This window comes from Coenobita brevimanus, chromosome 39 (assembly GCF_032717465.1).
Source record: "Coenobita brevimanus isolate Jiangsu-jjx chromosome 39, ASM3271746v2, whole genome shotgun sequence".
In the NCBI taxonomy this organism is placed as follows: domain Eukaryota; kingdom Metazoa; phylum Arthropoda; class Malacostraca; order Decapoda; family Coenobitidae; genus Coenobita; species Coenobita brevimanus.
This window is the reverse complement of record NC_136992.1, coordinates 131,253-203,341: the sequence shown is the minus strand read 5'-3', so window position 1 is coordinate 203,341 and position 72,089 is coordinate 131,253. Positions and strand designations below refer to the sequence as shown.

At 42.0% G+C, this 72,089-nt stretch overlaps 3 protein-coding genes across 8 annotated transcripts; 1 reads left to right on the top strand and 2 right to left on the bottom strand.

The window, feature by feature from the left end:
• Positions 1 to 22,909: 22,909 nt before the first annotated feature.
• Positions 22,910 to 37,926, bottom strand: LOC145396702 (uncharacterized). The gene is made up of 11 exons (XM_080269989.1): positions 37,854 to 37,926; positions 34,086 to 34,291; positions 33,540 to 33,638; positions 32,933 to 33,040; positions 31,438 to 31,596; positions 30,023 to 30,183; positions 28,224 to 28,330; positions 26,063 to 26,174; positions 25,464 to 25,588; positions 23,905 to 23,995; positions 22,910 to 23,069 (listed from the first exon to the last, which is right to left on the bottom strand). Exons 1-11 carry the CDS (start codon positions 37,924 to 37,926, stop codon positions 22,910 to 22,912), a joined length of 1,401 nt encoding a protein of 466 aa, XP_080126115.1.
• A 235-nt stretch (positions 37,927 to 38,161) lies between these two features.
• Scgalpha (sarcoglycan alpha) lies at positions 38,162 to 62,568 on the bottom strand. 6 transcript variants are annotated; one of them, XM_080270128.1, is made up of 13 exons: positions 62,514 to 62,568; positions 61,798 to 62,044; positions 58,557 to 58,684; positions 57,135 to 57,262; positions 55,860 to 55,938; positions 54,503 to 54,698; positions 50,227 to 50,401; positions 49,872 to 49,997; positions 48,095 to 48,210; positions 46,424 to 46,474; positions 42,124 to 42,318; positions 41,753 to 41,812; positions 38,162 to 40,677 (listed from the first exon to the last, which is right to left on the bottom strand). In XM_080270128.1, the coding sequence occupies exons 2-13, from the start codon at positions 61,902 to 61,904 to the stop codon at positions 40,656 to 40,658; spliced, it is 1,383 nt and encodes a 460-aa protein (XP_080126254.1). In that variant the 5' UTR covers positions 61,905 to 62,044; positions 62,514 to 62,568; the 3' UTR covers positions 38,162 to 40,655. The 6 variants fall into 6 exon arrangements, with proteins under 6 accessions (XP_080126254.1, XP_080126256.1, XP_080126255.1 ...); XM_080270130.1 differs by having other exon boundaries at positions 38,162 to 40,674; XM_080270129.1 differs by lacking the exon at positions 62,514 to 62,568 and adding an exon at positions 62,339 to 62,357.
• Positions 62,569 to 62,913: 345 nt separating this feature from the next.
• On the top strand, positions 62,914 to 67,210 carry EMC7 (ER membrane protein complex subunit 7). The gene is made up of 3 exons (XM_080270013.1): positions 62,914 to 63,120; positions 64,377 to 64,539; positions 66,802 to 67,210. Exons 1-3 carry the CDS (start codon positions 62,993 to 62,995, stop codon positions 67,123 to 67,125), a joined length of 615 nt encoding a protein of 204 aa, XP_080126139.1. The 5' UTR covers positions 62,914 to 62,992; the 3' UTR covers positions 67,126 to 67,210.
• The last annotated feature ends 4,879 nt before the right edge of the window (positions 67,211 to 72,089 follow it).

Genomic DNA, 72,089 nt, shown 5'->3' with positions numbered 1-72,089 from the left:
CCACTTCAATTTCGCGTATAAAGAATGAGTTACACAAGCCTAATCTAACCCAACCTAACTCAAGCTAACCTATTCTATCTTTGCCTAAACTAAGCTTAAGTAATTAAACTTTGCCTAACTCAAGCTAATCTGATCAAACCATATCAAAGCTAACTTACTCTAGACTAAATAACAAGCAGCTTTAGCTTACCAAAACTAACCATATCACACCCAACCTAACCAACATTAACTAAATTAACCCATCCCAACCCAATCTAACCCACCCACCGCGGACCAATCATTCCAAAAGTAACCTATCCTAACTTAAACTACCTGTATAGAAAGCATACCAAACCAAATCTCTCCTAATTTAGCTAAACCCACCTAAAATCTAACCCAACCAAGTCGTGAAAGCCATATACTTCGCTACCTCAAGCCTAACACAACAATGTCACTGGAACATTTTGTAGCTATTGGGAAAACAAGCATTGGATTACCAGGGAATAATTTTTATTAATTTTTGTGCTTGGAGATGAATATCTGAGTCTTCAGCGTGTGTGTGTGTGTGTGTGTGTGTGTGTGTGTGTGTGTGTGTGTGTGTGTGTGTGTGTGTGTAAACGTCCTGAAGAAGTGAAACCAATTGGAGTCAGGTAACAGTCTAACAAAGTTCCTACAATACTGCAGTTATTGTCAATGAATTACTATCATTACCATACATTGTTACTGTACTGTTATTGTATCCACGAGAATTTCGAAAAAAAAAAAAAGCATTGTTCAGTGTTTTCTGTCGTGTGATGCAATGTGCTGCTGCGTTAAGATTTCCCCCCACCCCTCAACCCCCACTTCTCTCTCTCTCTCTCTCTCTCTCTCTCTCTCTCTCTCTCTCTCTCCGACCCATTCAGCTTGCTACAAAATCTCTCAATTAGCACACACATACTTACACATAAAGTACATACATACATACACACATGTACTGTACTGTACACACATAGATACTCTTTCAGTACACACTCACGTATACATTCACAATACGTACACACACACAGACGCACGCACTTCATACAGTACAGGCAAACAATCATTACACTCATAGTACATTAAAAACAAGATTAATCAGTACACACACACACACACACACACACACACACACACACACACACACACGCACACACACACTTAATCAGTCTTCGCTTCTCTCGAATGGTTCATAAAAATGTCATCAACCATTTAGTAAGCCTTGGATTTATCCACTTATCTTTTTTTAATTGCTAAACGCTCACGTGAGAATGTAAGACGCTGACTTTCTATCTGATCTCTCTCTCTCTCTCTCTCTCTCTCTCTCTCGTCTACCTGTTTATCTACCTCTCAAGTCGACCTAAATGCGTATTCATGAGGTGGTTGTGTGAGGTAGAGGGTGCCACAGCTCGGCTCCCTCGTTACAGACTTTCCCCTCCCCGTCGCGGTCACCCCAACACAGCCGCAAGGTCATTACCGCTGCCGCTAATGTATGTGCTTCTCCTTCCTTCCTTCCTTCATTCATTCATTCATTCATCCATTTCCCTAAAGTATGTGACTCTCCCTCCCTCCCTCCTTCATTCATTCATTCATTCATTTACTTATTCACTCATTTCCCTCTTGTCTCCTTCAACCTTTCTTCACTACTTAATGTCTGCATCATTCCGTCCCTTCCTCCTTCACTCCTCCTCCAGCTGTCTCCATATCCTTGTAACTCCTTCCTGTCTTTCCTTCTTTCCTGCCTAAACCCTTCCTTGAAACTCCTACTTTCCCTTACTACAGTATTTTAGACTTTCGTTGCTGCTATTCCCTTCCTCCCTTTCTTCCTTCCCCTCCTCATTTTTCTTCCCCAGACGTCTCCACCCTTCCTAGCAACACTTCCTTCTCCTTCTTTCCGTCTTTCCTGCCTTCATACCTTCCTTCCTTCCTTCTTCCTTTTTTTTTTATTTACTTACTTTCCTTTTTCTTCCTTTTCCATCCCTACATGCCTCAGTTTTCCTTCCTTACTTTCTTCTCTACCTGCCGGAAATTTCCTTTCTTTCCTACTTGCCTAAACCCTCCCTCCTTCCTCCTCCTTTCTTCCTTCCTTCCCTCCCAAGCAGTCTCATCCTTTTCTAGCAGCTCGTCCCTCCATTTCATCCGTACCTACTTTTTTTATCTTTTCGTCCTTTCTAACTTTCCTCAGTTCTTACAAGTTGCTCCCTCCTTCTTTCCTTCCCTCTTTCCTTCCTTCTTTCTTTCATTCATTTATTCGTTATTTTATGTTTTCCTTCCTTCCATCCTTCCAAGCATTTCTTCCCTTCCTTTTTCTTTCTTCTCTCCCCCTGCCACAACTCTTTTCAACTCCCCCAGTTACTTCAAGCCCTCCCTGCATCTCCTGAACTACCTTCCTTCCTGACTTCCTTAAGCCTTTCTTCCCTTACCTTTCTCAACCCTTCCCCGTAGCAACCCCTTCCTTCCTTCCCTTCCTTCTTTCCTTATCTTCTTTTCCTCTTTATTCACCTCCATTTTTCCTGCATTTTTTTTTCTCCCTCAATCCTTCCACTCTCTTCTGTTTTTCCTGTACTTCCTTCTTTGCCAATCATTTCCTCTTACTTTTTGCTTCTTCTCCTCTCTTCCTTCCATCTTCATTCCTTCATTTCATTTCCCTTGGCCTTGCTCCCTCTCTCACTCAGATACCTTCTTTCCACTTATGTCTTCTTTCCTTGTACTCCATCATATGCAATGCAGTACTTTCCATATTCATTATTTCATTTCCCCATTCTCATTTCATTCTTCCCTTCACTTTTCATTCTTATTTGTTGTTGTTGTTGTTGTTTTGTTGCTGCTGTTGTTGTTGTTGCCCCAGGATCAGCTGAAGGCGAACCCAGTGGACTGCAGGCTAAAGTTTCCCTTCTACAATGCACCATCTTGCCTTTGGGGAGGCAGAGAGGGCGTTGAGGGACGTTATCACCTTATTATCCCAGCCATCATCGTAATCACCTTCATCAAGGCCATCGTCATCAGCAACAACCAATTCTAGACTCATCAACAAACTTACCTTCCCGGAACGTAAAATAAAAATAAGATAAAGTAACAAACAAAACAAAACACATTCATTATTCAAGCCGAGTCAGACTTAAGAAATCTAACTTTACCTAACCTAACCTTACTCATCTGTTCTCACCATATCTAACCCAGCAAACCTAACCTACTCTAACCTAATGCACCTTATCTAGCTGACCTAGACCAGCCCAGCCCCAACCCCATCTCTTCCACAACCTAATCCAACCCAACATAACCTAATCTAACCGCAAACAACTTATCTGCCTGACCTAACGTAACTTGATCATACCCAACCCTACACAACCAACTCATCCAAACACAAACCAACCCAATCCATCCCACTCCAGCCAAACCCCGCTTAACTCTAGACACAACAGCTGTCTCCACTAACACTAATTCTGTTCAATCCAGACTGTGCCACAACACTTACCACATCCTCTAACCTCACTAGCAGGAAGTTCCCTTACCTCTCCTCCCCTCCCTTACCCCAAGGCAGAGGCGTAGGGGGAAGGTAGTGGAGGGACTGCAGGAATGGGAGGGAGGAGGAGGAGGCAGAGAGAGGAATGAAAGGGGAATATGAGGATCAGAGGGAAGATGTGGGGGAGTGAGAGAGATGTGGAATCCTTAGAGATATTAGGTAAATGTGTGTAGAGGACAGTCTGTTAATTATGGGGAGAAGGCGGTGTCGGGGGGTGGGGATGGGAGCTAAGGAGATGAAAGAAGATGTGAAGGGGTGAAGGGAGGAGAGAACAGAAGAGACGGGAGGGAATGGGAGGGTGACGTGATGAAAAGAGGCGAAAAAAAGAAAAGAGAGGTGAGGGTAAACTGGACTGAGGGTAGAGAGGATGAGTAGAGAGGATAGGAAGGAGAGGCGCTGTGTAAAGAAGTACGAAGGAGTACAGAGGAAAGCAAATAGCAAGAGGCATAGTGGTCCTACCGTGGTTGTTTGTTATAGAAAAGTTTATAACTAACGAAAGTATCCTGTGAGTTAAAGACAAGAAAAAAAAGTAGGTAAGACTGTTGGTAGGGTGGAAGAGGAGTTGTGGAATGGGAGACTTGTGGGAAGGGATAGTTGTGAAGTGGGAGGTGAAAGAGTAGTCAGGGTAGTCAAGGAGGGAGAGGAGATGGAGGGATTTAGGAGGTGGAGAATGAGGCGGACAGATAGCTGTGAAAGCGGCTGGAGATATAGGGAGGGGGGAAATCTAGAAGCTGAGATGTGATGGGGGAGATGTAATGAGGAAGATGTGGAGGGGATGATATGGAAGGAAAGATGAGAAGGGGCGCGTGGAAAGTGAGATATGGTTGGTGAGATGTGAAACGGGAGATGGAGAGAGGAAGATGTGGAAGGTGAGATGTGTAGGAGACATTGAGGGGAATAGGTGGAAAGGTATATGTAATATGGAAAATGTAGAGAGGAAGATATGGTAAAATGGGAAATGTAGAGAGGAATATCATGGAATGGGAGATTTGGAATGAAAGATGTGGAGGGGAGAGGTGCCTGTGGGGTGTAAGGCTGATTTGGAAGCTGAGGGGGTGGATGGATTGTTAGTTATAGAGGAGAGAGTAGGGATGGGGGACTCAGGGGGGAGGGGAGCGTATATCCCCCTGAGGGCGCCCTATATTAAGGTGGTGGACCAGGGGAGACACGGGAAAGACTGGGGGCTTCCGGTACGTACGTACATACACACACACACACACACACACACACACACACACACACACACACACACACACACACACACACACACACACACAAATAAACATGATGAAGTGCAGTAGTCAGGTTAACCAGGTGCTCCAGTGCAAAGAAGTTAATCATTTATTTTTTACGTTACAATATGAGTAGGTATAAAACAATATAATCTACTGCTGGACTATCATACTTTCACCCGACAGTTTTATTTAGTCGAAAACAATCTAGTGTGTGTGTGTGTGTGTGTGTGTGTGTGTGTGTGTGTGTGTGTGTGTGTGTGTCAAAAGCGTTTTGATGCTATGGATGCAACTGGGGGATTGAGTCTGACTGAACACCGGACGATTTTATTTAGATGAGGGAAATCCAATCAAAATATAAAACTTCTACTAAAAAATAAATCTACTGGCATCAACACCGGACTGAGTTGGGGTTAATAAAGTAATTTAAGATATTTGCCGTCGTAAGATTCTCTGTTTTGCAGCAAGATCAAGAGACGCGACAAAATTCTACGCTATACTCCTTGGCCATAATGGAAAAGCAACTCTCTCCCACTTTTCTCTGCCACATCGAACATCTTTATCCCATAACCAGTATTTCTATCCTACAACCAACATCTCTATCTTAAGACCACCATCATTGCTCCACAGCCAACATTTCTATTCCACAATCAACATTTCTATTGCGCAATCAACATTTCTGTCACAAAAGTAACACTGATTAACTAACATCTCCGTCCCACCATCGGTATTCCAGTCCCACAACCAACATGTTCTATCCCACGACCCTGTGCCCTCTTTCCTTTTCAGTGAGCATGTCCCTCTGCTCACTAACCAATTATTATTCCTGCCGTCTCTGCCCCTTCGTCTCTTCTTCTCTTCCTCCCCCCTCTCCCCTCAATTGTCCTTCCCCTACCCTCTCCCTTCCCCAACATTTCCAGTGATTCTTCCTCTCCCATTCTCCTGTCTCTTCCCTGTCTCATTTTCCCTCTACCTCCTTTGTCTCTTGTACCCTTCCCTCTCCTTCCACCGCCTTCCCTCTCCCCCTTCAAACATCCATCCCCTTCTCTCCTCCCTCTCTCCTTCCCCTCCCCTTCCCGTTCCCCTCCCCTTCCCGTTCCCCTTTCTTCTCCTTTTCCCTCTCCTTCTCTCCTCTCTTTCACTTCCCCAACGCTTCCATTAGGCGTTCCTTTTCCTGTCCCTTCCCCATCCCTTTCTCCCTTTCCCCTGGCACAGTCCCTCCCTGCGTTCTTTTTCTCAATTTTCCATCCCCTTCCCCCGTAAAACCTTCCCCCTTTTTCATATCCCCACTCCCTCATCCCACCACTCAACTGCCACTTCCCACCCACCCCCTCTTTTTCCGTCCCCTCACACTCCTCTTGGCCTTAATTTTCTTCACTATCTCTCTCCCTTCTCCATTACCTCTCCTTTCCTCCCTCTTCTTCCCTTCATTGTCCCTCCCACTCCCTTTTTCCATAATTTCCCCCATTCATGTCCTCTTCCCCTGTCCTCTCTCTCATCTTCCTTTCTCTCTTCTCCTTCCCTCCCATACCCCTTATTCTTCTCAACCTCGTCATTCCCTCACTTTTATTTTCTTTCTTTCACTCCTATTCCATACCTCTCTCTCTCATCTCTCTCCCCTTTCATATTTAGTCGTAAACCCTCCTCTCCTCACATTCTCCTTTCCCTTTTCCTCTTCCTTCCCCTCTTCTCTCTCCATCTTCCTTCCCTTCCACCTTCCTCCTCCTTATTTTCCCTCTCTCTTCCTTTCCCGCTCCCTCTTCCTCTTCCTTCCCCTCTTTTCTCTCCATAATCCTTCCCCTCTTCCCTCTTCTTAGTTCCTTATTTCCTCCTGTCCCTTTGAAGTTCTACAGTACATGAACTTTACCCATCACTTTCTGTGTCTTTCCTCCTTCGCATATTTCCCTCTTCTCTCCCTCCTTTTCTGGAGAGAGAGAGAGAGAGAGAGAGAGCGGGGGGGGGGGGGCTCAGGATGTTGATAACCGCACCCGTAAAGAAGCTGTAAGTGTATTCCGGTTGGCATCTATTCTTGGCCGACAAAAACAGCGATCAACACACACGTCTGGCTATCTTCCTGTTACTGAGCCCTTGATGGTGGTAATGGAGATCCCCCCCTTCTCTCTCTCTCTCTCTCTCTCTCTCTGAACATTAAATGGCATGATCGAAATTAAACTGCTATAAAAACGTTAAACCTATAAGATTAAAAGAGAAATGAAATTTTCTTCTGTGTCATGGAACTGATGTCAAATGGAAAAAAACTAAAGGAATGCAATGATCTATTGATCTCAATCTCACGAGAGAGAGAGAGAGAGAGAGAGAGAGAGAGAGAGAGAGAGAGAGAGAGAGATTGTCTTCGCAAAGTGTCTTGTTCTCAGTAAACATTCCATCTGGGTTTGTTTACACTCGAGATCTGTGTTTGTGGACAGAAAGAAAGGCTGGGGTGCCGAGGGGGTACGTGGGGGGCAGGGGGTGCTTTAAAATGAGGGTAGAAGAACAGGAGTAATAGTCACAGATGATCTTAGCTCTCTCTCTCTCTCTCTGACAGTTTAAGAGAGACTATTAAACTAGAGGAGTTACATAAGCCTGTACTGACCTTTTCAACACGAGCAATCTTTTCTCAATTGATCAACATAGTCAGGAGGCAGGTACAATGAAATTCCGAAAAGCGCCATCTTCTTAACAATATTAAAAACTTGGTACCAGAAATCGTCTTATTTGCTCGTATTTTCAGTTTTCACCCCTTCAATCCAATGAGACTTTTATTCTAGTTAGAGCACCATAGGAATTAATGGGGTTAACGGAGCCTAAATCTAATCCCTTAAGCATGTAGAAGCCGTCCAAAGCTGATTCAAATGGTCTCATGGAAGCAAGAATATAGACAATTTGACATCATCGTATTAAAAGGGTCAGTATTCATTCTAGTTTTCGTCGTGAAGTGCTTGCGTGCTATATGAGCGAAGCTAAAAATGTAACCAAGTAATCTTATACACGAGCAAAGCGAAAGAAAATTGATAAATGTGGTCCCTGGAGGGGAAGGGGTCGGGTGGGGGAGGCAGCCATATTTGTGACGTCATCAATGTAAACAAATCTTCAACTATACCCGTGGGAGAGAGAGAGAGAGAGAGAGAGAGAGAGAGAGAGAGAGAGAAACATACTATCTACTTCTCTACGATTTCCACACAACATCTTTAATCCATTGGTGCCTAGGATCCTTTACAATAAACGGAATTAGGCATTTCCAAATATCAGTAGAGGAAACCTTAAAGTACGGATAAGTTAACTTTACGACTATGAGCCGAGAGGCGGAGGGCGGTACGCTAAGTACTTTTCCAGCAAAATCTAGTGTTTTAGCTGGAATAAAACACTAGAGCTGTCCGATCATGAGAGGGATAATGATGGTGGAATGGACACTCTTAGCTGGATAAATTCGTTTGGCAGTAGGTAGAACGAAATAGTATGAGTTGTCCTCACCACCCTCTACCCATTCACAACACACTCATCCCGCTCACTACACCTCCACACACTCATATTACTCACTACGCACCCCCCCACACACACCCTACTCGCTACACGCACACACACACACACACACACACACACACACACACACACACACACACACACACACACACACACACACACACACAGAACTCACTATAACCACACACACCAAACCTCCACACTCTCACCTCACCCAATCTCCTGACCCCCACACCCTACGCCTCACTCGACACTCTCACCCGACCTACACTATTCCCACGCACTCACTCCACTCACCCCACCCACCCCACCCGGAACCACCCAGCCACACCCACTCCTTATACAAGTCAATGCAGTAGTATGCTTGGGTGGTGACCTTGAACTATCACGGTGATGTCACATACCGTACCACACTCTTACGCACATACATGCAGTCATAAGCACGCACACACACACACACACACACACACACACACACACACACACACACACACACACACACACACACACACACACACACACACACACTGCATCACAAAGACAAACAATACACACCACAACACCACATGAACATCACCACTCCATAATATCAATTCACCCATACACCAGCACATTAATACAACAGCATCACACCACCACCACATAATTTGACTTCTGCACTGTCGCAGCATCACACCAACTCACAATCACAGCATCACATCATCTCATCGTCACAGCATCACATCATCTCATCGTCACAACATCACATCATCTCACCGTCCCAGCATCACATCATCTCGCCATCAAAGCATCACATCATCTCGCCGTCAAAGCATCACATCATCTCACCGTCACAGCATCACATCATCTCACCGTCACAGCATCACATCATCTCGCCGTCAAAGCATCACATCATCTCACTATCAAAGCATCACATCATCTCACTATTACAACATCACATTATCTCACCGTCCCAGCATCACATCATTAACTATGTGATTTTTTTCTATGTTTATTCACGGTAAATTTAGGATGGATTATTTTTTTCACAATCCTCCCACCTTTCCACCGCCTAACCCTCCTCCTGCCCCCCCCCCTCTCTACTTACGGGAGAGAGAGAGAGAGAGAGAGAGAGAGAGAGAGAGGGGGGGGGGGAAGAAAATACAGATCGTGAGATAACACAAGGGTCATACAGGGGGGCAACCTCATGCTTGTGCAGTTCCTACTTAAGGTTCAATTTCCCTCTTAATATGGCCGATCCTTACGTTCCCGAGGCAACGGGAGAGAACCAAGAAAGAGGTAAGTCAAGGCTAGGAAGAACAAGGAATGAGAGGGGCAGGATGAACAAGGAAAGAACAGAGGAAAGTCAAGGGACAAGAAAGATAGGATGAACAAGGAAAGAACAGAAATGACAGGAACAGATGAACAAGGAGAACGACAGGGGATGAACAAAAAAGGCAGGGACAGGATGAACAAGGAAAGAACAGAGAAACGACAGGAGAAATTTGGGAAGAACAGAAAAACGACAATAACATGAACACAGAAAGAAAAAATTATTAAAGCAAAACAATGAAACGACAAAGATGGCAAAGATAACAACAGGAAACAGGAAGGATAGGAACCAAGAAAATGAATGAGAGAGAGAGAGAGAGAGAGAGAGAGAGAGAGTGAAGAAGATAGGAAGGAAAAAAAAGTAGAGATGGAAAGGAGACGGGATGAAAGAAGGTATGGAGGAAGAATGCAAAGAAAAATTAGAAAGGAGAGGAGAAGAGGGGAATGGAGAAAAAAAGACGGATGCTGAGAGATGAAAAAGAGAAGAAGGGAACGAAAGAGGGAAGCTGATGGATGCAATGAAGGAAGGATGGATAGGAAGGAAGGAAATAATGAAAAGGAAAGGAAGAGGAATGGAGAAAGAAGGAAAGATAGAAATAGGAAGGAAGGAGAGATAAAGGGAAAAGATAAAAGAAGAAGTATGAAAATGGAAGGGAGATAAGGAGGGAGCGAGAATGGAGAGAGGGAAAAAGGAAGGAAGAATGAGAAGTGACTGAGACAGAGGGAAAGAAAGAAGGGAAGGAAGAGGGAAGCAAAGAAAGGAAGAGAAAGGTGGAAGCAGAAAAGAAACAAAGGTAGAGCAAAATGCAGATAGAAAAAGCCAATATGAAAATAACAAAAATGAAAGTATTAGGGACCCATCTCCAGAGTATACTGTAACTGCAGCAAATAAACACGTATGTAGACTCAGCAACTGTAAAAACAAAAGCACTCTTACTCTCGCTGACCTTTTACTTTCTGGAACAAGAAGAAGGGTCTTGGAATAATGTGCTATGCCCTGTTTCAAATAACTTTACGCCGTCTACTGTTGAAAATAATAATTAAAAAAAGAAAGGCATCATCGTCCTATAGGCCTACTATTTTTTGTGTGGTGTAGGGACCCTCGGTAATGCTGCGGTATCATTTTTTTTTTTTAATAAAATGAAAATAAGACTGAGAACCTTCAAAATTTATGTGATGCAAAGTGTCATTACCCCTAGTTAAAGCACCACAGCATCATTTTAAATTATTAATTACACAAACTTATATGAGGAAACAATGATTTTTTTTCTTTTCTTGCATTTTTTACCATACAAATCTCTAATTCAGTCACGGCTTTTATCAGACAGAAAAGAACATAAAAGGTGAAGAACATAGGCAGAGAAAATATTAGACACTAAGCACAAAAACAGATTTCATATTTGCACGCCTTCATGAGCACATATATTGGTATTAAAGCACAGTTTACAGTGACCGATGTGGAGAGGTCAGTGGTGTGGCGGTGTTGGTGTGGTGGGCATAACGGTGGTAGGTCGTGTCCAGTTCTTACCCGAACCCACCACCACCCAGCCACCACCCCCAACCTATACACTCAGTGCTCACATAATCTCAACATGTTACCTTGCTATCCACCCTAGTGCATTAATTGTGCCGTAGCCATATCTTCACACACAAACACACACTCTCGCCCCTCATCTCATCCTAACTTCACTCTACTGACACCTCTTACCCTCCGTCTCACCACTCCCGTACCATCTTCAGTACATCCCTTAGCTATCTACCTTAGTAAATTTCGTCCACCCCACCCTGATCTTCTTATATCTTACCTATACCAAACCGTCATCTCCATCCTACATCAATATTCTTGGCTAACCACTCCAATCTACTAACCTCATCCTCATTCCACATCCTACTCTCACCACGCACCTCACCGGCTCACCCACATCATTCATCCCATCATCTCACCATATCAACACCATCATTCAACATTCTCACTCACCCAACTCCATTCTACTCATACCACTCAAATCTATTCCACACCCTGCTCACACACCCCACCCCTTTGTCTCCACATTCTCATATTCTTCTCTTAAGACACCCCACTCAACCTGCACTTCCTACATCACCCCACACTAACCCCACCCGTTCCACATCTACACCCAACCCTACACACTCATCCTTCCCTTAACGTACCCCACTCATTTCCATATCACCCACCTCGCACTATCACCCATCTCTTCCCACTTAATTCTTTTAACACACCCCACCACATTTCCCTTCCCATAACACCCATCTCAACCTCACCCACTCCCCAGTACCCTACCCACACCTCGCCACACTTTGGTCTCGGCCCCACACCAACTCCACCCATCTAAATTCACACCCCACCACCTTACCACCCTTCTTCACACCCTACCACCCCACCCACATAAAACCACACCTTACTACCCCACCCACCTTAGTCCACACCCTTCTACCTGACTCACCTTTCACGCCCCACCACCTCACCCACCTTTCTCCACATCCCACCACCCCACCCACCTTACTCCCCACCCAACCACTCCACCCATCCTTCAACAACAAATCCACCCCGTATTCTGACTGGTCTGGGACTTGCCGTTTGAGGACGACCAGTTTTATTAGCCAACCTTTGAACAGGAATCACGAGACGTCACGATATGAGAGAGAGAGAGAGAGAGAGAGAGAGAGAGAGAGAGAGAGAGAGAGAGAGAGTCTTTCTAACTGTCTATCTGTCTGTGTATGTATGTATGTATCTATCTATCTATCTATTTGGAACAGGTCTTCAGCACAAGCATTATGTTACACTGAGATGCATGTGATACCGCATTTGCCATGAATATGAAATCCTTATTGTAGTAAATGATAGACTGTGTGTGTGTGTGTGTGTGTGTGTGTGTGTGTGTGTGTGTGTGTGTGTGTGTGTGTGTGTGTGCCAGTAATGTGTGCTACTGTCTAGTGACACACTTAGTACTGCTCGCATGGCCCCAGGCTCCCCCCTCCCCTCTCTCTCTCTCTCTCTCTCTCCGTCAACCTTTTAATCTTTATCTTTTCACCTCCTATAATAGCTACCACTTCACCTACCTCAGTCGTTACATCTAGCTTTTCTTCTACCTGTTAATGTATCTACCTCTGTTTCTAGTTACGTCTACCTCTGTTTCTACCTGTTATTACGTCTACCTCTGTTTCTACCTGTTATTTCGTCTACCTCTGTTTCTACCTGTTATTACGTCTACCTCTATTTCTACCTCTGCTACTATATCTACCTCTACTTATACCAGTCCCTCTACCTTTCTACCATGATCGTCAAGTCAGCCTCTACCTCCGTCTCTACCTGTATCTCTTCCAGCAATAGCACTACCAGCAAACTTATACTACTACTACTACTAAACTACCATTAATACCATTACTAAATTTACCTCTACTTCTACCACAACCACAACTACCATTGTTTTTACCTTTACAGCTACCACTATACTGTACAACAACCACTATTTCTACTTCCGCCACCACCACCACCACCACCACCATCATTACTACCACCACAACCACTACCACTATTACCACTACTACCACTTCCACTACCACCGCCACCACCACCACCACAACTAACAGCATTAAATCAAATACAAAGCTTTATTTCTCGAGTTCAGGATATGACAATCAGAATCACACACACACACACACACACACACACACACACACACACACACACACACACACACACACACACACACACACTCATACACCTGAAAAATTCTCTCTCTCTCTCTCTCTCTCTCTCTCTCGAACCATGTACTTTTAGTCTGTTTTGCCTGTGTTCTTGCTTAACAGATGAGGCATTTTCCATTATTTTTACTTGAGAGAGAGAGAGAGAGAGAGAGAGAGAGAGAGAGAGAGAGAGAGACCCTGTCAGCATGATTAATCTGAAAGATGACGGATGATAACTGGCTGAGAAAGTTCTGCTGAGGCTTCATTAATAGGCCTACCCCCCCCTCTCTCTCTCTCTCTCTCCCCGCCCTCCACCTCCTTTCACCAACAGCCTCTTTTTAAATCATTTGACAGGACGTGATGGGAGAGAGCGTAAGGAGGTTGGTTGAATTATAATTTTTCTACAGTGTGTGTGTGTGTTTGTGTGTGTGTGTGTGTGTGTGTGTGTGTGTGTGTGTGTGTGTGTGTGTGGAATATAATACTGATCACGAGTGAAGTCATACAAGCACACATACAATATATATATATATATATATATATATATATATATATATATATATATATATATATATATATATATATATATATATATATATATATATCCTGGACAGGATACTCGGTTTGACTACATGCATATAACAAAATCAATACTTCCGAATAATTCACAACGCACAGTACTAAAGGAAGTTCTTGTAAACTGATTAGTACGAAGGTTATTCACATGCAAAGTAAGTTATTAGTGCTGGTTGAATGGGAAGCGTGGTAACTGTGGTATGTAAATCATGTGAGAGAGAGAGAGAGAGAGAGAGAGAGAGAGAGAGAGAGAGAGAGAGAGAGAGAGAGAGAGAGAGAGAGAGAGAGAGAGAGAGAGAGAGAGAGAGAGAATGGCACAGAGATGAGCAAGGTCTATGAATTCAAACAGGTCAAGGAATTTGCATACAAATAATAGTTATACATTTTTTAATACCGTTTATAATGGCGGTTAACCTATGAGATTACAATAACAAATACACTTTGAACCCATTCTTGCATGGTCAAAGTTGGGCCGAAATTGGCTTACTTTTACTACAGATAATTACAGTACATGGAAGAAGCCTTGGACTAATTCCTATCTATGGTTCACACATTCAACTGGAAGGAAATTTTAATCTTTTTGCAGCCTATTTCCCTTAGCTCATAGGCAGACTGACAATACTACGGTTTAACATTCTCTCCACCCACTTCATCGTAACTAACGCCATATTCCAGCGTTAATCTTTCGTTGCAAGTCAGCATACAAGATTGGGAGCTGGAAATTTTATGTCCAGTTGATGTGAGCAGAGTATAAGCAAGAATCATTTAGGCATAAAATAATTTTCTGCTTTCTCACTCATTCCCTGGAATACGATACATGATCGTCGAATATACAATCTACGTCCCTGTTTCAAAGTACGAACATGATGTAGGTAATGAAGGTCTTGTTGGTCTGGCAACTGAACCCAGCACCTCTCCATGGCGGATCGAGAATGCTCCATATTACACCACGGCCACCCTCAAAATTCAGTGTTTCATGAGATTTTTGAGAAACTTCTTAAGGATTATCATGGGCTAATTCAAAGCAAAGTGCCCTGTATCAATATGAGTCCTGAGTTCGTACTTATCCAATAACTCAACCACTCTCAGGCTAAGAAAAATGTCCTTACTAGCAACCTATGGTAGTCACTGAAGTTTGTCTTGTTTTTCTGTATTTTTCACATTGATATTCTCCCTTTTGGATTAGTAGCTGTATGAATGAAGGTTGAATGCTCAAGCAATATTTACACAGCTTAACACATTTCGTAAATATGGTCTCAGTTCTCCACCGTTACTGAGTTGGAATTACAAATAGCAGACGAAAATGGTCTCCCTCATAACTAACCTATATGATTTTCGATAATTATAGTTCCGTAACGACTGACAATTGGACGCATGTTGATATAGTATTTTTAAATAAATATTAGCACAAGACGAACATCGCCAACTTAAACTCTCGGTGGTCATCATGACTGTAGATATAATTCTCCCATTTTTTTTTTCTCTGTGTCCGACTCTGGGCACAGGCTTCACAGCCTGTTCCCAAGGTCCAGTAGTCCTCCTACATACCATACACCACTACATGTCACCACTTTGGCGCTAACACCCACCGTCCATATTGAATACATGCTAGGGCAGTCTCATACAGGACTGGTGTGTTGGTATTAGCGGGGGTATTTTTACGACATGTCGGCGGGTCTCCTGGTAGATCAGGAAAATATGATTTTTATGAAATGCTGATCCTTAAACTGTTCCCTGCCCCAGCCGGGATTTGAACCTCGGTCCGGTAGGGCTGCAGGCCACCTCTCTACCGATTGAGTGGTGAGGTGAGGTGAGATAGTGGTCAAGGGAAGGGAAGTGAACCGGCAATGACCCCTAGGGAGTAATTGGGGACAGGAACACCTCGGCTCTCTCTCTCTCTCTCTCTCTCTCTCTCTCTTTCTCTTTCTTTCTCTCTCTCTCTCTCTCTCTCTCTCTCTCTCTCTCTCTCTCTCTCTCTCTCTCTCTCTCAAGTCCTTTATCTCAAGCCTTTTCCTCCCTCACCTCTCCGCATTTTCATTCAATCTCTCGGCTCCTTTCTCCCTATGTACTTTCTCTTTCCTCATTTTACTTTCTTTCTCTCCACCTCCTCCCCTCTCTGTGACCTCCCTCCGTACCACACTCACACACTCACATTCCACACGCCCCTCCTCACCTATCTACAATACTCGAGTCTCTCTCTCTCTCTCTCTCTCTCTCTCTCTCCATACTCTATTTAATAATCTTTGTAATTATGTATACTCTCATACCATGTAAATTCTGGCCCACAGTTATTCTTACAAATAGCTGGGAGGAATCTCAGCGAAATAACTCCTCCCTTATTGGCCACCCCTGTAGTCATCATTTACTGACGCTACCCCCTCACAGACTGAAGAGGAGTCCTGGAGTCCAATTAACTACACACACACACACACACACACACACACACACACACACACACACACACAGAACAATGTTTTTACTCGTCAATACAGTGTCAATCCTCAAGTGTAATTGCCACCTCCAAATGATGTCGTTCAGATTAGATGATACGTAATTAACTCCTTCAAGTCAATGACGCATTTTCCCACGCCACGGAGTAGGCAAAACATGGTATTCACAATGGAGGAGGAGGAGGAGGAGGAGGAGGAGGAATACGAGGAAGTGTTTCTACGAGAACGTGTTTTCTGGCAACGATCAGAAGCTTCATGCAAACCCTAAGAAAGAGAAATGTTGCATAGTGGCAAACCTCCATTAGGACCTGGTTTTAGGAAGGGTGAAACCCACGAAAGGCGTCTCCCACGGGAGGGAAACCACCCTTAGGGATCCCAGGTAATACCGGTATGCTCCGCCACAGATTTTTATTGTTGATTTTCTAACATAGGAAAACGAAATTTTGCAATAGTGTAGCTCAATCCAGACCAGGTTTTAGGCGAGGTGTGACCCCCGAGGACATTCCCCCAAGGAGGATTCCCCGGGGTCTCTTGCCGTAGAGTAAGGTTGGGCAGTTTTGCTTTACCTGCTTTTAATATTGCTTTTTTTATGCGAGTTTATTCAACTTAGGAATGAATGTCCGAACTGGAGGGGTTACATACGGCCGTCAATAACCCCTACGCTGGTAGAGGCCCTCCCAACGTTTTATAAAATAGTTAGGTGGCAACACAAACAAGCGCGCATGCATGCATTCATGGAAGCATACATTTATACAGACACCCAAAGTGCAATATGCCCAAGAGCCGTGTTCTTAAATGATGTAAATCAACTCCTACAATAAACAAGTCTCCGTAACACTGATTTGTTGTTGGAAATAATTTTGTCATGCCGAATTTTCCAACGTGAAAAGTTCGGTCGCTGTACAGGTAAGGATAAATGCATAAATATAGAATCTTGTACAAAATCAAAGGACTTCCATGAGTATAGACCCAACCATCACGAAGATATTGAGTAATTCTCTCACTCTTAAAATTTCTCAAAGCTGACAAAATTTTCAAAGCTCCTAGCCTTTGGTGCAGTCCTCTTACATAGGAAAAAATAAAGTACTATGAGCCGAAGACGATGGGATAGTACTTTCATAATCCCGCGCGACCGTGTGGCCTCCAAGAAAGGCTATAAAAAGGTAAACAATGCCCTCCCGTCACGCTCTAGGACTTTTACCCAAGCGAGTTTCATCCTTTTGGCGGGAAAGTGTTTGTTGTGGTGGCGGTGAAGTCTTGGTGGCAATTTCCTTTCCTTTTTCTCATTATTTTCATTACTACATCCCTTTCACCCTTCCCCCCAGATGAAAAAATATATTAAAAACTGGAGTGCATGCTTTAGGTATATAACTGTATGCTTTTTCTTTTTCCTTTTGATAGCTTAATAAAAAGAATCAGATTGCTTGCTTTCAACTTAGAGAGAGAGAGAGAGAGAGAGAGAGAGGGAGAGGGAGAGGGAGAGAGAGAGAGAGAGAGAGAGAGAGAGAGAGAGAGAGAGAGAGAGAGAGAGAGAGGAGGGGTGGGGAACCCCGCTTCTGGGGGAAACTTGGACACTTCTACACCTGTTAGCCTTTGTGTCCACCTCTCTCTCTCTCTCTCTCTCTCTCTCTCGCTCTGTGTGTGTGTGTGTGTGTGTGTGTGTGTGTGTGTGTGTGTGTGTGTGTGTGTTCTCAGCATTTTACAAACAATACAAAGATGCCGTCAGAATGCTGGAATTCATCAACTGTTCATTGATACAGGCCAGAGTATAGTAATATAATTCAAACGCTTCATGTTATGTATCTGTAATACTGTATATACACTGCAAAGGTAATACATTATCTGTTAACCATGGTATAAATTCTTACGCCACAAAGTCAAGGATGTCACAGAATACCTACATTTATCAACTAGTGTATTCATGAATATTTACTCACATTGATTTTTTTTTTAAGTGTGCAGGGTCTTTCCATACCTCTTGTTCTTCCTTTGAAAGCAGATTTTAAGTTACAGGAGAAATTATTGTACGCTGTATCGGTTTTATGCAGAAAGAAAAGGCAGCAAGTGCAGACCGTGAATCGATCGTAAATTTGTTCAAGAATCTCGCCCTGTAGTAACATCCCCGTGAGGCGCACTGAAACCACAAAATCATCTCTAAACTTCAGGTTATAGCCTACAGTTATTCTGCTTTCTCGCCGCAAGCATGCATTATTTATATAAAATTAAAGAATATTTTTAGTGTAAGTTAGGGAAAAGGCTGCCTTTTGGCGGAGGGCAGGGGGACACGGAGGTGATTCCTACGTTCTCCCCCCCCCCCTTAAGAAATTAACACCTTCATTAAGGTGAGTTTTTTTTCATTTTATTCAGGCAACCACTGGATGGCTTTATGAAACTCATTACAGATCTCTTGTTGAGGAGGGGCTTTATTAAGGCTACGTCCAAGCCGCTCCAGTAAGCAAAATCTCAAACAAAAACTTTCGTAGGTAGCTAGAATGCAATGGAAAAACACGTTATCAGATCAATGGGGTTAAGGTGTCTGACAATAGATAGATACAGAGCTAATAAAGCCTACAATCTGTGCAGAAAAAGAAAATACAGCAAGTACAAAAACTCATGACAACACGTGTAGCTGTTAATGCTGAGAATGTCCTTGAAATAGAGGGACAAGTGAACGGCTTAACAAACAATATACCGTAATGCAATATACCTACATACCTACAGCAGATGCAAAAAGACAAAACAGAAATACATAAACTACAATAATTACAACTACAACATATGAAGCACAAAATAGCCCCTCCTTCCACCGACGAAAAAGATCTTGAGCAATAGCCATTTATAAAGTAAGGGATTCTATACACAAATAATCAAGGAAATCTATTAGTGTGACTGGCATAGATAAAGTAGTGTGATCAATATGAGAGTGAGCTCTAAAACAACATACTGGCATCTTCCGCTGTTCATACCTGGGAAGATTTTCAATGATGAGTTAAATCCATGGCGCAACCCACAGAAAATTATGCAAGACGTGAAAAGACAAATATATCAGAGAGAGAGAGAGAGAGAGAGAGAGAGAGAGAGAGAGAGAGAGAGAGAGAGAGAGAGAGAATTAACCTAGCAACACGACGGCCATCAACACACACACACACACACACACATACCATACAGTCCTAAGATGTGGGATAACGCAGTACACCAACCCCACCCAGACACAGGAATACCAGGCCTGAGATAGAGATCGGGATGGAAGGAAGGAAAAGGGGGAGGGATGGAGGGAGACCGAGAGGGAGAATGAGTGGAAAGGAGGAAGTGTGTACGGTACAGAAGTGGGGATGCTGGTTGGACGGATGGATGGATGGAATGATGGAAAGAACGGGAAAAAAACAGAGATCGGAAGGGGAAAATGAGAGGGAAAGGGAATTGGGAAGAGGGAAAGAACAGGAGAGGTAGAAGAAAGGAGATAAGTGAGAGAGGTGATGAATTACTGGAAGAATGACAGGAGAAGGGAGAGGGAAAGAGTGAAGCGGGTGAGAAAAGAGGGAATGGGAGGGGGTGAATGAAGGACGGGAAGATAAAGGGAGAGAATGGATGATCGAGAAAGGAGGGAAACGGAAGGAAGGAAAAAAGAGGGAGAAAAAAGGAAGAGGTAAACACGTATTCCTCCGATGGTCCTCAGTTATTGTGCCGAAGACGGTGCAATGTCGTCGAACAATTAGTATCTTGCTATCACACACACACACACACACACACACACACACACACACACACACACACAAAGGGCCAAACACATAAACCCTTCCCGCTTTCGCACGCGGATGTAATAATATTATCGGGATGTAGTAGGATTAAAGATAAGGTCATATTATTAAAGGAATTGATCTAATATCCTATAACTCCTCATCCCACTTCTCTCCAATCTTAAAAGTTCGCAATAAAGTGGAATAAAGGGTACACTTGGGTCAATTTCCTTACCTTATGCGAGCTACAGTGGTGACGGTCACACCCCGATCATGTCACCAGTCCAACAAGAAAGTTTTATCACTAGTCTGTCACTATGGCGTAAAACCAAGAGCGCACACACCCTGCTCCTCCGCTCACCAACGCAAGACTGGCGCCGCGCACGTGTGTTCTGGGCAGGGTTGTCAAAGACGTATTCCAGTTGCCATGGAAAGCCTCCCAAGATACAGGTCGTTACCAATTTCCTTATCTGGTACACTAATATATCTGTAATCTATATTGACGTTAAGAAAATATAAATAACACAGGGTAGAATAAGCTTTGGTATGAGAAATAAAACGCTCAAGAATTGCTAGAAAGCCTCCGAGGCCAGACTCGCTCTCTCTCTCTCTCTCTCTCTCTCTCTCTCCAGTGTAATTAGTAATGCAGCATGTATGGCTGAAACAGGTGTGTAAGGGAGAGTGTGGGTCTGTGGGAGTTGATGAGGAAGGGGTGGATGGGTGGATGGATGGGTAAGAAGAGTGGTTAAAGGAAGTGGGTGGAAGCATTGAAGTATGGAAGTAAGTTACTGTATGTTAAAGGATGAGTAAATGAGTGAAAGAAGGGGTAAGAGGATGGAAGAATAGCTTTGAGGGTTGGATGAGATAGTTGGAAAGTAGCTGGAGGCAGGGATGGGGGAATGAATGGACTGATGACGGCACTGAATAGATGAGACAGGCGTACAAAAACTATTAGATAAAATGAGGTGTATAAAAAAGAATAAAAGAGCACAATATATTAATCCATTATCTCTCCTGTCACATACATTTACGAGTTGAAAAACTTTGTGTTCGCTCTCTCTCACTCCAACAGGGTTTGGTGGATTGGCTGTGTTGGGGTGTTTATCGCCGTGAAAACCTGCGCCCTCCCTACCCTCACCCCACTCCCTTACACCATCTCTGCAGCCTCTACCTTCCTGTCACCCCATCCATACCTCATTTCTCTCACCCCAGTCCCATCCCCACCCCACTCCATCCTCGCCTCTCATTGCATCCCCGCCCTTACTTGTTACCCCATCCTCACTCTGTTAAATCATCATTTCCCCCTACTCTATTCTCATCCGCACCTGCCCTTAATCCCCATCCCTTCGCCATGACCCCATCCCCTCCCCTACCTTACTCTCAGCCCCACTCATTCTGTCCTTACCCCTGCTCCCATATCGTCATCCCACCTCCAACTCCTCTCTCTTTCCTCCCCTCATCTTACCCCAACCCCACTTCACTCTGTCGGATGGTGTTCATATTAAAGAAGCCATTGTACTGATCAACAATGGCATCTCTAACAAGGACATAATCGCAAACAAGGAAAATAATCGATAACTAGTACAAGAATAACGACAGACACCATAAGAAGGAGGATGACATCAGCCCTTACTACAGAGCCACCTTTTCAGCAACCTACAAGGCAGAAGAAAGAATTGTAAAACAAATAGTAAAGCGAAATGTGAAGTGATTAAACCCCGAAAAGAGACTTAACCTGGTAATATACTACAAGAGTAAAAAGACCAGTCACCTGCTACTAAGAAACAGATCAAGCAAGGAAAGAGACATACTTTAGAGGTAGCATGTTATATACAGGTTTACTTGTCAATGAGCGAACTGCGAAGCCTTCCCCTCTACCCATGTGGGTATGACGACAATGAAATTGTCTCGACGCCTGAGTTACCACTTTACAGCTGGAGCACCTAAAAACCTTAAACAGGAACAAGGAATTGCCCTTACAAGAAAAATATTGGAAGAAAACAAAATTTTAGTTACATGCCAAGATGTACGACGCCTCCCCTTACTAGAAACACTGTATATCGAAGAACTAAATCCCAAAATCAGTATACAAGCGGAAGATCTCCAAGCCCTCCCAAGCTTACGGCGGGCCACACCCCATTACAACAACCAATCAGGATCCAGTACACGTAGGTGTCCGATCCAGGACACGATAAAATAGCGCCCACCTCACCTACTCAGCGCATTCAATTTCTCACTTCAGTCACGGAGGAAGAAACATCTGTCTATCAAGACCACTGAAGATGGGTTCAGGGACTTGAAACTGTTATCTAGCAAGAAATGAAATGGACGAAACAAACTACGGCGAATCCAATACAGTACCATTATCCCGGGAATCGAACCTGGGACTCTCAGGTGAGAGCCAGGCAGCAATCCGCTGCGCCACGGCCAGGTAAAAGTTATTTCACATCGTCACAGTCTTGTAACCACACAACCTACCAGGAGAGACCAAGGCACTCCTGAGGTGTAAAGAATATATACACTGCAGGACTTGCAATCACTTTCCTCATCATCATCAACATCATCATCATCCGGACCTCCTTTCCCACCCTAGGGCAGGGAGGGTGAGGCCCTAGAGCAATGATATATATATATATATATATATATATATATATATATATATATATATATATATATATATATATATATATATATATATATATATATATATATTTATCTACTACAGTATATATATTATGGGAAAAGTTAAACGTATAGGTAGTGGACTCAAAACGGACACATTTCAGTTCTAGATTTATTTTAACTTTCTCTGACAGGGATAACTTTTGCTGCCTTGTTTCCATCTTCCAGCATGAAAATATAAAGGCATGTAGTTCTCTGGGCTTCTCACGTTCAGTAGCACTAAATACCCCCGAACCCAGCAGCCAGATACTGAGATCGGTAATCCTTCATTGAAATGGGGTCCCGATCATTTAGCTTGCTCGGTCGACCCGTCCTGTTGCGGTAGTGCCACTCACAGATGCCAGAACCGGGCACTCCATCAACACGGTACCGTACAAATCTGGGGATGGTGCCACAAGAACACTATTATAAAAGCGAGCACACCGACAAAAAAAAAAACATTAAAACAAGCATGGGAATCAAAACACAAAATGCCAAAACAATTAAACAGATGCCAGAACCTATCACACTATCAATACGGTACCTTACAAACCTATAGATGGCGCCACATGAATGTACGTTTAAAAAAAAAAATGAATTAAAGCAAAACATGCATCAAAACAGATAGCCCCCCCTCCCGAAAAAAAATAAATAAATAAAGTATCAAAACAAGAGTCTCTCCAAAGTGTAAAAGGATCGTCTGGAAGTCTATCTATCTATCTATCTATTGCCAGACGCCTCAATCCCGTTTGGGGTGGCCACAAACAAATTGCCTCCAAGTCGCCCTGTCCCCCGCCATTTCACTGCCCTGCTCCCAACTCACACACCCCCTCTCTCATATACCTCTCCACCCCATCCCTCCATCTCATCCTCGGCCTCCCCCTCCCTCTTCCCCCCTCCACCTCACTCACATACACTCTCTTCGTCAGTCTTTCACCCTCCATCCTCTCCACATGGCCAAACCACCTCAGTGTGTTCCTCATAACGCTTCCTATCACATCCACATCCACACCACAACGCTCCTTTATATCCTCATTCGTCAGCCTGTCTCTCCATGTGACTCCACAGGCTCCTCTTAAATAACTCATTTCCACTGCTCTCACTCTTGACTTGTGTCCTTCCAACAACGTCCAAGCTTCACTTCCATACGTTAGAGTTGGTATCACAATACTGTCATGTAACAAGAATAATTCAGCCATACACGTCACTGAACTGAAGTTGGTTATTATACTTACGTTTCCACCATGCGTGCCTCCCAGTCCCATCCCAAATAGTGCTGTGGGGCCTCATCCACTTCCACCTCCACCAGCCGCTCCACACCACCTGTAGTTCATCATCATCATCACCCAACAATGCATCACGCGTTTGGACCTAAGATTAATTTGGTCATCACAGGCACATTACTTGCCTTGCACTACATTTGTAAGTATCCCTAAAGTATCTTAGCCAGTATACAATCTTGATTGTAAGATCGTCTACTATTGCACCTCTTTTACTTTTCACAACCCTCTGGTGGCTAATATGTATAACCTGAGATTATTATTATTATTATTATTATTTTCTTTTTTAATCCATGCGACATTTTGACACGATGCTTCTCGGAGAAAAGCTACCGACATACAGTAGGTGTGAACTAGACGTGTTGGATTATTAAACTGACTTATGACTCGGCTCTTCATGAAGAAGGTAAGAACTGCAGAGAATAGAGAATGAGAGTCTGTGTTCTCATGGGGATAGGACTCTTTCTGCCACCAGTTTCATAGTGTTTTATCAAGCATACTGCACCTGAATACTCTCTTGCTTGTTATTCATATTATTATAACAGTCAGCAAAGTAGTGGTAGAAGTAATGGTGGCAGTAGTAGTAGTAGTAGTAGTAGTAGTAGTGGCAGTAGTAGTAGCAGTAGTTGCTGTTGTTGTAACCCTAGGCTCATCTGTAACGAGAACCCAGTGGACTGGAAACTGAAGTCGCCTTTCTCTGGCAGTCCGGCATCCTCCTACTGGGAGATAAAAGGGCGGGGGGAAGAAGAAAGGACATCTGTATAACGGAGCAGCGAATCCTCCCTGTTTACACTGGTGCCACCACAGGAAGGCATCAGCACCCTCATATCGAAATATGTATAAATAACGTACAGCAACCATTTGCAAAAATATGCAGGTAAGGAATTGGTGATACACTGCATTCCGGGCCAGCCAACTTGTCTATAGAGCTACACCCTCTCAGCCACCATCCAAAGTTCATGGAAGATCCGTGTGAAATTTACGAATACATATGAATATGCTATATGACACAAATCACCATTACATCAAGAGGAAAACTGCTTTAAACAATTAGGGGCTAGTGCTAGGTGTGAATCTACGAAGTTGCTGGCGTTGATTATACTGACCGTTTGTCCGAGTTTGGGACCACAAGGAAGTTGAAAGTATTGGCAAAGATCATTTTCATTGTATCTGCACAAATCGCGTTTAAAGCAGAAAAACGTCGCATGGAAATAGTTTTGACATAATATCAAGCACTTACTGGACGATATCATACTTCAATAGAGCCGTAAATAAATAAAATAATGAGCAATTTATCAAATGATGTGAAACGATGGACTGTCTTCGATATTGTAATTTTCTTATTTTCGCCGAAGTCAAAACATGACTCTGTTCAGCAAGGACGGTATATTATGTTAAAACTATGTTTACACGATATTTGCCCTTTTTAAGTGGAAATCATCACTGCCGATATTTTCAACCTCCTTATAGCCCATAATTCGCAAGTAGTCAAATTGCCTCCGTTCACTTTCCTGCTGTAAATGTAAATGCGTAGTCAGTGGGTGGGGTGCCGTTCTCGCCGTGCTGATGTAGCTGCAGACCCACGTCCGATACACTACACCCATCTCCATACCCACTCCACCAGTGACCCACCTCCAGTCTGTTAAATATACCAGGAATCAGTTTAGTGCTCGCTCTCTTTCATTCTGCTAGAAGAGTAGAAGAGTGGTTAAGAGTGAAAGAAACCAAAAAATGGCGGGAAAAGTTACACAATACAGTACTTCACTTGACCAGATGGAAGAAATAGGAGAGAAAAATGGATGAGTTAGTACGAGAATGATTTAAAATGAAAGGGAAAGAATAGGGAGTAAAAACTGAAAAAGGAGAGAAAATTACAAATAAGAGGACCAAAAGTAATAAGTGAAATAGAAGAGTTTGAATTAGCACAAATATTGAAAGTGTGAGAGTAAAATGAATGAATAAGAGAGTGAAGGCAGAGTATAATGAATACGTGAAAAGTGAATAAAAAAGAACAAATAAAACTGGAAAGGGAATAAAATATGGAGAGAGAGAGAGAGAGAGAGAGAGAGAGAGAGAGAGAGAGAGAGAGAGAATGAATAAAATAATTACCCACCTGGAGCATGTCGAAGGCTGGCACACAACCCCCACCACCCCGCGTGACCCGTCCTCCAAAAAAATGTGATGGAAGACATACCGGTGCATCAGACGCCACTCTCGCTCACGACCTGCCGGATTCACAAACATATTCACGATCAACACTGTCTCGTAGGTACTTGCGGGGAACCAACACGTGGTGGCACCAAGCACCCTGAGTGGAGCAGCTGCGGCGTCCACCTCCTAGCCAAATCTTCCCATATTTCCTTGCAACTCGCTGTGGGAAGGATCCTGCACCAACCCTGGCGAGGCACTGGCTACCACAAGGTGATGCCGGATCCCTACATGGTGTATTTATTTTTCTGTACCTGTAGGTCGACCTCACAGAAGTAGTTGCCTACCTGTGGCTGACGCGCGTGCATGGCTAGACAGACTAAGGTTAAGCAACAACAGCATCCACCCAGTCTCGTAGCTTATAGTCTGAATTACAGGAACAGCAAGAGAATTGGGAAGTTCCTACATTCTCCTCTCCTTGTCCTTTATGTGAAGGTCAAAATTTCATGGACTGGAAAAGTGACCAAGGCAGCTATGCAGGGCTATACTGTATGTGTAGATCAGAATTCTATCATGTGGCAGAGTGACCAAGAAACTATGCTAGGCTATATGTGTAAGATAGAATTATGTCATATGGAAAAGCGACCTAGACAACTATACGAGATTATAGGAATAGGTTAGAATTCGATGTACCCTGCGTAAGGCTATGCATCTGTGTAGGCTAGAACTGTATAGTATGGAAAAGTGCCCCAGACAACCATATAAGGTTTTATGTATCTATAGATCAAAATTCTTTAGTGTGGAAAAGTGACTTAGACAAGTATCAATCTATCTATTGCCAGGTGCCAGGGTCCCGAAAGCGTGTTTTTTTTTTTTTTCCTGGCACACTTAGTCATGCAACATTTTGGCAACGTCGGAGCAAGTTCAGCAAGAAATGATTCCACAACGTCTCGCCTTTGCTCAGGGATAGGTGAAACAATACAGCTAGTCAAACCAAAAGATGATCAGAAAAGCCGTGGTCTGGCATTAAACCAACCGATACGTAACCAGCTTTGGCCTAACCTAAAGTTAACCTACAGTAATGTCTTACTTTGTTTGAAGGTATGATGAAGGTGCTACGGTGCCGAGTCTTTCGTTGAGGCACTCGATCCATCCACGCCAATATGACTGGATGACCAACGACATTAGGAAAAATAAAAATGCTTCCCGGAAAAGCTGGCTGAAGACACATTATTTTCATGTCATCCTGTCTTTCACCATTAGGCTGCCCCACCTCCAACTCATACTACTCTCATTCATATACCTCTCTCTCCAATCCCTTCATCCCATCCTCGGTTTTCCCCACCCCCTCTCCCCTTACACCTCACTCATGTCCACTCTTCTGGTTAACCACCCATTCTCTCTCAAAATCACACACACACACACACACACACACACACACACACACACACACACACACACACACACACACACACACACACACACACACACACACACAGTTACTGTCAAAACACCAACCACGCTACCCAACACCACCATAACAACCACCACGATAAACCGCGACTACAGTGTTACCACTACTATAATCGCAACATATTCATTACTACCACGCTGCACCATCATCACTACTGCATCACCATAACACCACTACCACAAAGAACGTTACACCACTACCACAAACCACACAACTACCGACAATGATATCGTCATCTCCCTCATCTGCTACCACAACATTTCTCCACTAATACACCAAAGCATCACAACATAACACCGCTACGACTAATAACACACCACAACACAAGAAATACCAACACTACCATAATGCCACACCACGTCATCACCACACCACAACAAAGCACCACAATATTGCTTTCTACCACCAATAGCAAGACTGCCACACCACGATCACAATATACCAAGACTACAACACCACACCACAACAAACACAACCGAACACAACACTACCATATCATTACAACACTATATGACTACCAGCAAAAAAACAACAACACTACCACAGCACCACACCACACCAGCACACAACACCACCACAACACCACACCACACCATCACCACACTAGCACAACACCACACCACACCAGCACAACACCAGGACAGTATCGTACCATATGAATGATCCCTGAACGCTGGCAGGTAGATGCTGTGTGTGATGCCATCCAGGGTGATGGTACCAACCAGCTGACCCATTTGTTCATAGTGCGTCTGGTGGTGTCTGAGAGCAAGTGAGTCATCATCATCATCATCATCATCATTATCATCGCCAGTCAACTGTCTTTTATGTGACTTTCTTACCTAATCGTAATAACTCAGTACAAAACTACATGTCATATTATATACTTTCTAATGAATCTATCTACGGTATTTATTTTCCTGCCTACTGATCTATCTATATATTTACCTATTTATATACACATACGTATAACTTTGTCTTTCTCTGTATCTAACTTTAACTTCTCTAATTCGAAAAGTCTCTTCAGAGCTGTATAAAACCATCTGGTTGTTCAGTACAATACATCATCTCAAGTAAAAGGGTTAAAAATCACAATACTGCTAAAATGATTTTTTACTCTGTTATTAAAGGTCATATTATTAAAATTTAGTCGGTAAAGGTATTGGCAAGCCCCCGTTTGCACGGCAGTCAATTCTAATATACCTGTGAGGAGAGAAAATGGTCAGATTGCATTCCGCTCTAAATAACGCAACGAGCAACGAGACTGAAGGGTCAAACTTCCTGTATTTCTGTCATGTTATTTTAGCAGTATTGCGTATCAACGTCATCATCATCATCATCATCATCATCATCAGCAGCAGCAGCAGCATCCTTATTCTCACTTAAAGATGGGGTGCGTAGGATCCAGAATCATGGAAAACGAAGGCACGAAAGTGAGAGAACTGTCAGCAGGATACCAAGTGAAATGTGAAGCACAGACACGCATCGTCTAAGTTTTGAAATCCTGGTCCCACCGCAAAAATGTAACCATCTGGACATTTTTTGTCCCCCTGCCGATATTCAGCTTAAACTTTTGATCAGTTGATGTGATTTTTAAATATATTCTTCCTATCTCCACACGGATTCATTCGACTTACGTCAGACTCTTACAATGAAACAGTAAACTAAGGTTATGTCTACCATCTCCAGTTTGAAAATCATGTGGAAGTAGCAAATATAAAATGAATATACGCCATGCTACTGAAGAAGTTAAAGATGGGGTGGCAAACCATCCCTCGTGTGTTTGTGTTCAGTTCATCCATCCACGTTGATCCATTGTCAGTTCCTTGGATTTAACAACTTTCATTCCTCACTTTCCATCGATCCTCAAGCTCCTTGGTCTACCACTGTCTCCCGCCTTCGTACTCGTTTCACCACCCTATTTACATCCATTCTCTCCGCATGACCATACCATTTAAGCACACGCTCTTGTCCTTCCTTACTTCACATCTTTCATGAGTCACGGTGTTCCAGTAAATGCTGCACTTATTTCATTCAGAGTCACCATTCTCGATACTCAAATTTCTACAATTCACTTTCAGCTGAATAAAATCATATAACATTAGCAGAAATAGAATACTTTACTTTTTGTGACCATGAAAGTGTTAATGGTACCAGTATTAACACGCTCAGGCTGCTATCTCATCCCCATCTACATAAAATCATCCGGTATTCCTCGTTATAAGTCAAGGATGTGTTCCAATCCATTGCAACTTTTTCCAATTATCTGGTGCTGTAAACCGTACTAACTGGCAAATTAGCTGTACATCACACACACACACACACACACACACACACACACACACTCGAGCAGCATATACACCAAGATTTTCCACTCGAGGAGGTGCAGCTACGAGAGAGTAAAAGTCTAAAGCGTAAGTAACAAGCCAACTGTTTGTCTCGTGAAAAACTGACTGTCGGAGGTGCGTGAAGAACTCTCTGTTCCAAGGCTCTCTGGCGAAGGCTTTGGCGGTGGTAAGAGGCGGCAGGTCTGTGTCATAGTCGAAGTGGGGAAGTTGAGTTACCCAACGTAGCTCAAACTCAGCAGCAACTTCTTCTGCCATACTCTCTGCTTCCTGTGCCTCACCCTCTCCCTTACTCTCTGCCTCCGGCTTGTACACTCTGTGAGATAATGGAGTGATAATTAACGGCAGTGAAGAAAACTATTATTGTAGATTCATATTCCTTGCTGCGCTGCGAGACTGTGGGCTAGTGCCACTTTTAGCCAGAAGAATATCAAAATATTAATTATTCTAATATCAGATATACACATCAAAACATAAATGGTGATAATTAGACATTATATGCTCTCAGGCATAAAGCAAATCATAATAATCATTTAAGTCACCGTAAGTATGAAATATCTTCTAGCAATGTAATAATGGTAAGTATAATTTCAGTGAAATAAATAAATACACTGTAGGCATTTGGTCTATGTTTCGTCGCTGCGACCCATCAAAATTCCTCTCGCGATCAATATTTCGGGCGTAACCTTTAGTTCAGATTGCTGTTGTTGAAGGTGAGGAGAGTTGTGGAACATTGTGCTCATGCAGAAATGGAGGAATCGAGTTTTTGAGATGAAAATAACAGAGTTCCCCAATCAAAGACAGTACACAAAGTTTAGAGGTCTGTGTTCTATTTATATAAAATCCCAACTATACTCCATTTCACGGAGTCTGGCACCATCAGTGATATCCTCAACACCTGTAGCATTGATAAAGGTCTTCTGTACTGGATATACCTTTTAGTATTGCCTTTATATTGGTTTTCAAGGTTGCAGAAGATTTACAAACACAACAGACGTTGAGGACATCACTGATGGTGCCAAACTTAGTGAAATGGAGTATAGTTATGATAAAGAAGTCTCCATAACAGTTAACTCTTATCAAAGATGTTTTGTTTTTCATATTCTATCACTTTAATCTTCGCTCTGATATGATTAGGAATTGTCTGGCACCTGTATGAAGATAAGCGTATATACAGTCAGTCCTGAATACAATATTATCTTGGAAGAGTTTATTTATACTGCCCCGGTGAACCTTAGCTGTGTGTGGGGGGGTGGAGTGTGGGCGTGTGTGGGTGTGTGTGTGTAGGTGTGTGGGGGTGAGGGGGTGTGTGGAAATATCAGCATATTAGTAAACAGGACAAGATACAGGATTGTGTTCTAGGTAACAGTGGAGGTTTCGTAGCTCCTCTTCCTCAGTTATTTTGCATATTGCACCTTAACAGTCTACTCTCTAGAATGATGTTTATATCATTGTTTACACAACACACACACACACACACACACACACACACACACACACACACACACACACACACACACTCACTGACTTCAGTTTGCCTTTGTAATGTATGGTCCAGGTAGTCATAGGGTTGGAGGGTGTGATGGTAAGATCCCCGGCACAGAATCGGTCCTCATCCTGGGTTCTCCTGAAGGTGACCGTATCTGGGTGGGTCGGTCTTACAAGCAGCCCTTGCCCGGGAACCTGTGGGATGTCTTCATAATTATAATTCTTTTCACTTTACTTGGCCTAATATACTGCCATCTCTCCATCTCTAAGAATGATGAGTTGTAACAACAGATTAACATTTTACTCTCTTCGCTTTAACTGGGCGTAAAACTGCCATATCTCCATAATGAACGTTAAAGCTGTAGCAAGATTTTAACACAAGAGTATGGTGAAAATGGTGATAGCCACGAAGAGGTGCTATGGAAAGGATATAAAGTAAAGGTATTGTCTTATTCTACCACAGACCAAAGAGGATGTTTCAAGTGGACGAAAATATCCGCCATGTTAAGGGGAATGAATTACAGTATTATGCTAGTAATGAATAAATCCTACGGAACGAATGCAGAGTCACATTTAATTCTGCCAGAGTTCTGTGAAATAGACTCCAAAAGGAAGAAAATCTTGCCTTAGTTAAGGTAAAAGATCTATAACAGCACATGCCCTAGGACTTGTGGAGGTCAACGTTTTATTCTGTTTGGTGCCATAATTGAGAATGAGTTAACTTTTTGTGTCCATGGTCCTGGGAGCAAGACGGCGTTGGCTGCTGGACACTTTCAAATGTTAACTGAGAGAACCCTAATGTTTAACCCACGAGTCTGTCGACTATGAACCAGGAGACAAACAGTGGTACGCATATTTCCTTACAGCAACATCCCACGTCCAGCAGTAATTGAAACATTAAACGAGCAGTGAACACGCGTTTGCTTTTATACAGTAATATATTCTTTTCTCTCTAACCTGGCCTAAAATTAACATGTATTCATCTTCAAATCAGAGCTGTAGCAATACATTAGTGCGACATTATTATGCTAGTTACAAAGAAGTGCCATGAGCTACGCGAAATAAGCTGCAACAAGACGAAAATCTGAGCCAAGTTAATGTGAAAGAAGTAGTTGCAACCAGGTCCACAATTTTCTTTTAATATGTTAATCTGGAATAACCGTACATAAACCAATATTAGGGTTGTGTTGGTGTGATAAAACAGAGTATGTGTGATTGTGGGTGTGGGATGAGTGTGTGTGGGGGCGGGGGGAGGAGTGAGAGTGAGTATAAGAGTAGGTGTGGCTTGTGAGTGTTCGTGTCGGTATGAAAGAAGTGTGTGAGCATTTGTGGGTATTCGTGTGGGTGTGAGGCAATAGTGTACGTTATGATGAGTGTCCGTGTGAGTGTTAGAGGGCAGTGTGAGTAGTAAACATTATCTTGTAGGAGACTAAAGGTAAGACTATGGAAAGTTTGCTCATGAGTGTAACAAGGGAGACAAAAAAACAAACATATATACAGATAGACAGACACACAGATAAACTAACTATACCTTAAGATAGATGAGTGTGGATGTCAGTGTTCTGGGACGTCTCTCCATAGCTACCACCAACCCCCATCCCCTTCCCCCTGCTCCAGAGAAGAACACAGCGTCAATGGCCTGGTGGTGGAGAGAGAACAATATAAGAATCAATATTCATAAACTTTACAACGCATGAATTGGAGATAACATTGATTTTTATATGTATGTTTGCATTCAGTCATATACCAACCAAACACCTCACAAAAAAATCATGTGTCCATGCTAAAGTGACAAAAAAACGAAAACAATGCAATCTGTCTTTAAGTCAACAGAGGACAGTTAAAGTGAACGAACTATGCGTACGAGAGTGTATCATCCTCTCTAAAGTGAGGTTGAAGATGTGAAATACTCCTAAGCCACCGATATTACAGTTAAGGTTGGTAACAATTATATTATGGTTGATTATGTACTTAGACACATACACACCTACCCTCACTAGCTCACTCACACTTCCACACGCACCTGCACTTTACAGCCGCTCTCTCTCTCTCTCTCTCTCTCTCTCTCTCTCTCTCTCTCTCTCTCTCTCTCTCTCACTCTCTCTCTCTCTCTCTCTATCTCTCTCTCTCTCTCTCACCTTAGGCCCCTTACACAGTGGCTGTGATCGCTCCATCTCCTCCACCCTTCTGTAAGACTTAGCTCCGTACCCTGCTCCATCCGCCTCTCCATCACGACTCTGGCACAAATTTGCGAAGTGTTGTTGAACTGGGCTCTTTATCCGTGGGTTAGGTTAGGTTAAATTAGATTAGGTTAGGCTGTTGTACTGGATTGTTAGTTAAGTTAGTCTGTCAGGTTAGGCTCCTGGGTTAAACTGGGTTGGGCTAGCTTAGGTTAGTCTGTCGAGTTAAGTAATGTTCCGTTCAGTTAGATAAGGTTGGTCTGTTATCTTAAGTCCCAGACTCCTTACCCCCCCCCCACACGTCAGAAACAGAAAAAGATAGTAAGAGTTAATGATAATTCTTATGGTATCATTTAGTTTGACTTAGCAGAGCATCTGACAGGAATACTTATGGAAGAGAGAGAGAGAGAGAGAGAGAGAGAGAGAGACAGACAGACAGACAGACAGACAGACAGACAGACAGACAGACAGACAGACAGGCAGACAGACAGTATAAAAACTTACCTTCCTGAATTTCACGAGGCAGTAGAAGACGATGACTTTAAGTGGATAAAGAAAGGTAGGACGGGCGTAGAAGCGTGAGAGGTGGGCGGGGGGCAGGGTGGGACGTAATAATGACCACCAGCCCGCCCACACACACCCACACCCCACCACCACCACCCAAACCACCCACCCATACAGGGAGAGGAGCGCGGCGAGCATGAAGTGGCCTGATGGAAAGTTATTGGATGCTTAGCAATATTCTAGCAATTTTTAGAGCAAGTTGTGTGTGTGTGTGTGTGTGTGTGTGTGTGTGTGTGTGTGTGAGAGAGAGAGAGAGAGAGAGAGAGAGAGAGAGAGAGAGAGAGAGAGAGAGAGAGAGAGGACTGGCAACGCTATCTGAGAAACTAGGAAGTAGAGCTAACAGAATTTAGTTGATCTGGAAAATAATTTGTCGAACATCAAGGTCACAGGGCAAAGTCAAATGCTCAGCACTTAGTTCAGAATTTGTGTGCGCACGTTGCACTGATTTTTTTTTCCCTCGACCCTTTAACAATTTATGAGAGCAAGTTCAGCTTTGTGGCCTTTGTTGTAGCAACAGTACAAATAATTACGAGTATTATATTCGTACCTTGCTTCACCAATGTCCTCTGCGTATCACTCGGCTGCTCCACGTTCCACTCACCTCCTCACACTGAGTCTGGTGAGGCAACCTACTGAACCGCATAGATGAGATCGCATTTGTATATCCTAATTCAAGATAAAGTAGTCTCTCTAACAGTTAATTAGTATCACATGTAGTTTTGTTTTCGTGATCTGTCACTTGAATATTTAACCTAATTTGCACGTGGATTGCTTAGCAGGCTGTATGAGTGAAGAGAAATGTGTTATATATATCACAAGACTCCTATGCATAACAGACTAAAAAAAAAAAAACTTTATAAATTCGGCCCTGAGCCGATAGTACTGTTGCCACACGCCACCTACTGAAAGGGTTAGTGAAAGGCTATAATTGCATTCCTTCAGTTCAAAATGTCTCTCCTAAGCTGAATTAAATCGTCATGAGGTAGCAAGAAGGATTGAATAGATTATTGTTTTATTACTAGGCTATACTCGGTTCACCTTAGCTTGGCCCAGGTTCTCGTTAATTTTCATCTTACATCAGTTGCTCAGTGGCATAAGGCAATACTACGGCTCTGCATCTTTTCCTCAGCACTTCTTCGTGACCAGTAACGTATTCTCATGTTAATCTATTGTTACTGCTCAGCATTCAAAATGAAGATATGGCATTTTTAGGGCAAGTCAGTGTAAAAGGTGTGAAGGCTACCTATGTAGTCTCTCTAAATGACGAGAATACAGTTTCTTATCTGGCCACGAGATCTGTGTGAAGTCTCAAGGTAACACTGATAAAAGTTTGAGAACCACATGTGGTGGTATGCGGTGGGATGTGTGGTGGTATGTGATGGGATGTAATTCACCGGGTCGGTCAGGATCACTTGATGGTCGTGATCGTCAGCATTTTACCCTCACGGTGTGGGATTTGTGGTGGACGTGTGGTGGTGTGTGGTTGGATGTGTAGTGATGTGTATTTGGATGTGCAGTGATGTGTGGTGGAATCTGTGGTGGTATATGGCAAGATGTGTGATGATGTGTGGTGAGGTGTGTGATGGTGTGTGGCGGGGTGTGTGATGGTGTATGGCAGGAGGTGTGGTGGTGTAGTGGTGTGTGGTGGGGAGTGTGGTGGGGTGTGGCGGATATGTGGTGATATGATGGGATGGGTGGTAGGGTGTTTGTCAGTTTGTATGGTGGTATATATGTGGCAGGATGCGTGGTGGGATGTGGAGTGGTGTATGGTGTGATGTCGAGTCGTGTATGGTGGGATGTGGAGTGGTGTGTGGTGGGATGTGTGATTGTTTGTTGTGTGTGGCAGGATGTATGAAGTGTATGGTGGTGTGTGGCAGGGGTGTCGAAACACGGCAGTATGAATGAATTCAGTTGTCACAGGGTATTGCAGATTCCTATGTATACAGTCCCTGACAATGGGTAAAAACTGTAGGTGATTCTTGAATGACAAGAAAATTCTGAGCTGCATTTTAAGAGGCTTTGGTGATTTTAGAACACCTAATTCTTTGTGATTTGTTCTGCACATTGCCCCTCAGTATTCTCTTGAATGTAGTAAAGCAAGCTTTGTTGAAGCAAAAGCTGTATAAATAACATAAGATGTTAAGATGTAAAATTAAACATTGAGGAAGTGGTGTTACAAAGCCTACTATGCCATCTAAATACAGTCTAATATGAGATGTATGCATGAGACATGTAGGGAAGAGTAAAGTTATGGTCTTCGAGAGAAATGAAGTCACTGAATGTACAGTATGGTTGGATGACGAGGAAATGGAAAATGTGAGTGCATTTAAGCACTTGGGTAGGCTAGTGTGGTGAGGAAGGATGGAAGTTTGGAGGATGAAGTGCTTGAAATGGTACAACAGGTAAGAAAGGTTGCTGGTTCTTTGAAGCAGTGATAAGAAATAGGGGAGTGAGCGTGGAGGTAAAAAAGTCGTTGCATGATAATATTGTGATACCAACTCTAATCCATGGATGAGAAGCTTAGACCTTGTTGGAAGGACACAAGTCAAGAGTGAGAACAGTGGAATTGAGTTCATTGTGAGGAACATGTGGAGTTACGTGGAGGAACAGGATGACAAATGAGGAAGTGAAGGAGCATTGTGGTGTGGATGTGACAGAAAGCTTTAGGACAAACACATGGAGGTGGTTTGGCCATGTGGAGAGGATAGAGAGCAAGGGACTAACGAGCATGTGAGTGAGGTGGAGAGTGGGAGAGGAAAGGGGAGGCCGAGGATGAGATGGAGTGGAGAGGTTCATGAGAGAGGGGGTAGTGTGGGCTGGGGGGAGGGCAGTGAAATGGTGGGCTGCAGGGCAACATGGAGGCGATTTGTTGGTGGCCACCCCTTATGGGTTAAAGGCGTCTGGCAATAGACAGATAGATAGTGTAATGCTAGGTGTGTTAGGGTCGGCCTCCCGTCCCTAGAGCACCTAGTAAGTAGCTGGGTTCTCTTTCTAGACCGGAGCTTAGACAAATAAGAGAGAGGCAGGACACAAAAACTCAAGGCAACACCTTACATGTTTATTACTAAATCCTACACAGGAACGAGCAGATGTCACAAATACAAACAAGCTGGACAATTATAATTCTTGGGCTGCAGATATAGAATAACAGTTTCACGCGGGATATAGGACCAGTTTGGTTAGGAGGAACAACACTTGAGCTAGACACTTAGGTGGATGGGGGAGTTTAGATTTCCTAGGCCGGTGGTGGTGGTTGTCTCGATTTCCCAGGGCAGCGTTAGTATTTTACACTGAGCAAGGGCGTGGGAAGTAATTCCATCTTGTGCAGTGTCTGTGATAAGTGGGTGCATAAGAGATGTAGTGGTATTACAGGTAGACTGCGAGCTAATGCTGATTTCATGTGTGTGGTGTGTTGGAAAGTGCAGCTAGAGATTGTCAGGTGTGAAAGGATTGAACTTGTTGGCAAGTCTCTTGGGCGAGTGGAAGAGAGATGTTATGTTACGGAGGTAGCTCTGTGACTAGAGTGAGCAGTGGTTGGAAGTTCAGGGAGCTGGTGCCTCTCCTGACACTGAGAGGGTTCTCTCCCTTCGTGCTATGGGATCATTGTATGCAGCATGTGTAAGGAGTGCAATGCTGTACAGTTGTGAGACTTGGGCAGTAAAGGAAGGTGGGGACAGACACTGTGAGGCACTTAGCCACAGTGCTCACCTCTGTAACTTAAGTCCCTGAGCCTGTAGTGCATTATGTACTCACTATTCTGGGATGGCTTGCACTTCATCATACTAGTTGTCACAGTTACCTTCATTAGGTATTGTTCTATCTACCAACCCACAGAAGGTAGATGAACCTTACTTGAGTGGCACCAGCTGCCAGCAGAAGGATTCACACCCTTGTGCTAATGGACTGGCAGGATCCAAAAGGTTGTACAGTAATAGAATGATTATCATAATATTCAGTAGATTATACAGTAACTATCACACTTATGTCATACAAACCAACAATAACTTTTACCTGCATTTATTAGTTTTTAAGTAAAATACAGTACATGAATTTACAGGTTTTCTATTCCTGTACAAGCAGTGTATACATAAACTAAGTGGGGGGGGGGAGTGAATAAGTGGGTCAGGGATCACTGTACAGGGCAACACATATTACATATGATGGCACTAATATCTCATACAATATCTATCAATTAACTTTTCACTGGACAGTCCATCAGCTAGACCAGAGTCATCTTTGGTGAACTTATATTACAAGAGTGACTATTGTTCCCTGTAAATACAAAACTGCAAAATACAATACAGTACATGTAATAACAGCTAGGATATACCTAACATCCAAGGCCTATTGGATTCTATCAGCTATCAACTGTTCTTTTGAGTATACAGCAAACTTGACATTCTTACACTTTTAATGTACCGTAAATTCTACAGTAAAACTTCTACAAGTACAGAACCTTATTAACATTAAAACAAAGAAACAACTATCTTCCCTGTTCTGTCTGAAAGAAACCTACACATAGTGGAACACAATGAAAATCGTTTTACAACTAATAATTGTTTCAATGGTTTGACTTTTATGTTATAAGAGGTCTGTCCAGAAAGTATCCGACCTAAGACTATAAAAAAATAAATAGCTAACCATTTGAACTAGGACACTAATCCCCCTTAAAGTATGCCCCTTCTGACTTGACACACACAGCCTAGCATTCTTTCCATTGCCTGAAACGTTTTTCCAAGCCAGTTTTTGGTATCTCCTGCAGATGCTTCATTGCTTTCATCATGATCTCTTCTCTTGGATGAATGTTGCTGAAGACATGTTGGAGTGTGCAAATTGCAATCCTGACATTCTGAAGACTGTTATCACTAAAGATGAGACTTGGGTGTACAGGTATGACCCAGAAACCAAAGCACAGTTGTCCCAGTGGAAGCATGCAGGTTTGCCTTGGCCAAAAAAAAATCACAACAGGTCCACAGCAAGGTGACATGCACTCAGAATATTACTATCTTGACGTTTTCCCTTGTCTTCATGATGCAGTTCGGCAGAAAAGACTAGACCTTTGGAAAACGGCAAGTTGGAAGCTGCACCATGACAGTGCACCTGCCCATTCTTCTCAACTAATTAAGGAAATTTTGGCCCAGCACAACATCCCACAGGTCAAGTCAGAAGAGGCCTACTTTTAGGGGGATTTGTGTCCTAGCACAACAGGTTAGCTATTTATTTTTTCAGAGCCTTGGTCAGATACTTTCTGAACTGTCCTCATATATCCATCACCTGGGAAGATACTTATTTCTCTGACTGTACCAAAGAAAAAGCTGATATGCATTCAATAAATGACTAGGCCTCCCACAATGGAAGTATGGTATACAGTCAACGTTCACTGATTTAAGATATAAGATTTTGACAATTCAGATATTTCTGGTTGCCACTTTTCATCCATGACGTAAATTCAAATGAGTGAAAATTCATTCACCAAGAGTATTTGCAGTTCTGTACTAGTGTGTTCATAAATGCTTGGATCAATCAGTAATGAATTACTAGCACTTTTATTTTAAGGTAAATGTATTTAGTACAATATTACCATAAAGCACTACTCATCCTGTACTGTGCAGCCTGTATATACATATTTTTTTCTTATTACTGAACAGTACTCTTCTCTTCTGAATAGTCATTATATTATAAGCAGTAAATTTTATACTCTGTGCCTGGGATGGTTTCTATACAATTTTCAGTAAATCGTGCTGTAAATATTGGTCTCTGAAGATGGAATTTAGGTCCAAAAGAAGAACATATGATTTTCACATTTTTCTTTTTTGGGGGGAACCTAACCCTATGAATCTGATATATAAATGTGACTAATTTCACAGTAGTATGTTTGCACTCTTAAGAGCTGCTATGTTCTACGTCACAGCTAAAGGGGTGCAACAGAAATGGCCAGACTCCTCACTGAATTGGAAGTTGTGTCGGTACAGAAGGAAATTACATATAACTCCTTGGAAGCTGGTGATGCCCTTTAAATTTATGTTCATTCTTGCTGCTACTAGAATGATTATATTCAGCTCAGGAAAAGCTTCGTTTGTTGATGAAGTTTATTAGTGCTACACCTTCGCCAGTATGAGGAGTCTGTCCTAAGCTGAATAAAACTGTCAGGAGAAGGCAAACACCTGAAAAAGATGTCCCTTGGCTCAATGAGATATGCAAAGGAATGAATTGCATATACTGAATGTGCTTTGGTTCTTTTACACTATGGGGAGGTGCTGCAAAGGGATGCCTTTTCAGGGTGGCACTGGTAATAACCTAGAGGTTGCAGTACCCAGTTATATGGTACAAACATTCCTCAACTCCATCCCAATCTCGTAAATGGATACTGGTGGACTGCAAATGACAGGCAACTTCAGTCTTCAGTCCACTGCATTCATGTTCAGATGAGCCTGGGGCCACAAAAGCAACAACACTCTGGGGACAGCATGACCTGCATCAGCTAATGAGATGCAAACAATCTCAGCATCCTCAGCGGGTGGGGGTTGTACTGCTGAAGAGAAAAATCGTACATTAATTCAGGTGGATGCATCATCATCATCATTCAAACCTCCATCTTCCATGAAAGGTTAGGGTGAGGCAGGGTCCAGTAAGCAAGAAAAAATCTAATACGGCAAAGGGAGATCTATCAACTGTATGTCTAGTTAAATAAGCCACAGTCTCATTCATATGCCATTCAAGCCTCCTGAATCGTGACTCCATCTCAGAGCCATAACCATCCAAAAGTCATATACTTTATTGTGCCAATATCTAGTATGTTAGACCCATATACAGTAAGCATTAACAATCACCTTTGTTTGTGCTATTTTTTGCTACGAAGTACAATCTGCGACTGATTTGCTACATTCCCCCAATTTGCAGTATCAGGCAGAGGAGAAGGCCACCTTCTCATGGTGGGGCCAATGCATCTGAATGGAGAACTTGCCCAAACACACAACTCCCCTACCCACCCTCTTCACCTAGCAAAAGGTGGATGGAGAAATGCTGCATTAGTTTCCAACAGTCCACTGGCTTCATGTCCAACATGTACCACTTACAATGACAGAATTAAAGGAAAAGTCATTATAGTTTAGAACACGTCCCTGTCTTACGAAAATAGCATGCTAGTATAAATTTAGGCAGACTGATATAATGATAAGTACAGATCCATATACAGCAGACATATCTCACCGTGGGCCGGGATGTGCACCAAAATATCATGATTTTTTTCCTATGCAGTTCATACACTAAACTGGGCGAAGCTTGTAAATCAGCTTCGTAAGTAGCCATGAAACTTTAATTAGCAATGTTTCTGTAATCTTGAGTGGACCTAAGAGCTAAATACAATTCAAAAAGGAGACATGAAACAAAGGCTTAATATATTATTTAAGGTTATCAGTAACATAACCTAATGAGAGAGAGAGAGAGAAATCTACTTTTCCATCATCCAATCCTCCAGTGACCCAGCAGAAGCACAAGGACCCAGGGTTAAGTTACCCACTCCAGACATTTATGGTGAGTAACCAGCCAACTCTTTATGTAAACCCTTATGGGACACATCCAGTTGAAGTAGTTGGAACTGCACTTACTTGCGCTGGTATGGTGGAGGGTCTGGGCGAGACAGAGTGGCGTAGTCCTCAAAGCGTCGGCTATGGGGAGAGATCAAGACAAATACTATGCATACCAACAAGACCATCATACACAAAACTCAAACATACATCATTACCCATTTCATTTTTAACTGTAATACAGTATACTGTATTTCATTTCTAATTGGTTCCTAAAGCCATACCAACAGCATTGTAGAAAGGGCCACACCCTTTATCAGGTAAATTATTATTCAGTTCATTATTCCTGGTTATTGTAAGATAATTTAACTCAGCTGAGAGAGAATCCTACCCATTAAAGCAATGAAAATATGTATCCATTTAGGAAAAAATAGCAGTGTGATGTTTCCCACCTGACAGATGAGTTCCGTGGAAGGGTTGAGGACGGGCTGGCGGTGCGAGAGCGTGTAAGTGTGTCAACCTGTGTAGTGGTGGTAGTGGTGGAAGGGTGAGGGGAATGTTCACGACCCTTTAATGACCTTAGCACATCTGTAGCTCGCTGCAGACTGGCATACTGAACCATCTGTATGTCCTGACCTGTTGGAATCCTAAAAAATGCAAGTTCACCATTAGCTGAACAGCTTTACATAGAAAACTTTGGACAAGTGAATTGCTTTCATATCTATAATTATGTAACTCTACAGAAGTACAGTCAACTCTCAGTTATCCGTTGTAAATCGGCCAAGCCCTATGCCAAATAACATGAAGCGATGGACATTGCATATCCGGCTCAACATTTGGCTTTGAACAGGATATTGTGATTCTATCTGTCTCGATCCTCTATCCTAGACTTTACCATGAGTAAAAGATGAAGACTAAGCATATTAAAACAATACTGTACTGTAATGATACAGTACAGTAACAGAGTACTGTACATAGTGTACTATTTTATGTACAGTACTTACCAAAAGTTGGCACTGATGGGGAGAAGCAGCACTGGGAGGTTCACACTTGTAAACAGTACAGTATAGTCTGTCCTTGTCTAACACAGTTAATTGCTTCCGCACCCCTACCGTGTCAGAGAAATTTCATATTACAGGGACTCTTGAAATCCCCTATTTCCTTCCACACCCCTTGTGGTGCCAAATTTTTTTATAACCCCGATTTTAACCTTCTACAAAGAATTTATATGGTTCAAAAAATTATAAAAGAGTATTATTACAGTTTAAAGCCACATTAATGGTAGGTGGGGGCACTCACCATCCACTCAGTCGATGTAGTGCTGCTCCTGGGTGTCTGCCCTTTCCTCTCTTCCATCCTTCTTTCCTTCCATACTCTTCTGTCTCATTTCTTCATTCTTTCCTCTTCCTTCTGCCTGTGGGTGCCTTTACACTGAGTGACAAGCCAAATGGTTTCCTGTACACCAGGAAACCATATACTATGCTGGGTGGTAACCATATAAGCCAAATTTTGGCACCTGGTGGTTTAGTGGGTAATTACTGCGCTCCAATCGGATTGAGCCGGTGAAGGTTTATATCCAAGGGGTGGTTGGGGTTATTGCTCATGTAATGCCACTCAAGGATGAGTGAGGCTGGTCACTCTCATCTTAAATGTCAGGACCAAATGCCTAGCCCCGGACTCCTACGCTCCTCATGGGGCAACGTAGGATTGGATGATGGATGGATGGAAAAGCCATATTTTATTTACCTTATGGGAGGATAAGAGGAGACACACTATGCCGGAGAGGAGGTAGAGGGAAATTCAAAAGTGAGAATGCTGAAGCGTGATTGGCAGGGAGGTAGATGACGTCTGCTGGCAAGGCAATGCTCCTATGATTCATCTCATCACCGCCCACCTGGCTCAAATAACTGTGTTAGCTTCATCAATTGCTGTGATAGAAGTGATATTGCTTCTGAAAAATTGTACCGTGTTACACCATTTTCGTGTTAGGGAAAACTGTGTTAGACAAGGATAGACTGTATACAGTACAGCACAGGAGTAGCTTAACAATCACAAGACAGCACTAGGACATAAGCACTGACAGCCAATTAGCTTTGCAATACAATACAATACGGTACAGTAGCTTCAACACAGGATGCCACAGAATTAGTCAAAGCACCATGGTTTTGTGACAACATGGCCAGAAGAGTGGGAGCGCACAGGTAAGTCTTGACTCTACAACATCCACGGCCACGAAAGAGAGCGCGGTGGTATTCTTGGTGCACCAGATAAGCCACGCCCATGATGGATTCTGATTGGCTGGTGTGTAGCAGGCGTTTTCATTGGCTCCTGAGTCATAGGATTTACCCTGGCAGTAATTGGCTACCATTTACAAACATGTTGAGACACCTCAATGATGGATATTGCACTGGACCGCCAGTTATGTCCTGTTTCAGCACCAGATGCTGCATAATTTAGCCAGATATTGTTTCGTCTAAAGAGGGTATTGGCTATCACCAACCCTCTACCGGCACTAATGTCCACTAGAGCACTGCCATTCTCATCCACTTCTGCAGGAATACCCCACTCACCAACTACTCCATCCACCTTCACATTCCCTACTTTTCCACTTATATCTCCAATCAAAAGCACTCTCTCATTCCTTCCAAACTTTTCCATGCATGCTTCCACATTTGTCCACAACTCTTCTTCCAATCTCCTTACATGGTCTTGCGCTGGCGCACAGACACACACAATCGCCCACATTTGTAGTCCAACTTTCAATATTACCCATGCAATCCTAGAGCCTATACTCTCTTATATTCTCCCTCCATCTCTTGAACAAAAATACACCCACCGTCTTTCGCCTTCAGATTCTTACCCACTCCCACACATATACCCCATCCATACTCCCATTCTCTCCCATTCTCACCTCTCCATTTAGTTTCAGTTAATCCACATACCTCCATTTTAGCACCCTCAAGCACCTGGACAATTTCTCTCTTTCACCTCATTATTTTCACCCCTTACATTCCATGTCTCAATCCATACCAGGCTCCTTTCAATACGGTCCCCGTTCCCTCTATACCATGTATATTTTATGTGTATCTTTGCGTTTGAAATAGAAGTTACAAATGCACAACCTCTTTTCCTGACACATATCCTTCAGTCTCTTCCAATTATCGTTTTTTCCTGGTACTCCATTACAACCATAATATCATCCTCAGGGCCAGTGCCTACTCTTCCATTCATATTGCCCATTACAATCACTTTATAGCTCCTGGGCATTTTCCCCCACTGCTTTATCCAGCTCATCCCAAAACCTGTCTTTCTCACTCTTGTCATCGCAGGGTTCATACGCTACAATCACTGACACTTTCACCTTCTCAAACTAGACCTTGACATACATACATCTCGAGCAGACACATTTGTAATCTCTTATTCCACTCTGCCACACTTCATTCATCAACAAGGCAACTCCTTCCTTGCATCTTCCTTGCCCTTTCATGTCCAACCTTACACACTTTACACCCTCCCACTCCTCCACTTCACACCCTTTCATCTTTGTTTCACACAATGCCATCACGGCATATCTCGCACTCTTGAACACATTCACTACTTCCACCCTCTTGCTCTCCTAATTCACACTTCTCACATTTCACATGGCCATGTGAATCTGTGCGTTTGGTTGGGGCCCTGGACAGGTATTGGGCCCTGAGAGGCTCTTTGAAATGACTCCGATGATTTAGTGATTACAGAAAGGGGAATCTGGAGGTCACTTACCCCAGTTACATGGTTACCACCCTGCATAGTAAATGGCTTCCAGGGTACAGGAAACTATTTGGCATGTCACTCAGTGTAGAGACCATAAGGCATCTCTGTATTGAGTGAGTGGATGATAGGCACCCCCACCTACCACAAAATAATAATAATAATACAGTAATAATAATAATAATAATAATAATAATAAATGATACCAATAATCCATTCAGTTAATCATCATCCAATCCTTTATTGAATCTTTTTAAAAGAAGTGTTGGGATCTGGGGTTATACTAATCAGTCCAGACATTTTTATTCTGGTAACTAGTTGATTTCCCCGAGTATCATCATCTAAGCAATGAAACCTGAACACCCCTTGAAATTACAGCTTTTATAAGACTGGGTCAGCAGACTACAGTGCATAATGTCTCTTTCTTATCAGTTAATTCAACATAATTTCATATCAGTATCCCCCTGTTGTCTCTGATGCAAACTATGTAAATATTAAAATGTCATGGACAGCATACAAGATATTCAGGCACAACATGCAAATTAAATTACTTTGGAAGAGGTATTATAAAGCCTCGTATGACACCTATAATAAGAACTTTAGAGCCACAAGGGTCACAGTTGGAGTCTTAAACACCAGACCACCTGGAATCCATCTGTTGATTATCTGGTCACCACTCAGTGTAGAAAATAGCTTCCTGGGTTACAAGAAATCATTTGGCACTGTCATTCAAGGTAGAATCATTTGGGACCACTACCTCCAAATCATCATCATCATCAGTAGCAGCAGCAATATACATTTTCATAAGGCCATCAAATTCATAGTAAACCAAAAGCTGTCACACTTGATGCATTTTTCTGTGTTCCTTTAATCATTGCACGGTATTGCTTGGAATTAGTCATACATCAGGGGTCAACAATTAATGATTAGTGGAATTAGTCATACACCAGCAGTCAATGCCATACAATTAATGGTTAGTTGTCACACTGCATGACACCTTACCGAGGAAAGTCATCAAAGAGTTCATCGAAAAAGTCACTTGACTGCTGGTCCCTGTGTCATAGGGTAGAGGGTCAGTCACAAGGAATGCATTTATTATAGTAAACAGCATTACTAAATAAAAACATAACATTTTTCTTAAATCTTTTCACTAATGGAGGTCCTGATTTAAAATAAATAAATAAATAAAAAAGTACTGATAACAATAACAACAATAGCAACAGTAGTATAATGCTTCAGGATAGTATATATATTATATATATAACAGAAAACACTAGCATTAAGATGAACAGGTTAATGGAGTATTTTTTGTTTTTACCCTACAGTCAGACCTTAATACAAACAGACCCACAAACCTCTGGAACAGTGCCTTGATCAGCTGTTGCTACAGCCTGCTCCCTCCCTGACATAAACCAAGGACTTGCTGGATAGACATTTATTAACATTGAATCCCCTGTGTATTGGCAACATCTTTTTTCAAATATTTTTGCTATGTCCAACTCATCATCATCCAATCCACATGATAAAATTCAAATCAAGAAAAGATCCCTCATACTGTATAAGCTTAAGAAGAATGTAACTAATACTTTTAATATGAAAACTCTCTCTTAAGCTGAATAAAACCTTCTGATACTATAATAGCTACAGAAGATGGCAATGGATTGAAGGTTTTAAGGTCCATTTTAATTAAAACTGAGCACAAACATTTTTAAGGAATTTCTAAAGTATGTAATGATGGCAGAACAGATCTATTCTTTCTATATCATTGCTGACTACATTCTATGATGTGGGATGCAGGCTAATCACATCCAACAATCAGAGGTACTCTAATAATAATAATTTGGAAACAAAAACAAAAAAAAAGGGCTTCATTACATCTTCACTCACTCAGCTTACCCCATTCAATGCCATAATGTATTTTTCATCTTTTTCTTATCTCCATGCAAAAACAATCAGCTATGGCAAAGCTCTGAGCTGTATGAGACAGATATGACTTTCAATAACCCTTTCACTGCAAGATCTCTCTCATTGGATGAATAAAATAATAATAAAAAAAAAATCACCAGATTCAAGAGGCTATTAACCTTTTCACTAGAATGATGCATTTTGTACTGCACTATATTCTTTCTACTTTCTGATTATTTTATTCAGCTTAGGAGAGGCTTTTTTGAGATGAAGGGGTTTGATAACTCCTTCAAAATCCAGTTCCCTCCAAAGCTGAATAAAATTATCTGAAAGTGGCAATATTAGAATGAAATATACATCGGTGGACTGAAGGTGTTAAAACAGTGGTCAGATAAACAGCAGTACAGTATGGTGCTATGGCAGGTCCTCAGTATAAGTCAGGGATGTGTTTTGAAACATCTCAACTATTTTCATAAAACTGATACTGTAAAGTGGCAGAACTGGTATACCAGCTCTACAGGCAGCAATGGAACTTACACTGGTGAGCTGTTCATTGTTTTTTTGTACTTCACTATGGACTAAATTGCAAGAATGTACATGAAAGAAAGGCAATGAATAACAATGACCTTCTGTATCTAAACCTTCAAGATTGAAAAGTCTCTCCTAATCTGAGGGGGAGGAAAAGAATCACAACAGTAGCAACAAGCCACTAAAAATACATCACTGGATTGAGCAGGGATTTGTACAGCAATACTCTGGTAAACTCACATGTTGTCACGATGGCAGCACATGGCCAGGGTGAGAAGGCCCAGGAGTGTCAACATCACCACCAAAGGGATGAGAATTGTGTGCACCACATCAAACGTGTAGGTACGTTTCTCAATCTGATTATACACAGAGTATTCATTATTATACTGTTTTCTCTTCAACCTGACCCAAAATTGCCAACTCTCTATTTTCAAAGCTCAGTTTTAACATCATCATCACAATAATCATCATCATCATCATCATCATCCAGACCTCTTTTCCCACCACAGGGCAGGGTGAGGAGTAGCAATGGCCAGACAGTTTGAGTTTGCCCAGTCCAATAGGCCATGCTTCCATTCACTCATCATTCAAGTCCCCGGAATCCTGGCTCTATCTGATACGCCAAAAACATCCACAACATTCTGTAGCTTCACATAAACGTATCTGACAGAGTCAATCAGGACGTTAAAATAGGGTGCCAAATCCCTGATCATGCACTTCTCACAACATTCATCCAACCAGCTTGACCTCTTGTCAGTTCCCTAGCCTCATCAACTTCCACACCTCTCTTCCTCACACACTCATCCACCATATCTCTCCACCTTCTCCTTGGCCTACTTCGCCTCCTTCCTCCTTCAAATTCGCTCAGATATAACTTTTTCACAAATCTATTGTTATCCATTCACTCCACATAACCATACCATCTAAGTACACTCTCTTTGATTCTGGTTTCCACAGACTTCCTTACTCCTCATCTTTCACGAATCACATTATTTCGTATCCTATCCTCTCTCTGTACTCCACATACATTTCTCAGCAGTCCCATCTCCATTGCTCTTACTCTTGACTTCATTTTCATGCCACATCATAGTCTCACATCCATATGTTAAAGCTGGCACTAACACTCCTTCATGGAAGCCTCGTGCAGCTGCAACACTCAAACCTCTGTTTTTTATCAAGGCCTTCATAGCACCAGCTACTTTCCTTCCTTGTGTCATTCTACTTTCCACTTCTTTTGCACATTTTCCTCTCTTTTCTATCACTGTACCCAGGTATTTGAACTCACTCACCAATTCCAGTCTCTCTCCATTCACTGTACCATCACACTGGGAGTTACCTTCTCTCTCAATAACCATCACTTTACTCTTTTCTTCATTTACTCTCAAGGTATGACACTCACAGACATCAGCAAAACTCTGCACTAGTCTACCAAGTTCTTGTCCGGCATTTGCAAGTAGTACTGTATCACCAGCATACAACAAATTTGAGATATTCCATCCATCACCATTTATTACCAACACCATCCCTTTCTCCATTACATGTGTTTTTTACTTCTCTCATCACCCCATCCATATATATATATACTGAACAACCATGGGGACATCACACAACCTTGTTGCACGCCCACACTGATCGTGAACCATTCACTTAGATGACCATTTACCTTTACACATGCCTCACTACCATCCTCTCTCCATTACTTGTGTTTTTAATTCTCTCATCACCCCATCCATATATATATATATATATATATATATATATAGATAGATATATATATATATATATATATATATATAGATAGATATATATATATATATATACTGTATTTCTCTAAACACTTTTAACCACATCCACATCAATACCACAATGCTCCCTTATTTCCTCAATGATAAGCCCATTTAATATGACAGGCCTTTCATAAGCTGCGGAAAAAAAAAAATCTGGCAGCAACAAGGGCAAAACTAAGATCATCATCATCTACATTCAAAGTACTAAGTGAGTTATATTCACTCCATACCTGATCCTTCCTCTGTAGATAAATACGTCCCTCATTTTCCAGTGCTGATATGACGGGAGATTTGTGTCCAGCACTTGACTCACCACTCTCCCTCCCAGGCCCTCCATCTTGCTTTTTATGGTCATGCTGCAAAAATCATAAAAAACTGCTGAGCAAAAAACAGGAATACATGGCTGAAAATCGTACAAATCTGACCCTACTAATGAGTCAGACACAAAAAATATAAATAAATAAATAAAGTGTATCAGAAACAAAGCCTTCATCTTTCAGTGAACAATGAGAAATAAGGAAGGCAAGACACACTACTAGCAGAGGACTGTTGGCAAACTTTTACTAAAGATTGTATGAAGTTTACCAGTTTGAAGCTGCACCAGTCAATAGCAAAACTCTGCTGCCTGAAGAAGCGTTCATATGAAGTCCTCTTGAAATAAACAGGGCAAGGATGGTGGTCCCACAGTGGCATGGCTTCCTTCTCTAACTCCCTCAAGGACTGAGGGAACTCCACTGAACTACCGTAAGTCACATACACCCTTCAAAACAATATTCAGTATTATCTTTATTACCAGTATTTATCATCCCACTTCACATACACCCTTGCACAGAATAAACCATATCATCATCATCATCATCATCATAACCTGAATAAACTACACAATCTAAAATTACACCACAGGATACTATTGTGTGAAATCCTAAGGTTGTTAATAACAATAGCTAATCACATTTTAGCTGCCCATTTAAGGTGAAGAGGTCCATGGCTAGGCGACATCAGTCCATACTTTAACCCTAAAAGATGGGTGTCCGTATATGAGTAGCGCCGCAGGAGAAGAATCCAAGCGCCACCACCCGCTAAACCCAGATTTCCCGCTCAAACGGCAGCCAGATGCATCCTTTACTATGTGGTGGGAGATGGATGCTTCTCTCTCTGTGCTGATAAGGTCGAAAATGCTATAGAATAACAACGTGTGCCAGCCCGTATGACAGATTGTCACAGGATGTACAACACCGCCGAAAGAGAAGCATCCAAGCACCAAACGGGGTGGCGTGGTGGTTGCCAGCCAGTCAGAGCGTCAAAAGGAATGACGTGCTGTGCCGTCACACCCAGCCGGCCAATGACACGGAGCCTGATGCCGTGACACAGGCCGCGCGCGGCCAATCAGCTTGCTGCGGCTGTCTCGAGGAAGCAAGGACAGCCTCAGTCTCACTCTCCCTCGGCCGCCATTAACATTGACTCTTGGCTTATCTGTACTTTTTTGGATTTTATAGCCATGGCTGCTCATGATTCTAGCAGTGATACTGATAGCCCGCAAGCTATTGCTGTTCTTCATGACGCGAGTGATAGTGAAAGTGAAGTGGAGCAAGGAAGAGAGAGAAAATGGCCTTGAAATGTGGAAGAGTGGGGCAGTGTTGTGGCCAAGGTGAAGCGTAATCTAGGCCAAGCCTACACGAGTTATAAAACCAAGAAAGGGGTTTCTGCACGTGCAATTGGTAATCCTTGCCGTGATGGGTTATTTGGGAAGGTTACGAAGCTGGCAGAGTCGAGCACAACATCGCCCTCCCTGATGAGGATGACGACTTGCTTGATTATTGCAACTTATTCTGGGGGGAGGGGGGGAGGGGGGAGGGGGGATGAATCAACATTCAACAGTCAAGTCACTCCAGTGTGGTAAGTACCCCTAATATTAGTATTATAATCATGTCTCTAATTATTCTTTGCAGGAAAAGATGACATTTAGCTGAACTCTTCATGCACATGATTGGTATTATTAATTAATAATAATTACTAAATAAGTATTGTCATAAGTTTTTTTCACACCATTATGAAGCTGATGCTTTAAGGTTTATTTTGATATGTGAAACATAAAAATCGTAGGGTTGGTTATTGAGATTTTTAAAATTTCTTAAAGGCAAACTTTAGGAGCAATTTCTGCCATTTTTTTAAAAAGGGCACTTGAATTCTTCTCCCGCGGCGCTACTCATATGCTGTCCAAGGTACTGGGGCCAAAAAGACAGGTGTCTGCATATGCCGTCATGTCCCCCCCACGTCCATCCTCATCCCCCACCCACCCCCTTGCCCACCACACCCCACCCCTACCCTACCCCTATCCTCACCCACCCCCTTGCCCATCACCCACCTCCATCCTACCCCCATCCCCACCCACCCCATCACCCACCTCCATCCTACCCCCACCCCCACCCACCCCCTTCTCCATCACCCCCCACATCCACCCTACCCCCACCCCCATCTCCTTCCAACCACCCTCTCCATCCCCCCACCATATCACACCTGCCAATTATGCCCATCCTGAGTGTGTCATGCCATTCCAATGCCCGTCTTTAAGGGGTTAAAGGGTGAATGGCAGCCATGATGACATTACATGATCAAAATGCTTCCAATCATCTCTTATGGATCACATCTATGCAAGCCATCATCTGTCTATCAGTCTCTTTATCTATTACCAGATGTCTTCATCCCAATATGGGTTGCCACAAGCAAACTGCCTCCATGTTGCTCTATCCTCTGACACTTGGCTGCCCTCCCTCCAGCTCACATCCCTCTCTCTCATATATCTGTCTAACTCACTACCGGTATCTCATCTTTGATCTCCCCCTTCTTCTCTTCATCTACCCTGACTTTTTTTTTTTTTTTTAGCCATTACATCACCAAGTGCCCAAAGGCTGCTGAATTAAACATAGCTGCATATAATTCACACCGTGTATTTCTCTTTTCTGTGGTTAGTACAAGTGGTCCTCATTATATGTCAGATGCACTTTAAAATGTCACAACAGTTTTTATGTACTTGGTAAATAAATTGGTATGAACTGGTACATCATCTTAGAGCCTGCAATGGAAATTTAATAGGCAATCTTTTTGTTATTACAGTAAAAGTCCTGTAATCTGAATCGCAGGGGACTGAGGGTCTTTCGGACTTGATTTTTTTTGGACTATTGGGAGGGCCCTTTGAAAACATTAGAAATATGAACATGATCATCAAACAAACACTTAAAATGATATGGGTTATCGTTTTACACACTGGAAATGTACTGAGGAGTAGATGAGCAGTTGCAAGCAGGTACATCCAAGTCCAAGAGGAAGTCCAAACCAGATAAATCCTTGGATAGAGCCCAGAAAAATTCGAAAAGGTCCCAGAAAAATTTGGAACTTCCACCTTGACGAATAAGAAGTATTGGGATTTTTGGATTATTGGTAGCCGGATTGAAGGACTTTTACTGTACTACAGAATTAACTTTTAAAAAAGCATAAAAAAGGTAAACATCCATCAACGGCTAACTGTACCTGTACATAAATAATTAACTTTGCATTAATCATTTTCTAAAGGTAAGGTCATATTCTCAATGCCTAACAAGACTTCATAACACCTTTAGCTATTTACTTTGCATATTTTATATGAATATTAGCTTCTCTGGACTTATAAATCTCTTTAAATACTGGCATAGTTTGCTTAACTAAAAATAAATAACATACAAGACAATAATAAAGTTCCATATGCAAAAATAAACTAGGAAGAGGTGCTACACAAGGGTTGCCATATGTCCGTATTTTCCCGGACATGCCTTCCATTTAGGACTTACAATGTTCACCTGCTAGGAATTTTAAACATTCTTCAAAAGTCTACAATTTCAGCTTCCATCACTTTCTCCATTAAAAAAAAAAAAAAAAATAAGACTACAGAGAGAGAGAGAGAGAGAGAGAGAGAGAGAGAGAGCAATCTCATTCAGTTTTCGTCAGCTGATAAGTCACGTGTATGCCTGTATGGTGTTGTCAACTTAGCAGTTTTAGGGCGAGCATGTAGTGCCATGTACGGTACTTCTTTTCCCTGTTCTTCTACCACGCACATTATCATTTTTTTCATATTGCTATTACCGCCATAAAAAATGTTCTAAGTATATCATTTTTTTCTTATATATTAATGTTATTCAAACAAGAAAATTAATTATCACAGCTGCTTCAAGGTTACATAACACCAAAGTGCGTGTCGGGCATTGGCAGGTTCTCTTCGGGAATGTCCTCTTTTTTGAATGTTCGAATATGGCAACCCTATGCTACACAGCCTCCTTAACTGACAAGGATACAGATAACACTCATTAAGATTTTTTTTTAATGCAGTGAAGAGTGAACCAAAGGCCTGAAGCCCACAAAATTGTTCTCTCTCCCCCCCCAAAAAAAAGCCAATCTAAAATTTGAGTTACCTGGACACACTGCATTTAAAAGCCAGGAGATCATAGGTGGAAGGTAAATACATACTGAGGAAGATGGCTCAGACCAATGAAAGTCCTAGTGATTTTTGTCTCCTGTGCTACCAGCCTATATCCTGTGCCCTTAAAGAAAGTGATATGTTCTTAAATATCACAACTTTTCCCATGCAACTGGGACTGTAAATTTGAGGGAAACTCACTAATAAGCTTCATAGGCAATAATAAAAGTTTAACAGGCATTTTTTCTTCAACTGATGATTTGGTTACAAAAACTGTCAAGAAAGGAATTTAACCATATGGGCTTAAGTACTTACTCTTCATCAGCAGTTGGAATCTTTCATGTATTCACTAAGGACTTGATGGCAGAACACAGTGTTAAAAAGGCAATTCACTGTACAGGCCTAGGTACTTACCCTTCTTTGGCATTTGGACTTGGGGGGAGTCTGTCACCAAGGGCTGTGGCAGAGGATAGGGATGTCACTATAAGATCCCCCGCCTTTGGCCAAACGTGTGTGGTCATCACCTTGTCAAGCCGGTCCCAACGACCTCCCACCAGCAAGTCTTCTACATTCATGTTCTGGATCTTGAACCGCACCTCATATTCTTTTCCTGGGATATATAGCAAAGACACTTCAAGAACTACAATGTATCATTAAAATGGTATTTCAATAGTCAATCCCATCTTACCCTCTCAAGGTATAGGTGCCTGAGGCTAGCTACAGTAGTTCAGTACAGTACATGTAGGAGTTGGTGACAGGCCCTGGTGAAATTACTGCCAATTCTCCATACTCATGGGTAAGTTGCTTGCAGGTTTGGTTATTTGTGGTAATAAACTACCTCAAAATACAGTCATTACTCGTTTTACGATGATTATCACAAAAATCTGCATCACGAATAGGATAGACTAGAAGGAGGGGAAAAAAAAGGGAAAAAAGACTGAGAACAATCAAGGCATACTCCAGTAATCAATAAGCTGAAAATCGATAACTGGTTGTTTCAACGACACAGAACAGGGGACATAAACCAGAAAACCATTGTGTTGCGCTTCACTTGCTTCGTTCTTCTGACTACCTGACCATGAGCAATATGAAATGCATTCAGTTCAGTTCACGTATTACTCAATACTGCCAAAAGAAACATCGTATTTATCATTATACAAGGGATCAGCATCCAAGAATTCCCCTTGCATCATCAGCGTCATTACTCTTAATCATCCAAAAGCAGTGGGCCCATATTTACACTAAAATTTCACTCCATATGTACCTCCACTGCTGGATTTGGAATTCTCCACCTTATCCTCAGTCTCCCTTCCTCCTCTTTTCCCTTAGCTTATTCATACACACTCACCTACAGTCAGTTTATTTTCACCTAATGGTGGTCATGGTTATGTGAAATTTGAACTGCTTGAGTTATGAGACAGGACTGAGTCTCCATGATAACTAATAAAAGTTAACCCTCCAATCTGATTACACATGGCCATCAACTAAGCTGAAAGGGGATTGGAATCCCTGTCAGGTTAAAACAAAAGTACTACACCTTTTTCAACCTAATTCAAATTATCCTTCTTTTGTAGCTTATTTCACACATCTCAGTGGCAGAAAAAGACAATGTTATGGCTCTACATCCCTTTCAAAGCACTTCTTCATGATTAGCATCATATTCTACTGTTAATCTCCTGTTACATCAGAACATTCAAGATGCAGAGATGGTAATATTAGGCCGAGTCAGAGTAAAAGAGTATAATCAGTCTGCATCTGCGTGTGTACTTACGTGGTTGTTTAATGACATCCACTGGGAAGACACGGTGTGAGGTCTCATATGTGTGCTGATCTCGTGCCACCACCTCCACCTGAAACATAACATAATTATATCTTATTTTTCTATCTTCCAATCTACCTATCTATCTATCTGTCTGTCTGCCTGTCTGTCTATTTGTCCATCAATTTTTAAATCTACTGTATTTACCTATCTATCTAAATTATGTTGCTTCTTCAGGAATATCTAAGTCCTGAGCTAGGCTACTCAGTCCAAACATTTAAGGTTAGCGATGAGTCACCTTCTCCTGAGTACCATCAAGTAAGCAATAAACCCCAATCATCCCTTAGACGCAAACCCTTACGGGTCACATCCAGTTGGAGCACTTTAACCCAATGCACCATCTGGTATCCATCTGGTAACCAGATTCTGGTTTATGGTTACCATTCAACATAGAAGATGGTTTTCTGGGTTACGAAAAACCATTTGACTTGTCATCCAGTGCGGGATCACCTAAAGAGAGTACTATATCATGAGGGGATGCATAACTCTGACACAAGCAGTTTATACCTGCTATCTTTTAAGCCCAATGACATGCCATAAAAGCACCCTTTATGATATCAGTCTCAAGAAATGTAGTGGGTAAGCAGTGTCCAATGTGGTGTAGTGAGATGGTGCAAATAACTCCACCTATTAATGCACCCTCAATGCAATGATGCATGGGCCTCAGGGAATGATGCCTGACTACACTCAGATTTATTAACAGAACACACACACACACACACACATAAATAATAATAATAATAATAATAATAAATAAATAAATGGTACTACGTATCACCATTACCATCTACATCCCCAATTAACAATGTAAGTGCAAAACAAATAATGAAATGCGAAATATTAAGCGAAGTGATAGCTTTCTGCGTGTGAAATACTGAAACTTGTGATTTCAAAATTATGTCTGGCAAGGATACGACCTCTAGTGGAAAGCACTGTGCTACTGAGGGGCACCAAGGGCAGGCACAAAAGGGTAAGCTTTTTTACATTTTTGGTTTCATGGTTAAGGGCACACTCCCTAACGAGGGAGTGTTATGCAATGTGTTTTTACTTGACGTAACCCTATTGTACAGTGAGTTGTGACTGTACTGTAAATGAATGTTTCAGAAACTTCCAACTACGTGTAGAGAGAATGTTGATATTATACAACCCGTCACTGGTAGCTTTCTCCGTGTACTGAACTACTGCATAGTGTATTAAAACTGTATTTTGCCTTTGGCTGGTGCTTACCTGGAAATCAGTAATGTCTTCAGGAGGAGTGCCATAGACAAAGCCAGTGTGGACAGCAGGGGAGTAGGAGTAGCAAAGCCATGATGGAAGGTCTGGCATGTTCCTAAGGCTTGGCTGGTATGTCACTCCTGTTAGGTTCATCACTGTCATTATCATCATCTTCATTATTATCAAGCACCTCAGAAAACTTAATAGTTTATCTCTGAGGTGAAGTTATGAATAGGGAAGGCTTGAACAATGAGTGAATGATGTGTCTTACAGTACTTTGCTGACCACGCAGCTATGCTAATTCTTTCACCTTAGCTTGGCTCAGATTTTTGTCCTTTTGCAACACATTTCACAAACCTCTATGACAGAAAACCTCAATGGCAGAAAAAGAAAACATTGTGTCTTGACATCATTTTCATAGCACTTCTTCCTCATTAACATCATATTTGTGTTAATCTATTGTTTCAACTCAATATTCAAGATGGAGCAACTGTAATTGTGACCAGGCTAAAGTTAAAAGAGTACAATTCTCCTATTTTAATGCTATGGGATGATGCTGAGTCTACTTTGGTGCCCCAGTTAACTAAGTGATGAGATGAAAATGTGACATCCATCCAGGAACCAAACCTCCACACTATTCCCCATAACTCCCTGTGGTGAGGTACTGTCTACCACGAGGGAACATCAGTTCACAGCATGGGATGACCCTGCAGAGGTAGTTGCATGCCAAATGGTTGATAGGTCTGCTCGACCACACAAACTGGGGTTACTCAACAACAAAATTTTAATGCTTTACTATTTCTGTTTCTCGATTGCATCTACTCATGATTACCAGTATATTGATCTATCTACATACTGATAGCCAGATGCCATAATCCAGCAAGGGGTAACCACCTGACTTTGAATTAGTTGTTTTTTGGGGGGAGACACTAACCCTTAACTCCACTTGCTGACACATAGGGAACAGTTATGGGTTGGTTATATGGTTACGATCCAGCATTGCACAAGGTTTCCTGGTTTATGGGAAATCATTAGGCTTGGAACTCACTGTAAAGCCACCTGAAAAGGCAAGATGAGTAATAAAAAGTGACAGAAATGATGGGAGATTTGGGAAGAATGGAAGGTAGACACAGAAAAAGAACGATAAAGATGAAGGAAGACGTTGGCAGTAATACATCAAGTGAGTGGATGATGGCTGCCACCACCTAATATAATGATGATGAAGATAAATATGGATACACATTCCTTTCTGCATTATGAACTGCATTACAGTGTCCACCTACCTAACAGGAAAAAAAAAAAAAAAAAAAACTGCTGACCTATTACCTTATTCTATAACCCTACCACCATATCTATTACAGTTCTGTGATAGGTTAATCAAATCCATCACCATATGGCTTCTAAAAGGATGTTTGTATTCCTATTTGTCCTCACCTGGTGTTAAGAAGCTGAAGTTGTGGTGTGTGAGAGGAAGAATGAAGAGCTGTGAAGAAAGTGCCTCTGTGGATAGTGCAGAGGTAGGGGCAACCATCAGCACACATACCACTGCCGCCACCACCACCCTGTAACATTTTCCACACCAGTGTTGACGTAAAGCTACATTGGTTCTGATGTCACTATACCACATGTTCTTGTATAGTGGCCATGATGGGAGAAAATATGATGCTGATACAACTAACACGAAAATAAGATAACAATGGATGAAGTACATGACAGGTAAATGGTTAAGATACCAAAATAAAGCTTCAGAAGCTACATAATGACTAGTGACCATCTATGAGACAATTTTATCAACACCCAACAGATATTAAAATGAAGTACTTAACCACATAACAATTATTGTACATTCATTAGTTTATCCTTATATGATGGAAAACTACATACAGTTAACAAACTGCATCAGTTTATCCACAGCCAGTAAGAAAGTAACTTTGTTATGATAATTACAGATCTTAGCTAACCCATGAAAACATTACCACTACAAACTTGTTTGTAATTCATCTACACATGATTTATGGAATTAATTGCTTCTGCAGTTCTTCAACACTTTTAAGTATGACTGCTAATGGGTGGCATTTGCCTTGTAAATAATCTCCCAAGTAAGAATCCATAAAGTAGTAATGATATCAGGGCTGGTTGCTAGTAGACACTATTCCATGACTTACTCTTCCTTATAATAAATGAGTTGATACTATATACAAACATTACATTTTCACTGGTTTAACTACAAGGGATCTAAATAACAACAGATACCGGGTATTCATGCCACCTAACCATGTCATAATCTCCTTTATTGCTCAAACACAGTATAAATGGGTAGCGTGGAAATTTTCTGTGGCCTGTCATGGAATAATCCATGTCTATGGCCATCATTCATTTGTTTTTCCACATTAGCATACAATATCCATGAAACAGCAACCCTGATCCATACACTGAGGTGGTTTACAATGGAAGAGTTGAGAGGTAGGATGGGACTGGAGTGTATTGGTGTTGTGATGAGGAGAGGTAGATTGAGGTGGTTTGGACATGTGGAGAGGATGGGGGATGATAATTGGGTGAGGAAGGTGAGAAGTGTTAATATTGGGGGTGGGGTTATGAGGGGCAGACCGAGAAAGACATGGGACGAGGTCATTAAGTGTGACCTTAGGGTTAAGGGACTGAACAGGGAGGCTGCAATGGATCGTGCAGCGTGGAGAGCCGCCATTAGGTGACCAAGGCCGACACATGCAAGCATGTTGGAGCCTTTAAAATCGAAAACGAACGAAAACGCAGTGGACCGAGAATCACTCAGAATGTCAGATTTTTCGGATTTTGGGGTGGGACCCCTAAGATACTTAATTTCATGTTTAAACTGAAATTTTACCGAATGGATCACTTTTCATTCAAAATACAATATGGCACATGTTAACAATACGTACTACACAAATTTTTTACTTAATAATGTATTACTGAAGATACAAACTGTAACTGGTAAATTAAGAGATGTTATGGGCTGTGTAACTCACCAGTAATGCGTAGTGTTGAAAACAGCAGTTGTAGGCAGGTAAATCCAATTAGAGAGAGTAAGTCTAGGGTTAATAATAATACGCACGTATCGTAAAAGCACAATTTGCCGTCAAAATATGGATGATTCCCCGTCGTTTATATACATATCAGTTTATTTAGCAAGTACATTAGTTTCTGAATGCTTGTACCTCTTCAAAGTCATTTTAAAATATACCCAGGATGTTGCAGTGCCAATAAAAATCAATGAAGACAGCTATGGGTGACGCTAGAATATAATTCAAAGTCAACTACAGCGAGGTTGAAACAATTACTGTCTAAAAGTGCAACTTATAAAGGATATCCAAAGCCTTCACTATTGAATAAACATAGACTTTGATAGATCCCCCTGAAAACTAGCTACAGTATTAAAGCATCAATTAATCAATAATAAGCATATTTACTGAATGACAGGGCATCGTCCAGGGTGCGAATGGTTTTTAATCTGTTTTCACTACCACTGCAAATGGTTTTTAATCTGTTTCCACTACCACTGCAGTACTGAACTGTATTATACCTTCACTACAATAATCAACTGGCATATATAACAATACTGTACCTTACACTGATAAAAATGTATTTTATTTACCTTATTGTGGTGAACATAGCTGTGGTGGTCAGGTAGTCCAGACTGCTTCTGGCTTTATAGGACTTTTCTGATATATAGGGATTTAGTCCGGTAGCTCTTTGATTCTGATAAATGAAAACTCCGGTCTACTGAAGTCTGTTATGTCGAGGTCTTACTGTATAACATCCACAAATGAAAGGTCTTTGAAAAACTGGTACCCAACCCTTCCAACATCTGTGAGGTGGAACCACATTTTAACCAGAGGGTTGGTCGCAAGTGTGTAGGAAAAATCCCAGCATCAGAAGAACCAGCGAGGATTAAGATTGTTCTTATCCAGTCTACCTTACAATGGCCCCAGAATCTTCAACTTCCTGCCACAAAAAATCTGGGACCTCACTAACTATCTATCTATTGCCAGACGCCATAATCCCGTAAGGGGTGGCCACTTGACTATGAGTTACCTGTTTTATGGGGAGGGGCACTAACCCTCCACCAACCCACTTATTGACACGTAGGGAGCATGTATGGGTTGGTTATATGGTAACCACCCAGCGTTGTATATGGTTTCTTGGCTTACAGGAAACCATTTGGCTTGTCACTCAATGTAAAGCCACCTGTGAATGAAAGAAAAGCAATAAGAAGTGACAGGAAAGATGGGAGAAATAGGAAGAGAGGAGGACAGACACAGAAAAAGAATGATAAAGGCTAAGGAAGAGGTAGGTAGCACTATATCAAGTGAATGGATGATGGTCGCCACCACCTACCAGATACCTCACTAATTGCTCTGTAAAATACTTCGACGTCCGACGATGAATTCCTGAGGACGGTACCTGATGAACTGCCAATACTAGGATACACATCACTCTGCAGAGCGACTACAAATTCACTACCAAACCAAGTGGACCTGCAATACAGGAACACTGGGTTCGAGGGGACTACTGGAACACCATTGCTCTGAGGTATCTCCTCGCAACACCTACAAGTAAACAAATATGTACGTAAACAAGTAACTGGATGCACTGATGGTACCTGACAAACTGTGAAGAAAAAAAAGTGTCAGCCGACCTTGTAAGGCTTCGAGCTTCACAAGTGGCACCGCCGCCTGGGGTGGAAAACCGAATCCACTTCTCAGGGGCTCCATCCTCATCACTTGCGGTTGACATCATCCTCATCCTCCCGCCAGGAGCAGTATCCACCCAGCCAGCAGGGGTGGGTTCCACCTGGGCGTCCTAAGAGTTAAGACTGGTCACTCAAGACCCCGACTTGCACCAGGATTCCTGCAGTTTCACACTACACAGAAACGCAGCATAGCCTGTAACAGCAAAAAAACGACGATGGGATGCGTACCCTACACCAAGACAGTGAACGATACGGCCAAGAAGCACACGTCCTACAGCATCTAGCCTCTGAATGTGTCGAACTGTCGATATAACCAGAGAATTTACAGTAGTACAGACTGTAAGTTACAAGACATACAAATAATTACTTCACGTTCAAACTCTTATTTGGACTACAACTTTTAGGCGGTTCAAAGTCAACCACAGTTAGATTATAGCAAATGATAATTTTATCAACATCAAAGTAACTTAAATACAATACTAATTACTAAAATTGATCTGCTTTCCCTTCCCAAAGGCCCAATGATAGCAGACGACATTTCATCATCAGCTATTTTTACCTTGTTAAAACTTTTCTGTGAGCTTTTAAATATATCATGAAAAGAACGCAATATACAAAACTAATGCAGAAGTAATTCTGAAGGTAACTCTCAAAAATGTTACATTTCTCCACCGTGTTGCTGGATGACGGTGCACGGGCAGAGCGCAGACGTGTTTTGGCAACAAGTTAGAATTGCCACTTTAGCCTTTTAGAGCTAGATGTATTACTTTTAATCTTCATTTAGCTGCATTAGTTAAAGTTTAGTGACCAACAGTTTTACTATATTCTAGAGATTTCTAGAGTTTTAGCAACAGCCGATAATTGCTGGCACTTTTCCAGCGAACTTTTTGGAGGTGTTTATGTCCAGCTTCATTCTAGCGCTGTGTTGAGTGCACGTTTAGCGTTTTTGGTGACAGACTTGGTAACCTTATCTGTAAGCTCATAACATTGGTTGCAGGGTGGTTGATGCAGAGGCTGCTGTTTTGTGATAACCCGTTTGTCTGTAGGCAAATCCTAAAAAATGACTTGCAGCGTGTTATTCAGGCTTCTAGTGGGGTTGTGTGCAATCGCCTTAGTGTGCGGTGATGTTGAGGAAGAAGGAATGGTGGGAGCAGAAACCTACAGGATTGAAGGTCGTGTGGTCAGACCAGACTCGTCCATTGTCAGTCCAGCAGAGTGGTTTGCAAATACTAAAGTTTTCACCAACAGTGGTCATTTAGGCTTTCTAAGGTAAGCATTACAAATCTGGTAAATATAAGTTCTACTTTAAGCACCAGAAAACCTTCCCAATTGAATTCCTATTCCACCAGTTTGTTTTCTGTATTTTTCTGACTTTTCAGCTTCTATATCCTCATCCCACCACCAGGTTACTTATGTCTTTGTGAGTCCCTTGTCCATCCACACACTGAATCAGTAACCTTCAAGAGGCTGTTCTTGAGAACTCTGTACTGTTCATTAACACTTCTGTCAGTGTCTTCCTGTTTAGCCACCACTCTACTCATCATGCTATAAAAGGCATCCCTTACTGCTTGTTTTTTCACCTTCCAGATTTTCCTTCTAGGTGCATAGGTCCTCTTTCATCACCCGCTCCTTAAACTCCACGTCACGTGAATAATGTGTGTTGCTGCACACACTCCTTGCCCCCTATAACTTAACATCCCTCACTAACCTATCAGCCCCCCTGACCAGGAAATGGTACATCTGGCTGCTGTTTCCCGTAGACTCTTATGTAATCAATGAGCTCTCTTTTCCTAAAGTACATGTTGCACACATTCATGTTCATTGCCTCCCCAAACTTGAGTATCCTTTCCCCTTCTTCATTTCTTGTACCATATGCATATCCTCCCTGTACTCCATCATCTCTCGAGCTGTTTCACCTACATGACCATGTAAGTCCCCTCCCAAAACGACAGTTCCATCATCCCCCATATCACTTACTAAGTATATGTATTAAGTTGTCTCAGAAGCTGTCCTTCTGTACCTCACCCAAGCCAGCCTGTGGAGCATACACCGATATAAATGCAAACATTATCTCACTGAACAAAACTTTCACTATTATAAATATCCATTTGCTGACTCTCATTACATTCATGATATATATTCATTGGTAATCCAAATGGTTTCCTGTACACCAGGAAACCATTTACTACACTGTGTGGTAACCATATAACCAAATTTTGGCACCTGGTGGTTTAGTGGGTATTTATGGAGCTCCAATCGGATTGAGCCAGTGAAGGTTTCTATCCAAGGGGTGGTTGGGTTTTATTGCCCACATAATGCCACTCAGGGATGAGTGAGGCCGGTCACTCTCATCTTAAATGTCAGGACCAACTGCTTAGCCCTGGTTTCCTATGCTTCTCATGGGGCGACATAGGACTGGATGATGATGGATGGTAATAACATATAGATGAGGTATTGATGGCATGATTTCTTACATGTGTAAGCTAGTCAGTAGATGTCTTATTAATATTCTGTGTATGGTTCAGGGAGGATGGAACATTTGTGATCAACAACGTACCATCTGGTTCATACGTGGTGCAGGTGATGAACCCAACCTTTATGTATGAGCCACTGCGGGTTGACATCAATTCCAAGGGAAAGATCAGGGCTCGGGCTGTCAACCACATTCAGCCCTCAAATGTTGTTCAGGTAAGTGCAGTTCTCCACCCTTGGTGCTTTAGAGGAGAGCATCAGAAAATTGCAGTACAGTATAAGTAGCTCTCATTTTTAAGTCAGGGTTTTGTACCAGATTGTCTGAGTTTTGTATACAGTCTACAGTATAGCCGGTACTGTCAGTATGAGAACAATTGGAAAATCAGTTCTGTATGCCGCAGTGGAACTGTAATAGCAATTGTAAAAGGAGGGCAAAGTGACTGAAAAGCATAGTGGTCTACAGGCAATCTTCAGTTTAAGAAGGGATGTGTTTAAAGATTTTTTTTTTTTTTTTTTTTTACAACTGAGATTGTAGACTTGGGGAACTGGAAAATATGTTTTGTCACTCATTGGTCTCTAAGTACAGTATAAGTTTAACCCGTGGATTGCACAATTACCTTTTTTTTATCCCACTCCATGGAGATGGGTGGTAAGATCTGGAAGAATTTGAGATTTACTAATACCCGGTACTTATAAATAACACTTATTTACCTTACCTCCTTCTGTGTGATCTTTTCATTTTTATTAATGCGATTTCCAGATGATTTTCTACAGCTTAAGAGTGACTGCTAGTAGAGCAAAAATTAGTCTTGTTGTATACAGTATAGCCTCTGCAATCCAAGAAGTCTCCCCTTAAGTTGTATAATTGCTAAGGGTAGCAGGAATGAGGTGAAGAAAACCCTACATGGTTCAAGGGATTAAATATAGCCCTTGCAGTACAGAGTAACGTTTCTGTATACCTCTAGTCACTTGAGCCATGGTGAGAATCATGAGCATTCAGTACAGGAAGTGAGGAAATGACTGGAGACATTTTGACCATGTAATGCCTCAAAGGGAAATAGGCCTAGGCTTGTCTTCTGCCCTTAACATATGAGTCAGGTGATGTATATTTAACTACAGTATTCTTTGAAGTGCCAACCAAGCTTTGGTCCCCTATGCCCACAGGAGATAGAATCCAGAGTAACATTGCATGTTTAAGCCTCCAGGTTCCTCAGCCCCCTGATAAGGAAGACTGTGGACCCATTCTAGATTGATGAGGTTAAGTGTTATTAACTACGGTAGCCTGGACTTGGGCCTTCTATGCCTCAAAGGGAGTAAAATGGAGTCACTTTATTTTTATCGTTATTATTACTCGCCTAAAGGCTGCCTTCGGTTGCCTCCTCTTGATATCAAAAGGCCAGAAGTGAGTCATAATTTGGGAGCCGGTGGCTGGGTTGGACTGGAAATTGTTTTATTCTTCAAGCAAGACTATTTGAATAGTATCTTGCTCTAACAAAAATTGTGCTACGTTGTGCTGTTTTGTGGTATTTGGGGGCACTCACCATCCACTCACTTGATGTAGTGCTGCTTTGGATGTCTCCCTCTCCTCTCTTCCTTCCACTTCTGTCTTTCTTTTCTTTATTCTTTCCTCTTTCTTCTGCCTACGGGTGACTTTACGCTTCCTCCTCTGTCTTTCTTTCCGTCTTTCCTCCTGCTTTTGCCTATAGGTGACTCTACACTGAGTGACAAGCCAAATGGTTTCCTGTACACCAGGAAACCATTTACTATGCTGGGTGGTAACCACACAACCAATTATGGCACATGGTGATTCAGTGGGTAATTAAAGCGCTGCAGTTGGATTGAGCCTCTGTAGGTTTATATCCAAGGGATGGTTGGGGTTTATTGCTCACGTAATGCCACTTAGGGATGAGTGAGGTTGATCACTCTCATCCTAAATGTCAGGACCAACTTGCCTAGCCCTAGGTTCCTACGCTTCTCGTGGGGTGACATAGGATTGGATGATGAATGGATTGATATAGTAACAAACAAACCAACAAACATACAGTAATCGGATCATTGTAATATAGATTATAGATGTGATAGAAAGTGTTAGGAGGAATACATTGAGGTGGTTTTGCAATGTGGAGAGGATGGAGAGCAAGAGACTAAAGAGAGTGAATGTGAGTGAGGTCAAGGGAGGGGAGGCTGAGGATGAGATGGAGGGAGGGAGAGGAGAGGTATATGAGAGAGGGGTGTGTGAGCTGGGAGGGCAGTGAAATGGCGGGGGATATTGCGACATGGAAGCAATTTGTTTGTGGCCACTCCTTACAGGATTTAGGCATCTGGCAGTAGATAGATTGATAGATTATTATTATTATTATTATTTTATTTATTTATTTATTTATTTATTTTTTTAAATACCTAGCCAGGGGATAGCCCCAATTCATCTTGAAGGCAGGAAAATTGAATTGGCAGTTAACCAGTTCCTTTGCCCTCCAGATGCCTCACCCTCTGAGAATGAAGAGCCTGGGTCCGTTCCGATACTTTCTACAGCGAGAACAGTGGCGACTGACGGATACCCTAATGAACCCTATGGTTCTGATGACTGTGCTGCCGTTGGTGCTGATGATGGTGTTGCCACGGCTCAATGACCCAGAGACACGCAAGGAGATGGAGCAAATCCAGATGCCTAAGATGGACGCACCAGAGCTCTCGGAAATCATGACCTCCATCTTTGGGGGTGGAAGTGCCTCCAGCACTCAGTGTCAAGCCAACCAACCCAAGATGAGGTCTCGCCCCAATAGACGAAAAGATAAATCATAGTTACGCTAGTTGTTGTTCATGATACTGAAATTACATATGCATTAGATGTGAAAACATGAAATGCTTGAGCTTTCTATTGAATGTTGCTTTAAATTGATTTTAAATGTTGATCATTGTTAGATTATCATTATGTTAATGTTTCACAACCTGAAGGGAATTTCTTTCTTGGTATCATATATGGCTATTTATATATATATATATATATATATATATATATATATATATATACAGAAAACTCTCAGTTATTCTGTGTAATTCAGCCAAGCCCTGTGCCAAATAACATGAAACTGGATATTTCATAGTACCCTTCATCGGCTCAGTATTCAACATTGAGCTGGATATTGTGTTACCGTACTATCTGTCCGGATCCTCTATCCTAAAAACTTTCCCCTGTGTAACAGATGAAAATTGGGCATGAAATACAATAAAGTAATGATACAACACAGTAATACAGAGCCAGTTGGCTACTGTTTACAAGCCAGTTGATACACATTGAGGCTAAATATTGGATAATTTTGATGGTTGTTGCATTAATAGAGTCAAGCCAGCAGCACCGGATATTCCATTCATTTTTCTTCCTGGACCATCATTTACCTCTTTTTTTTTTTTTTTTCCCTCTTCGGTAGTCTCTTTACGTGCTTCTTGTTCTCAGTACATTCAGTTCTTATTTCAATTGGATCCCTGTCCTGTAACCACTGTAGCCACTTCTTTCTCATTTCCTCCACTACTCTCTTAACCTCTTCATCCCACCATGCCATACCTCTCTTCTTTGTTGTAACTTTTGCTACACCACACATCACATTAGCATTCCTACCTATGCAGTCCCCATATGCATTCCATAGGCTGTCCAGATCCATTTTTTTCTAATTTACTGATTCCACCTCCTCCCTAAGTTTGGGCCTGTATTAATCTGCCATTTCTTTGATCCTCAGCTTCTTGACTTTCAGTCTTTCTCTGTGATTGCTTCTCTCTTTCCTGGTCCATCTCACTCCTCACAGGTTGATCTTTCATACCACAGTCATATGATCAGTCGGACCTCCACATCGTCCTCTCACAGCCCTTATATCAGCAACCATTCCCAGCATCAACCTCTCCTCGAACACGCAATCAATCACGCTCCTTTCAGCACGATCCCCATTCTCTCTATACCATGTATATTTATTGAAATACGAGTTACAAATATGCAACCTCCTTTCCTGATGTATATCCTTCAGTTGTTTCCCATTATCATTTTCTCAGGGTACTCCATTACAACCCATTTTGTCATCCTTAGCACCAGTGCTTACTCTTCCATTCATATCACCCATTACAATCACTATAGAGCTCCTGGGTATTTCTCCCACTGCTTCATTCAGCTCATCTCAAAACCTGTCTTTCTCTCATACCTGTCATTACAGCGTGCATACGCTACAATGGCAGCCACTTTCACCTTCTCAAACCTGAACTTAACGTACGGTCATCTCAGGCTGATGCATTTGTAATCTCTCATTCCATTCTGCCACACCTCATTCGTCAACAAAGCAACTCCTTATATATTCAGTAAACTCTCAATTATCCGTCATCGCAATATCCAGTCCAACGCAATATCCGGTGCTTCTGGCTCGAGTCTGTTAATGCAATATCTGTCATGTTGTATCAACTGGTTTGTAAATGGTAGCCAATTGGCTCTGTATTACTGTGCTACTATATTTTATCATTATTGTATTTTATGCTCAATTTTCACATTTTACTGACTGGAAAGTTTTTAGGAAAGAGGGTTGAGATGGATAATAACGCAATATCCGGCTCATCGCTAAATATTGAGCTGATGGGAGGGATTATGCAATACGTGATGTTTTGCAATATCCGGCATAAGGCTTGGCTGAATTAGGCCTACACCGGGTAATTGAGAGTATATGTACAGTATATATATGTTTACACATAAATATGTAGTAGTGTGTATTTACCTAGTTGTGATATACAGGAAATAGAGCTATGCTCGTGGGGTCCCATCTCTGTTTCTCGGTAAATCAAATTTTGCTTTGAACTTGTTTAAGTTTTTAGACTAGACAATCTCTTTTTGCCCAGGCTATTCTACAGGCCAATGCATCTATAAGGAAAACTATATTTCTTCATATCCATCAAGCAGCTTGGCTTTTTCAGTTTCATTCCGTGTCCTCATGTTACTCTCCTCTCCCATACAAACAGATCTTCTCTGTCAGTTTTATCTACTCCCATCATGGTCCTGAACACTGCAATCATATCGCCCCTCTCTCTCTCCTTTCCTCTAAGGAAGGCAGATTCAGCTTTTCCAGCCTCTCTCCGTACAACAGATCTGCCAGGCTAGGGACCATCTTGGTCGCTGTTCTTTGCATTCTCTCAATCTTGTTTATATCTTTCATTTTGTGTGGGGACCACACTACTGCTGCATATTCTAACCTGGGGTGGATCATGGCCACTGTCAATTTTTTCATCATCTCATCCATGTAATGAAATGCTACTCTAATGTTAGTCAAGAGTTTATATGTCTCTGTAACTGTCTTGTTAATGTGTTTTTTAGGTGACAAACTGTCCAGGACCAGCACTCCCAAATCTTTCTCATCTCTCGCTTTTGTGATTGGTTCATTACCCATTAGATAATTAAGTGATGGCCTCTTGGTACTTTTACCCATCTCCAATATTTTACATTTTTTGCGTTGAATTTCGTTTCCCACATCCGGCTCCAATCATGTATCCTATCCAGGTCCTCCTGCAGCATTTTACAGTCTTCCTCCACTTCTACTTTCCTCAAGATCTTTGCATCATCAGCAAACAGACATGCATAACCGTTCATTCATCTACCATATCGTTTACGTAAATCAGGAACATTACTGGCGCTAACACTGAGCCCTGTGGGACTCCACTTGTTACTTCCCTCCATCCTGACATCCTGTCCTTTATTACTGTCCTCATTTGTCTCTCTCTCAAAAAGTCTCATCCACTTCAGGAGGTTTCCCTTCAGTCCTCCTATGTGCTCCAATCTCTACATTAGTTGTTTATGGGGTACCTTGTTGAAGACTTTCTCCAAATCTAAATACACACAATCCACCCAACCATCTCTCTCCTGTAGCACGTCAGTCTCTCCTGAGTATAAGCTCAACAAGTTGGAAGCACACGACATTCCACTTGTGAATCCAAACTGACTTTCAGCCAAAATTTTCATCTCCTCCTGATATTTTATCCATCTATCTTTCAGGATTCTCTCACAATTTAGCAACCATGCTGGTCAGGGACACTGGTCTATAATTCAGGGTTCTTCCTTGTTTCCTCCCATATAAATTGGTACCACATTTGCCCACATCCATTCTTGAGGCACTTTCCCCTCTTCCAGAGAACACACAAATAAATTGTGAATCTTATTCGTCAGTTGTTCTCTGCATTCCTTCAGTACCCAATTAGAGATTCTGCCCGGTCCTGGGGCTTTCCTTACATCTTGAGTTTCCAGTAATTTATACACTTCCTGCACTTCAACTTTTATATCTTTTATCATTACATTTCTGGTCACTCCCTCCCCCTCCACAAAATCCCTTTCTTTAGTGAAAACCAATCGGAAAAACTTGTTTATTATTTCATCTTGCATTAACGCCTGCTGCATCTTTATAGATCTCTCCTTTTACTTTCAGTTTGGTGATTACTTCCTTTTGTTTCAATTTGCCATTGACAGATCTGTAAAATAATTTGGGTTCTTCCTCACGTTTGTCAATTATACCTTTTTCAAAGTTCCTTTCTTCCTCTCTTCATATTCTTGTATATTCACTTCTAGTTCTTTTATAGTCTTCTTTTGTTCTGTTATTACTTCTCTTTCCTCAGTTATTCCACGCCATGTCCCTCTTCTTGTTTGCTACCATACACCTGTTAAACCAATCCTTTTTCCTATTGTCTTTCCCACATACTTTTGGAACATATTTTTCCACTCGTGAATTGTAGTGGTCTAGAAAGATATCCCACTTCCTCTGTATCTCTCTCGTTTCTCTGAATTTTCTCCATTCTGCTTTTTCGAAAAATTTCCTTAATCCTGTAAAATTTGCTTTCCCAAATTTGTATCTTCCCTGCCTATAAAGCTCGTCTCTTGGCACCACATTCCCTTTTATCATCTGGAACTCAGTGACGACATGATCACTTTTTCCTGTAGGACACACATATTTCAAAGATTCAGTTATGTCAGGTTCTTTGGTTAGCAGTAAATCTAGTCTTGCTGGTGTGTCATCACCTCGGAATTGTGTCTCTTCTTTGACCCACTGGGTCATTACATTATTCATTGCTATATTGAACAATATAGTGCCCCAAGAATCTTCACTGTCTTCTGAGTCCCATTCCTCCCAGTTCACCTCTTTACAATTAAAATCACCCATTAGAATTATAGTGTTGCTTTTCTCAATCACTTTCTGTAGATAACTAACCATGTCTGACATCTGGTAGTCATCGTCATTCCATGCTTTTGTCATAGGGGGAACATATACTTCTGCTGTATCTCTCTTGCCATTCTCTCCAGTTTCTAATTTCATATTTATCACTTCAGCCCTACCCTCTCCCATTTCCACAGTATCCATGTTTATGTTGGTCTTCACTGCTTTTTTTTTTTTTTTTTTAATGCGAGGAAGAAGGAACCAAAGGCCATGAGCCTGCAGTAACAGTTCCCTCAAAGAGAAAAACAAAATACAATAGAGAGCCAAATTCAAGATCCGATCATTTTGAGATGCCTGGACACACTGCGTTTGAAAGACTGGAGATCATAGGCAGCAGGAAATACAGATAGAGGGAGACAGTTCCAGAGCTGACCTGTTTTTTCTTTTCTCTGCAGTTTGTATTTACCATCTCCCATATGGATATCATTATCATCTCTTGGTCTCTACAAAGCACATAACATCTGGTTCATGTGCCCTCAAGAAATCGTTGATCTCTAACCTTGCCGATATTAAACTATCAGTATTAGTATATGTCACTTT

Excerpts from the sequence above, each read along its gene's own strand:
- LOC145396702 (XM_080269989.1), bottom strand. The coding sequence starts at position 37,926 with ATGATGAAGTGCAAGCCATCCCAGAATAGTGAGTACATAATGCACTAC. Across the intron at positions 25,589-26,062 it reads CAGCCTTCGACATGCTCCAG|ACTGGAGGTGGGTCACTGGT; the intron begins GTGGGTAATTAT and ends TATATTTAACAG. Across the intron at positions 23,996-25,463 it reads CTACGCATTTACATTTACAG|CAGGTGGTGTGGAGCGGCTG; the intron begins CAGGAAAGTGAA and ends GATGATGAACTA.
- Scgalpha (XM_080270128.1), bottom strand. The coding sequence starts at position 61,904 with ATGAGGATGATGTCAACCGCAAGTGATGAGGATGGAGCCCCTGAGAAG. Across the intron at positions 58,685-61,797 it reads GAAGCTCGAAGCCTTACAAG|GGTGGTGGTGGCGGCAGTGG; the intron begins GTCGGCTGACAC and ends AAAATGTTACAG. Across the intron at positions 50,402-54,502 it reads AGTCCAAATGCCAAAGAAGG|GGTGTATGTGACTTACGGTA; the intron begins GTAAGTACCTAG and ends ATTGTTTTGAAG.
- EMC7 (XM_080270013.1), top strand. The coding sequence starts at position 62,993 with ATGGTGGGAGCAGAAACCTACAGGATTGAAGGTCGTGTGGTCAGACCA. Across the intron at positions 63,121-64,376 it reads GGTCATTTAGGCTTTCTAAG|GGAGGATGGAACATTTGTGA; the intron begins GTAAGCATTACA and ends TGTATGGTTCAG. Across the intron at positions 64,540-66,801 it reads AGCCCTCAAATGTTGTTCAG|ATGCCTCACCCTCTGAGAAT; the intron begins GTAAGTGCAGTT and ends TTTGCCCTCCAG.